This window comes from Ciconia boyciana, chromosome 7 (assembly GCF_034638445.1).
Source record: "Ciconia boyciana chromosome 7, ASM3463844v1, whole genome shotgun sequence".
Taxonomy (NCBI): Eukaryota; Metazoa; Chordata; class Aves; order Ciconiiformes; family Ciconiidae; genus Ciconia; species Ciconia boyciana.
In genome coordinates this window covers 63,393,412-63,465,500 of record NC_132940.1, presented here as the reverse complement: position 1 = coordinate 63,465,500, position 72,089 = coordinate 63,393,412, and the positions used below count along the sequence as shown (strand labels likewise).

At 39.2% G+C, this 72,089-nt stretch overlaps 1 protein-coding gene across 1 annotated transcript; it reads right to left on the bottom strand.

The window, feature by feature from the left end:
• Positions 1 to 20,489: 20,489 nt before the first annotated feature.
• Positions 20,490 to 52,897, bottom strand: BCHE (butyrylcholinesterase). The gene is made up of 4 exons (XM_072867949.1): positions 52,804 to 52,897; positions 48,129 to 49,650; positions 27,453 to 27,619; positions 20,490 to 20,625 (listed from the first exon to the last, which is right to left on the bottom strand). Exons 2-4 carry the CDS (start codon positions 49,643 to 49,645, stop codon positions 20,498 to 20,500), a joined length of 1,812 nt encoding a protein of 603 aa, XP_072724050.1. The 5' UTR covers positions 49,646 to 49,650; positions 52,804 to 52,897; the 3' UTR covers positions 20,490 to 20,497.
• Between the last annotated feature and the right edge of the window lie 19,192 nt (positions 52,898 to 72,089).

Genomic DNA, 72,089 nt, shown 5'->3' with positions numbered 1-72,089 from the left:
TGTAGATCTGAGGATGCAGTCCAAAACTTCTCCTAAATGCACTGGGATTGAGCCATGAGGATGAATTCTTGCAAAGCACTCGCATGTTTGAAAGGGAAGCTTAATTATCTGGCCTTTAAAGTATTTTTGTATTATTTCCTAGTGTTGTCAGGTCAACTTTGGAAGTAGGTGATATATCAAGATATGAACAAGGACCTATTTTCTTAGATCTCTACCAGCTAGAGGTGATTGCAGGGTATACATACGGTAGCTCTTCTGTGCTTGGTGTAACCTATACCTGGACCAAAGTATTTATTCTATGCAGTATCTTAGGAAGTATACGGCCCTTGAGACAACTGAACTGGCATTACTGCCAGAATAAGTTATGTTACAGCTAAATAATGTTACAACCAAAAGAAGATCATTGTGGTACAGGAAGCGGTGGGAAAAGGTTTAAAGGGAACTTTTCTTTCCCAAAGGCTCTATGGTTCTTCACCTTCCATCCTTAAGATCTAAAAATGTTATCTCTATTACCTCAACAATCTTTTTTTAAGACTGTACAGGTTATTTCTGTGTGCTTGTACATTTTGGTGGCTTTTTTCCTCTTTGCTCTCTTTTATATTTATGTGAAAAAAGAATAAAAGCTAGGCGATAAAATAAAAGATATTTCATTAATAAAAGCTTTTCAGATCTTTACTTTATTAACCACTAGTACCACTAGTCAGGGGAAAAAAATAATCCTTCACAGTCAGAATTCCCAAGTGGATTATCTTAGACAGCAAAAAAGGGTAAAAAAACAGCTGCATTAAAAAAATATGGAAAGTAACAACCTACTGCCTTCATTGCCTCATGATTATCTTACTTACATTTATCTGATGAAAACAAATACTTGCTATAAATGTAAAACAACGTGATCTGAAGCAAAAGGATTGGTAGTCTGGCACACAACTGAACCATTTACATCAAATATATTGCAGTTATTGCTAACATACCCTGTTTTCCCGTCAAATTTTGTATCTTTGTGACTAACCGTGCACTAAAGAACCGTACACAAATGCTTCATTTAGGAACTTTTGATTTGTCATGAATGCTCTACAGCCATTAAGTGAATTGCTGAATATTAAAAACTTTTGCTGTTTCATCTAAGTATGAAAAAGAATGACATGTTTTATAGGATCAAATAATCATGTCCTTCTTCCTACATTCCTCTTTTTGGAATCTAAAGGCCACCCTCACACTAAGAAATATTTGTCTAAGTTTCCTACTCTGCATTTGTCCGATAAATTTTTATCATCATCATTTACATATCTATGACATTTGGCACTAACACAGAGGAAGACAAGAAACCATCTTTCAACTTGCGATCCCTGCAATAAACTCCACTTGGGCAATTCCTGAGCTCACCTGAAACCCTGTTGAGGCTGTGTAGCACAACTTTCTCATACGCACTTCGCAACTTTCCTGCAAAATCAGTCTTCTCCCCTTCCTGTCTACAAGGGAGCTCTTGAAGGGTGTACGGGGAACTCCTAAAAATACTCATTAAGTACTCTTAAAAGGAAGAAAGAACCCAAAGGTTCGAAGGTTCTATGAGCCAGAGGTTATGTTTCCTATGAGACGGTTAAGGTGGCAGGATGACATCATGTCTATAGTTAATCAAATACAGGCATGAATGGCTGTGGTATTCTGGGGACACTGTTTCTGAAGAAAATGATCCTCAAGTTGGCTAGGACTCAGGCTCAGACTTCAACCGGTGCTACATCCTGGGACATAGGGTTTGATTTTAGATGGACTGGGAGTGTTATGATGACAGGTCTCCTCGTGGTAGTTGGTAATTTCTATTTCTGGTCCAGGCTGGAATTCTGAAGTGAAGAACCATGGGAAAAATATCGTGAGGAAAAGTTTTTGGTGATCCAAAAGTGAAGATTAAGTTGAGGCTCAAAAGGATGAAATGTTCGTACTAGAATTGATAAATTAGTCGAAATGCTTCAAACATCCCTGTTTTATAAACAATGATTAAATTATAGTAAGTAATTAAGACCAGTACTGTTTGATTTCTCTTGCTAGTTAGTTTTTCTTAATAGAGGACATTAGACATCTATGATGATGCTCTCTGACCCTTTGTACCAAACGTGAAGGAAAAAAAGATGTTGCAATGTTGTGCTTCAATAGTTACTGAAGTTTAGCACATACATTCTAGACACCTCATTTCTGCAAAAACAGGAGTTGATTTTCCACTAACTGAGATAATTTTCTAGGTCTCAGTGGAGACACTCCTTATTCATGTAGCTGTGAAAAAAGAAGGTCCATAGTGTTTGCAATAAACTTTGCTTCTTGCCTTAAGATAGAGCAACCAGAATTACATTTGCAGCAGGAATAACCATGGCCTCCATCCTATTGATTTTCTATGCTATTGCAGATCTGGAATATTGTCTGCTCCTGCCCAGCTGGAGGTGTCTTGTGAATTTCCGAGATTAAAATATTTATTGTTCTTTCAGTAATTTCTCAAAGTTTCTCTGAGTTTTTCAACTTGCCTAATCCTTAGACAATCTACACCTATGGGAAGTAAAATTTTGAGAGCTGCCAAAAGCCAAAGTATTTTTAAAGAGGGCACCACGTATTGATTATTGCCAGTTCTCAGCAGACTAAGACACTATGTTATTGTCAGCATTTTTATTGATGCCATTGCTTTTTATTTTTTTCCCTTTAATAGTCACAAGTGTCTCCAATATATTTTAGACCAAACTGTTCCACCAGCTAGAAGGCACTGAGAACTTTTCATAAGACCCATATCTAGCTTTAAGAGACAGAAAAATGAGTATACTTGCAGCGTTTCTGTTTCTATCACACATTGTCAGGCCACAAGCAAAAAAAAGAGAAATGCTGTTTCTGTTTGTTTTGACAAGCAAAGAGAATAATCTCATTCTTTTCTTGATCTAGCTATCCCTTTGCAGACTATGGGTATCTTATATATAATGTAAAAATGTTATAGAAATTGAAATGTGTGAAGGGTAGATAGAAACAAATCTATCGGGATGCATAGAAACAGGAATTCATCAAGGGAATCAGGCCTATAACGCACACGGATAATTTGTGAATGACAAAGATTCTGCCCATCTGGAAAATTTTATGAGAAGTTCAATTTGATGCATTCTCTGAGAGGCAAAGTCCTCCTTGCTTCTGTTATCCTCTGCCTGCAGCTTGGTAAATATTTACCCTCTTAAAATAACCTTGCACATAGCACAAAGTCGAAAAGAGAGGCTCTGGCTTTTGGTCCCAAACTGTTTATGGTCCTGTTGGAGACGACAGGAGTGATGCAGGGCTGGTGATAACCACAGGCCACAGAACAAATAACTAAATTAAAAATTCTGAGAACAATCTACCTGTTCTGTACATAGTGATGCATCTTTGTGGCTAGCAAAATTTTCTTTCTGTATTTGTCTTTGATAAACAGCTTCTTATCTCTCCTGCTTTAGCTTATTCAAAATAGAAAATCATATCAAGAGATTTTCTCCTTTTCTCATGACATAATTTCGTATACTCCCTGACATTAAGCAGACCTTTTTTTCCGATACCAATAGCACATTTCTGTTCCCAAACAGACCCAGATGACCAAGGCCACTGCCAGGGAGAGGCTTATCTGTAGTGTTTCTATCAGAAAATGGGCAGCGTAACACAGGTCAAGTAAGCTGAGGCTTGAGTGAGAGAAAGGGAAAATTAACAGAAAAGCCCAACTTACAGCATCTTAACTAAAGAACTTGTTCAACTTGCTGTTCGCTCTGATTTTAATATTCAAGAGGCTCGGGCTGGCGTGAACCTGCTGTATTCAAGCTGTGCATACGGTACTCCTCCCTGCAGGTGTGCTAAATAATATTTTTATTTCCTCCGCTCCTCTGCTCACCAGAGCAGAGTAGGGGTAGTTTCAGTGGGGATGGTGTGACAGTTCAAACAGGAACCTCAGGATCCCCAGCTTTCCTCCTTCATTTTGAGACATGCCATTCCTGTGTCTCGGTGTCCCTTGTAAAACCTGCTGGGATGGAGGGAGGGCACCAAAGGAGTCCCCGGGAGAGACAGAGCGGAGCAGGAATGCTGCAGCTGCTTTCCACCCGCACGTGGAGGGAGCAGAAACCACTCCAGAAATGAGGTGTGGAGATAACTGATCTCCACTTGAAAGGACTTTAAGAAAACTTGCAACTGCTCAGGTTACTGGGATCAGTGGGTGACAGAGAGGAGAGCTGCCCCTCAGCTCCACGTCCACACAAGGCAAGCGCTCTGCAAAACGTGATGGGCTGTTACCCAGGTACACACGGTCTCAACACCAGGGGTCTTTTCTCAGAAAATGTTTCTTCTTTCATGTTTCCTATTGCTTAAGTAAGAGGAAGCATGGAATGAGAGTCGGAGCTATACAAACTCCAAGGATGTTTCTGCATTTTACGAGCCTGTTGGCTTATCTTCACTTGCTCTGGAGAGCACCTTTCAAACAATCTCTGCAAAGTCAAAACCTAACATTGTCATCGTGCTCAGCCTTTAAAGTAATGCAGATTTTTTAGCAAACTTCTAAGCAAAATCTAAAGTCTTTCATAAATTCTACATACCCAGAGAGCAGTTACCGAGCAAATAATATGGATGACATTGTGAGTGTCCTAGCTAAACTCCTCCTAATATACAGCACAGGTCAGCAGAGCAATTCTGCAGTGAATTTAATTAGCAGAGTTCACCTTTCTGCATTTGTTGCACTCAAACTCTTCTTTGTACAAATAACATTATTTTCTTTTTTGCCTTTGATTGTGTTAGTCCCAGTGGCTATCTTTTCAGTGCCGTTTTGCCATTTCTTACAGGTTTCTCTGTACAGTAATTACGCCAGTCTGCTTTCCAAATATACTTTTTTGGTACTGAAATACAGAGGTTGGGACTGCATGAAGAAAGGTAGAATAATTTTCACAGAATTATTTCAGTTACTTCAGAGACTGCACATAATGTTTTTACAACGTTCCATAGATTTTCCTTCTCCCTATACTTGCACATATTTGGTAGTCACTCAGGCAATAAGACATCCTGACTATCATGGCATAGGAAAAGAAACTGCTGCGCCTATATCTATTATGAGCACATAGTGCAGTCTACATAGATATTTTACATGGGACAAGTGGTTATTGTCAAAGAGACTGGTAATATCTTCCTTGAATATTTCCAGGCTGGCTCTAGGACTGTATATGCAATGCTAGCAGTGATGGAGTAGGTACAATATTCCTACAGTAGCATAGTTCCCTGCAGACGTCAGTAGGTTTTATCAAGCTCAGAGGGAATGTCTGACTGTTTATTGCACTGGTGAAGTTCTCCTGCTTTGAGGAGCTCAGACCAGATTAGGCTTTTAAAAAGTACAGACTTTGGGACTGGTTGGAAATAGTTAAACATATAAACTCCGGCTCCCTTAAGATAAACAACAGAAATCCACCAAGGCTGGCTGCATCGAGGTACTGGAAGGATATTCAGAGATACCTACTTTAAAATATTTGTTCATCAGTATGGGAGGCCAGCTTTCTTGCATTAGCTTGAAACTCTCCCTCCAGCAAGGTTATGGAGTGGCATTATAATTTCATAATAAGATGTAGTGAGGCATAGGATGAGCACAGTCTTCCCGATGTTATGTATAAGACTATTCTGAACTGAAGGCACAAGGAGGTGCCTCACATTAAACGATGGGAAATTACACAGCCCAGTTAAAATATTGACTCAGAACTTTATGCAGCAAAGTGCTTCAGCTTAAGTCCATCCTTTTTCAGCAAAGCACTTATTTTTGCGGGTAGCTTTAAGCACCAACATAAGTCAGTTGATTTTAATAGGGCTTTGCTACATAGGTGCAGCTTGTTGAAACTAAAACCAGAAAAACAGTTTAGCAAGGGCCATCCAGTTTTCCTGGCAGAGGCCAGGAGACATTAGCTCTTACATTAGCTCCCCTCTCTTGAGACCCTGAAGCAGAGATGAGATTTTGCTCCCTGCCAGCACAGCACCTTTGCCTTTCTCCGAACCCTCAGCAAATTTGCTGGCCAAGGGACAGGTCTGTCACTGTGCCAGGCTGGGGAGGAGATGCTTCTACCAGAGCAGCTTCACTCTGGTGCGTGAGCCAGTGCAATGGCATTTCTGCTATTCCCTTCCGTTTCCCGCTTGCATCTACCCCGGCATAACTCTTCTCATCACTCCTCAGAGCACGGCAGAGACAGTAATCAGATATCTGACTCCATTTCCTTCCAGGCACCTGCTTGCTTGAAGGGCAGCAAGCAGCAAGGGCAGCAAGCACTGCGATAGGATTAGAAGGATAACAAGCTAAAACCTTACCCTGCCAGAGCTGCAAGGCTGGTTATGAAGGAACCAGGGAGACTTAAAGTCCAGAAACTCTGTACCATATACAGTCCAGGATTGCAGTAATCCTGCTGATGGCAGTTTACTTACACACACACAAAGATAAAAAAGAAGAAAGCAAGCCATATTCTTACGTCTACCGTTACACAACTGTGATTCACCATCTCGGTATTCATCACGGTGTTGAAGCCGTAGCAAAGCAGGTAACCTCCATGGGATCGCCAGCTAACACACTGGACTTCACAGTGTCACACGTCACCATTCATGAGAGCGAAGAGGTACGGAGGAGCAGATGTATCATCCCGCGATGAGGTTTGCTACCGTGCCACCGCTCCTAACGCAGGCCCTGCAGGAGCAAGCTGAAGCTGCTGAGATTTCTCTGGTTTATAAGGCCCTTGTGCAGCAGTTAATCTTGTCTTGTAGTATATTATTGATATTTCCCTAAAGGAGGGGGATTCACCCTTTCTAGTTATAAGAAGCTGCTAGAAAATAAATGAAACCAATTAGTAATAAGAGACAGATCTCAAGAGCGTTGAATCCAGATTATCCATCGCAGAGGTGAACTGGAGGCAGCTAATGGCAAAAGACTTTGGTCTCTCACTTCTCAATGGAAATACTATGGCTGAGTTGGTGGCTGTATTATAACACTATTTACAGACACTGTGTGAAATCACAGGCATAATAAATCCAGAGAAAGTGCTAGCGAAATTGAGAGGGAAATTCGCACTTCATTGAATTCAGTGTCAACTTCCATTAAATTCAAAGGGACGTGAGAGTCTTCATGGGGTTACTGAGCATCTGTAAACATTTCCAAGTACGCCCCAAGTTACAGGTTTATTTTTCAGTTCAAAGAAACTGGCCAGGCAAAGGTACGTTTATTTCTTATTATAGAAATAGGAGAACAAAGAAGAATGAGACAAGAGGCTTGATACGAGAGCAAAGACATTTAAAAAATTGATCAAAATCTTATGATATTTGGGGTGCTATACAGTTCGGGAACCCCATTGGATATGGGGAACCTAATCTAATATGATTTATGCCTTTTTTTTTTCCTTACGGTTCTTGGCAACACATATTCATTCTAGTGTGGCCTCAAAGGCACCTCAAAGGCACTCGGCATCCTCATGTTTCAAGTCTGATATGCTTCATGTTGAGGCACTGAACTAATGGACATATTTCACAGCATCACGGAATCACAGAAGGGTTGAAGTTGGAAGGAACCTCCGGAGGTCATCTGGTCCAACCCCCCTAGGGCCACCTAGAGCCAGTTGCTGAGGATTGTGTCCAGACAGCTTTTGAATATGTCCAAGGATGGACACTCCACAACCTCCTTGGGCAACCGGTTCCAGTGCTCGGTCACCCTCAGTAAAAAAGTGTTTCCTGATGTTCCTGTGTTGCTGGTTTTGCCCATTGCCTCTTGTCCTGTCACTGGGCACCACTGGAAAGAGCCTGGCTCTGTCCTCTGCACCCTCTCTTCAGGTATTTATATACATTTATAAGATCCCACTTCAGCCTTCTCTTCTCTAGTCTGAACAGTCCCAGCTCTGTTTGGAGAATGCTTCCTCCTTAGCTGCCTTCATCAAAAGGCAAAATATAAGCTAATCTCAAGGCAGGGGCAGCAAGATCACTGGATTTTACATTAATGAATAAGAAGGTTGAAATGAGAAAAAAACCCTACTGTGATGAGGTTAAAGAGCTCTTGTTCAAATAAAGCTTCTTGCTTAAATAGCACAGGAAGAAAAGAAGAGAAGAAGGATATCTAAACATTTCAGTGATAAACAATCTTTAAAGTCTGTGCCTCTCCCAGCAGTAATAGGAGAGGCAATCCTGTATGCCACAAAAGTGAAGCTGGCATCTCACTCTTTTCTAAATCTTCCTGTGGTGAAGGTTATATTCAACAAAGCATTGCAATTCTTGGGCATGTGTGACTCCTATTACTCGTACATTCATCTTAGTTATAAATACACTCTTAATTGTTTTGGAGTTTTTGTGTGTGTGTGTCAAAGCATAACCTGTACATTGACTTCTGTTGAAAGAGTTATTGACTGCTGTTGAAAGAGTGGGGGCTGGCTCAGCTGCTAAATTAGGGTTCGCTTTAAAGCCTACAAACTTCAACTGAGAGGCTTTCATTGACTTCAGTCACCTTTAGGTGAGGTTTCTAGTGCAAAATACTGAACCTATTTGCAGCAAAAAATCTTACAGAATGAAATCAAAAGATGACTGAATATAAAATCATAAAGTTTTCTTGAAATCTTGGCTTTTTATTGTTACTCAGAGCTAAAAGGGCAAACACAAGACGTGGGGTAAGCTCTACTAGCCTGAAGCTTTAATAGTTATAAACAACTTGGAGTGGTAGGAAAGGCAAAATGGTGTTTGTTAAGAAAAGGACTGCCGCTGAATTCTGTGTATGGCAACACCCTGGTTGGCAACCATTATGGAAAATCACCTTGTCTTTTTTGTTATGATAAAGCAAAACAATAGAGAGGAATCCTGCAGATTTCTTAAGGTTCCATAATGTTGAATAACAGTCCAGGCAACACAGAGAGGAAAAGCAAGAAATAGAAAGGAAAGGGGAAAAAATACATATGTAACTGAAAAATACCTGATGCAATTTGCTAGAGGGATACAAAAGGAAAATGGAGAGATTACTTAGTTATTAGTGAGAGATATTAATTAATGACAAAGGAAAATGACCTAAGTGTTTTGGTTATGTGACTTTGGATTGAAACAGGAGATTAAAAAATATCACAATCAGGTGAACTCTGGATTCTGCTGTAGAAAAAAAATGTATGTGTTCACATTGTGTAGCTTGCTGGATTTTAATAATGTCAATATTGGCTGGGATGAGTATTACACATACACACAAAAAGAGAGGCTATTTGCCTAGAGAAAATGGTACTTTGAAGACTTCCTTGATTAATGAGTTTCTTCTTTTACTATTGTACATTTCAGGTTAGTCACAAATCCAGGTCTGAAGTTCATTCAGTAGCAACCAGTTTAATCTGGTTGTTGGAGTTGTTGCTTCTCTGGTTGAAATACTTGAAGAGACCGAGTTCTACCAAAGGAAGCAGCAAAAAGTTTTCCTTCATAATGCAGGTGGTAGTGAAGAAAAACTACATTGTCAGCAGTTCTGACCACCTTTCTGGCTATGTTTGGCAAATCTGAGATCTACAATCAGTCAATGAACTGAGCTTCTCTATATAGTATTGAATTATAGTGTGTCTCAGAAGCCGCTAAGATACCTGGCTAGGGGACTATAAAGTGAAGTCAAGCAGATAAGTCCTGATTCCCAAACAATGAATGAGAAGTTCTATAATTCAAACAGAAATAGCCTTGGAGCAGTACACATATTTATTGCAAACCACAATTCATTTCTTTACATTTTATTTTACAAATTCTCCATTACTTGCTTCAGTTACAGTGAAATGTCTTACTGTATTTCAAGATATTTCAAGCTGATCTTGTACTTCACTTTTCTATGTCAAGAAATATTCAGACAATTGAACAATCAGATTACTGAAAAGCTGTTAAGTGCCTTGTGATGCAAGGAAGTGTGAGCTATTTAAGAACTAATGTGAAAAATGGCAACTTATACGCTATCAGGTAGGTCTAAAATGGAAAAAAGGAAGAATAAGTCAATATGATTAGACAGGACTGTATTCAATAAGCACACTTTCGTTTTGAAATTGTGAGAGAAGAATGTTATTTCTTAGGAGATTTTCCTTCGGATTGTAGAAGAAGATACTTCTACTCTGTAACATGTATTTTGCCCTTGCAATCCCCATAGTTTGTAAGAGTAATCTGATTGAAAAGAATTGGATGCACCGAAATGAGAAATTTTTTTATGCTGGAGAAGCTAACATGAATCCTCTATATTAAAAATTGCAAAGATTATTTATACAAGAAAAGAGGTGTTCAATCAATCATTTTTAAAGCAGAAACAAGGTCAAAAAGAAAAATGGTGCATTAATGACAGCTATTTGGCAACTCTGCAGAGGGTTCTCTGGAATGAGAAGCTGTTGAGTTCCTTTGAGTGGACACACCACAAAACCACTACTTTAAACGGCTGGTAACTTTGTGCAAAGGACTAAGTGAACATTTGCACCTAAGTGCCACATAAAAACGGAATAAAACTTAGAATCGTAGAGTCTGTGTTTTGCTGTGCTTATCGATTGAGATTTCTCAAGCCCTCAGTACTGAACTAAATCTGCTCGATCTGAGGTTAAAAAGGTAGGTAAATATTAACGGATGAATTCCCACAACACCAATAGGCAAACTGAGCCACAGGAGGTTTAAATGAGTGTGTCCTTCTTTTGCACAAGCTTTGAATAGACCCAGCTTGCACTTGGTTTCTTTCTTGTGTGAAGCAGGCAGGAAGAACCACTGCCATCCATACTGAGCTTGAATGCTTTTATCTGCAAGGTTTGCGAAATAGATAATTTAAGTGGGGGGAAAAAAAGCACCTTCACTGTAAAACCACAGCACTGCACTGAACAAGGTGTATGTGAGTGAGCAGCTTCTAACCTGACCCATGGCACATCCCAATGGGAACAGTGGGTCTGGGTTAGCAGGGGTAGGAGGAAGGACTCTGCCACGAGCCCGCTCCCCTTTGCTCCCAGATCCCGGGTTGGCCCAAATGCCTGACCTGCCCAGAGGGAAGCCAACCACCACTGACTCCCAAAGGGCGGCCAGCAGCACTGGTTTGTATCCTAAAATGATGCATGTTGAGTGTAACCCCCTTTTTCACGCTGCCCCACTTTCCCTCACAAGCAGGTACTGCAGTGCTGCCCGTAACACGGCTATATAGCTGCCTTTAGTGCAGTGTCAGAAAATGCCTGGTAGAATAAGTGACTGGTTTTAATTCTTATAGGTTATCCTGATCACAGTAAATGAATGAAATCTGGCTTTCAAACACCGAGGCTGTGTTCCAACTGCCAAACCTTCGCTTCGCAGAAATGCCCCCCTCCCGTAGCACCATCATTTCTGCACTGTACAAGTTAACAGCCTGAGTTTATCTTGCTAAAATTCTACCACTCTAAAACATATTTAGGTTGCACTGAAAGTCTACATCTGTCTTAGAAGGGACTAGGAAATTGGCAATGCAGAAAATTCAGTAAATCATGAGTCATGTGCTCATAAACTAAGAAAAGCCTTATATCAGAAAATACGTTTCTTTATATAATATATCCAAAACATAGCAGAAACTGTGTTTTTAATAGAGTCTCTGGGATGGAAATGCAACCAACTTTTATTAACATTTGAAAAAGATCTAAGAATTTATGGTAATTGAAGATGGAGTGCCAAAGAATTTACCAGATGAGTGTGTATTTCCATCAAAATTTAAGTCAATGACAAACTATTAAGACATTTTCATGGAGTCCAAAGAATTGCAAGGTAAGTGTAAAGATGCTTTTAATTATAGCATTTTCTATCAATATATATTTACAGAAGTAGATATACCCTACAGAAAGAAGGCAAGGATTTGTATGAGGAAAGGTGAAGAGGGTCAGAAAAAATGCACATTCTACAGAAAATAGGGAATATGGGTCCTGTAATTAATGGATCAAATTGCCAAGGAATTGCAAAGAAGATCAGAGGGTAAAAAGATAATTAGCAGATCAAAAGGTAATAAGCCAAGTGTTGAAATAAAGTGGTAGTGATACAGACAGCTAAAGTGGAATTATTGACCAATAATTGTATTGCTTTAGGCACTGTATGCTTTGCTAGAACCATTATTAACAAGGTTTTTAATGGACTAGTCTATTTTTATAAATGTGGAGTTATGAATGTCAAATGCCATTAATTCATTTTAGAGCCACAGTGCACTAACAGTAACCTAGTTTTTAGGAGTTTGTAACTGTAATACCGAAGGGAAATAGAAGGAATTCAGACTGCAGTGGCTGGTTATGTGGTCAAGGAAGCTTCCTTTGAATACAGAAATAACATAGAGTGTGATTTTCAGAGATCTGGCATAAGACTTGTTCTTACATCAACATAAATTGCATAGTTTATACTGGAGCGGGTGACATCCTGGGCTAAAGCGTCTGTGAATCCTCTCCATTGCTCTCAGTGAGTTTTATTCCCTCCGTTATTCAAAAGGGTTCAAAAGTCTGCCAGCAGAAGACCATCTATTTTCATGCTACAGCACACCTGCCTCACCAGTAACGAGGCTAGATTGAATGAGTGAAAAGCTAACAGGGATCCAAGGGTTTCCAATTGTCCCCTCAAGTACTGTCTTGCCAAAGGAGCGAGACCTCTGCCTAAGTGGAGATTTCAGTCCTGTTTGCCTCAGCCCACTGGGCTACAGGCATTGGGTCCCGCTCCAGCCGACAGCGTGGGATGCGGTTAGCCAGAGGTTAACTAGGTGGAAAAAGCAGGTAAGACCCTGTTTGTACTCTGTACTTACTGACTGCAGCACAAAGCCTTGTAAGAAGCCTCATATCATTGCTGCCTTACCGCTGTTTGAGGTAGCTAAAGGTGTTAACCTGCCATTTTAGTGTCCAGGGACAGGGAAAAAAATTCACTGAGATTTTCTTTCTTGCTTTCCTTGCTCCGAAGTGTTGTTAAATTGCATTGTTCAGGCCCAATCCAGCTGTTTCTAGGAGTAAGAGTAGAGACCTGTAGGCTGAGTTTTGACTAAGATCCCTCTCTGCAGTTCTGGACCCACAGGGGATAGTCACAGGCTTGGGAGCTCCTGTAGCAGTTGGTTGTCAGTACCCCTCTCTAGAAAGGAGTTCTTGAATATACTGATCTTAATATTTTTAATAATACATACACTATCGGATTGTGGATAAGGATGGGAACTGCTACAGTGGATCAGATTTATGGTACAATTAAACTAATCTGTTAAGAGCCTTGATGAGGGAGCAGAGGACCCTCAGGTGAGCTGAAGGCACGCTGCCAGTTTTGCCAGGGATTGGCAGAGGATAATTTTGGTTTCTGCTTCCATTTTTCAGAGTCCATTCATTAGCAAAATAATAGAAACATGAAAAATGTAAAGTAAACAAGTTGGTGGCATTTGTAGTTAGCATTTAATGGATTTTCCTCTGCAAAGAGGAGTACATTAAAGCTGTGGACAAACTGTATTTCTCTCCCATTTAGCTCATCATTAACAGAAATCTGTGAAAAAGTGGTGTGGATTTTTTTTCTTAAATAGTAAACACCTCCCAGATTACTAAGTGATAGAGAAGATTGAAAATGTCAGTCAAAGGAGCTCTTGTGCTTCTGCTGAAAGCAATGACAAAACTTTAACCGAAAGTCACCCAATGGTCTAAAACTCGGAATGGTGAGGTCATTCCCAAAGAGAGATGAAATATAAAAATCTTATTGAATGGAGGCAACTGTGTGTACATAAGAATATACTTGCAGTTTTGGTTTCTAATAATCATTCCTGGAACCAGAAAAATGCCTGAAGTGAGAGCTACAAGATCAAGCTCTCTTAGAGAGCAGAGATGGAGAAGACTAACTATCCAAATCACTGTAGCACTGCAAATGAAACATGAAATGGGATGAATGTCTAGATAAAAAAATATGCTGAAAGATAAGAAAGCAATATTTTTCTGCAATACTAACTCCTAATTAAAAAAAAAGTTAAATATATTTGCTTTAAGTCAGGAAAAATGAGGCATGGTTAATGTTATTTAATGACTGATGTAACTTCAGCTAGCAGTATCTGTAAAATTTGTAGCTCTGTAATTAGTGAGTGGGAAAAGTTTAATATTTCAGGAGTATCACTTTGGATGTGTAATTCCAGCTGGTTCTCACAGGCCTAAATAAGGTCCATGTGAATTGCTTTCTAAACAATTCTTGATAAATGCTCAGTCACATCTCTTGCTGCTTTTTCTGGGTTACTACCCTAATTGTCTCACATATGAGATAATAAAATAAGATCAATCTAAAAACTCAGCTGAAATGTGTCTATTTTGTAAGAAATGGTGCTGCATAGCCTGTAATAGGGAGAGGATGATGAGGTACCCTGAAGTGATTAGACATGCTGCAAGAGTGAATTTAATTTGGAAGATTGAGAGTTGTGGAGATAACTGCTTTCTGCCTACACACTTTTACCACTACTCAGTATAACTGAGGACTTATAAATACTTTATAAAGAAATTAACCACAGCACTCCCAAACTGCGAGAACCACCTACACCATTTGTACATTGTTCTATTAATAGTGGCTAAAACATGAGCTCCTGCAACCATGGCATATATTAAAATGGAGCAGAATTGAAAAGATCAGAAGCCGGTGCTCTTTTCCAGGCAAATACATGGATTTGGAGGGACTAGATACCTTTCAGTTTTAAAACAACAATAAATTCCTGGCTATCTTCAGATCCCTGACCAGAATTACAGTATTTTTAAAAAGACAGTGATATATATGACCAGATTCAGTAAATCCCAACAGACAGACCTCTGTACATGTCCTCACACTGCTGTGAGGCTATCAGGAAGGAAACTTTTTCATTGTTCACTTTTGTGTACCAGACCCCGAGCTGGAATTAAGCTTCATTTTTCCTCCTAATTCTCCCCAAACTGAAATCAGTATGCGACTCAACCCCCCCTCACCCCCCAGCCCAGCACTTCTGCTTGCAACGTGCCTAGAAGCCTTATTTAATCTCACCTGCAATCCAATTAAAAGCCTCTCAAATTCACACCTGCGCTAATTGTAGATTCACATCACTGCTTTGTAGTCATTAAGTCTATGAGTTAACATTTTTATGAGTGCGACTAATCTAGTTTATCAACAAAATGCTGGAAGGTTTACGTGCTAAAACAAGATAATCAGTATTCATGCTTCAAGATTTCAGCAGGGGTCAGGAAGGAATTATCTTGTCTTATGAAGCATTTCAAAATGGCTAATTATGTTTGTTCATAAAATTTGGTCCTAAAACAATTGAAATCAGAGTAAAAGCTTTTGAACTTTTAACTGTGAATGACTAATTTGGCTGAGGTGTTGATTTATATCAGAAAGCGCTATGATCACTTTATTCTTCAGTGAAGACCAAAAAGATACACTTTGAAAATACAAACCCAGTAACATAAAGGCCTCCATCTCCATGTTGCCTGCAAAGGTTGGAAACGTACTGTTGAGAGGCAATTGCTGATGAACCTATATTCCTGCGTATGTATGTGTGCATGGATGCATATTCTCTAAGAGACACATGAGTTTGAAGCAGTGGGCCTCTCAGCTCGCAGAACAGAGTCAAGGTTGTTAAATATTAACCGTGTGCACACAGTTGCCAAATACCTCTTGTAGATCCCAAAGATACGGTATTCAAATAGTCTAAAACTTTCTATTTTGCTAGAGATTTTTTTTTTTAAAGAAGTTTCTTCTCCCTCATACAGCAGCAATCACTTAGCAATGGAAAACCCACCTAGAACCTTAGACAGATGAGGACAAATAAAAACAGCAATGAGAAAGAGAGAAATGCTTGTAATTCAGCCAGGAACCTTTTTTTTTTTTTTCCTCCTTATGGATTCTTGCTCCCAACCCGCCCAGAGTAAATCAACAGGCATGTGCCATGTACTACAGATGGATCAGCCGTGGTAAACACATACAGCTGCACATATCTGTTACACAGGTGCTTTGTTTTAGACTGGCTGGCTAGCCAAGAGCAGGCAGAGTTTTTGGCATATGCCCGTAGTTCTGTGGATTGGAAGAGAAAAGACAGTGAGAAAGTAGTCAGCTGGCACCAGCACTTTCCATAGCAGCCCCCAGGCCTGAGCCAAACCTGCCGGTCTCATTCCTCGCCCCATATTCTGAATCACTGTCAAATTCCTAAACTTATTTTGCAATTCAGTGGGAGGTTTTTTTGGCTGCGGTTATTGGAACAGAGACACTGGGATACTTAGTACTTCTGTGTACGGTATTAAGCCCTTCAGTTGTTGATCATTCTGGGGCAAAAGTACTTGCGTGGGATTTTTCTGCTGTGTTGGTTTTTTGGGGTTTTTTTTTCCCCTTGGTGTTGGTTTTTTCCCCCCCTTGGTTCCCCCCTCTTTTTTGTGGTTGTTTGTGTGGTTGGTTTTCTTTTTTGTTTTTTTCCTCCCCCAAGTGGAGGGGAAGGAAGGGCAAGAGCCCTTTGTGGACAGGCTGGCATTTGGCAGTGGCAGCCCAGGCTGCTCTTTACTATCTGGACACTTTGCAGGCGTAACTGAAGTACGATGACATTTATTATGTCCCTCTAAATAGCTGCTGCTGGTGTTGCAGAACTGGTGCTGAGCCAGTAGAAATGCATGAACCATAATCAAGCCTGAGAAGACAAAGTTATGATGTTGACAGAGACAAATATATATCTCTCCACTGTTAATGTTACCTTCAGATTAATCTATGTGATATCTGCATATGACAATGGGCCAAATCACTTGCTGATGATCTGTTGTGACAGGAACATTAGAGAGGCCTACAGAGGTCATATTAAGCTTATACATCATGAATTATATATACATTTTTCTGACAGTTCCATCACTCTTTTGTAATCTAAGATGATTTTCTCTCCAACACTCTACTTAAAATAATAATTAAAAAAAGGATTTATATTCCTTATGTTGCAAAGATACCTTTCCAACTATGAGCTGATCGAGATTTGCCTCCACTCCTTGCTATTAAGAGACACATATGAGTTGTCTGTTCATGAAGATCTAAATTGGGCATGAATATCTGTGTGTTTATAGAGCAGTAATCTCTGCTCTATAAATAGTCTGAGCCTCTAGTGACCAAAGAGGGCCAAAAAAGCCAGGCTTCCACTTAAACAGAAATTTGGCTTTATCAGTATGATAAACCTAGAGTGATGGCCAGGGCTTAGGACAGCAAAGCTTGAGGACCTGTCCCAAAAATCCAAGCTATGAGTGTAAAATCTGCAATTGGGAGGAAGCCTGGAAACCTTGGGGGGTCCTTAGTTCTGCTAGAGACAACTTTAGGGGTCTAAGGGCCCCTGTTCAAAGCCAGAAAGCTTCAACCTTGGTTGGCCCAGCTCTGCAGACCAGGGTGCCCTAGACCGGGTACCCTGAACATCCCAACTCCTTCAGTTTTTGATACTGCAGCAGGAGCACAGATGGGATTTCACTCAAATAATACTTAACTTTACTGAAAGCTTATCTACCCAAATTCCTTTAGACAAAACCTTTAAATGCAAAAACTGGTGGTTTTAATTAAACAGAGTTTTGCTGAGAAATTCCTGACTTCAGTCCTCTTATGACTATCTCTAAAATATGTGTGAAATGTCTGTAATTTAATCAGCGTGCTGTTAGCTTATAAACCTAATGACAACTGGTTTAGTGCCAAGATTTTTGTTGGCGCTGCAGTTCATTTTATTGTAATCTTTCAGCGACTCTGGGACTAAATTCAGAATTTTTGCTTCAGATATCAAGAACGGTAAGAAAGAATCAACACATTTCCTCTGGTTTCACAGAGAAACCTTGGTTTCTTGCCTCTTTTGAGCCAAAAGAAAACATTAATTAACAACATTACATCTTCAGTGAGGTCTGGGTGAGATATCCCTCTAATATGTAATCATCATTTTAAGCAATGACACAGTATCCTCAAACAATTTCCAGCATAAGTTTGACCTTTAGTTTGAAACTACCCACAACGGGGACTGGTCTTTTTTCACTCTTCATTACCTTAGGCACTTACATCCAAGTACTTAAGACTTTCCTATTTTTGCATAAGTGTGGGATTTGAATATATGACTACGTGATATATTGATTTCATATGAATGATAAATGGAGATAGTATTTCCCAGCGTATGAAAAAATACAAAGCTAGCGATTTATTCACACCAAGAAAATGAGTAAAACCACACTTCAAAAAGTGGTTTAACCTTTATTTTATTCTGCTTTTCTTTCCTCTTCCCTCCGTCCATATTCCTTAAGAACGGCACAGGCGTGGTATTCGTACATCGGAAAGGATATTAGTCTTCAAATAGACCTTATCCAGCCTAGCTCACAGCACATACAGACAAAGGACACCTTCCCAGCAAAATATTTTACAAACTGCTTTGCAACCTGCCCTTCCCAAAGGTTATTTGTGCATTTTAATTAGCTCAGATTATTTTTTTCCCATTGATTAGGCTGATTAGACAGATAGATAGTGAACTATGGATAAGAGGAGGATATCAAAAGAGGCAATGTTGCTTTTAAATGTGCTTAAGCGTTGCTGGTGCTGTCAAGGTTCACTGTGGCAGATCAGCACCCAACACGTCGATGAAGCACACCACATAAATAAAATGGGGAGTGCCAAAACTGGCTCAATGATGGACAGAAAGTTCATCCTTCTGTGTTTTTTTCAGTATCTCATCAGTGACATGAGGAATATCCTATAAATACCCAATACACTATAGGCTGACACAGCTCTCCATGCGACTATTAATAGCAGTAACTATGCTAATATATGTAATTAGCTAATTACCTGTGGTATAAACATGATGTGCTGCATAAAGAGGGCTTTGTAAACCCAGATAATCTCAAGTTTTAATCAGCTTGCTCAAAAATGACCAGGTTTTTTAACTGCATAGGTTTGATTGTAGTCTTTGGAAATACTGTGCTAAAAGGTGGTTTTCCGTAATTTAGTCAGGAAATAATTGTATTCTCTTAGAAATAACTGAAAAGATGATAACCTGTCATCTGTTGCAGAATTTGGCCTTTCTGCAAAAATAAATCCTTTCAGCATAGGGATCCTGTGTGGTCAAACTGATTGCCACAAAGAGAACACTCTCTGTTCATTATCTGGATCTCTTCAGTCCACTCAATTTGAGAAGGAATTTTGCAAGAGCTCGTAATCACTAGAACAGAAAATAGATGCACTGAAATGTTATTACATTTACAGAAAGCTTCAGGATAATTTATTTATGAGATGAGCTGTTGCTTGTACATACTCCTTATGTTTATCAAATTTTTGGCATTTATTCATCCCAGTTGGGCCAGTGAAAAGCAGCTAATTAAGGTGTTTTTCAGGCATACAACTTCCAACCCCATCCAGAAGCAGGGAAGTAGGAAGAAGAATTATCCAAGGGTTTTTTCAGAAGCTTCTAATAGATTCAGCTGGAGTAGGTAGAAAGGGATCCAGGAGATGCCTACTTGCATGGCAACTGGAGCTCACTTGACCATGTCAAAGAGTTGGGTTCTTCACAATGTCCCTCTGCAGTGATATCCTTCCCAGCCCTCCCCAAGAGGAGCAAGGGCTTTGCGGCCACGTCCCACTCTCCTGCTGAGAGCTGGCTGGCTGAGCAGGGCTTTCGTGGCTGATTTCTGATGGACCTGCCGACATGCAGATCAATGCTCTTCTGCAGGTATAAAAACTTGTCTGTCGTGTTCCAGTAAACGTGGGGCTGTCTGTCCCTTGACTGGGAGGCAAGTCGGTGGACAAAATAGATCATAATTGGATCTTACTTCCATAGCAGAGACTTCTAGCAGCCGAAGACAGTGGGTGCCTGAGCAGGGAAAGCTGTGAGTTCATTACTTTGTGAATCTGTAGGTCTTTATCCGTTGAAAAATGAGGATAGCAGAAGCGTCAGCTTTTCTGGCTTGTTTCACCATTGCACTTGCACACAGAGTGCCAGTGATTTAGGCCTTCAATACATAGTTTGAATACTCTCCTACTATGGCTTTGTCCTACAGACTTGGCCATAAAGAAGCAATGATGTGGGCTTTAATGGAAGTCTTAAAACTTTTTGGTCTAGCAAGCAAATATCATTTTGTGTGTCCAGAAAAGTTATCTCTTTATGTCAATTAAATTATGGCTGAAGTAAGGTTTAAGTGCAGTGGCATTGCAGTTAAAGATCAAAACCAATTGTGTTTTGCATGGCAATACTGTAAACCACTGCTATTTCTATTAAAAAAAAAAAATCAATTTTTCTATAACAGATTACATTGTTTCTTTGAAGTGTGAATTTAAGCAGCTAGCATTTATAATATGTACATCATTAATCTTCAGACTTTAATCTCTATAGTCTTATTTAACACAGTGAAGCTTCAAAGAGTAAGGATGCCTTATATTGTTTATTGAGATATGAGGTAAAATATAAATGAAAGATCTGGGGAATCAAAATTATATCCATAACATTTTCTTAATCTGCATAACATATTTAATGCTAGATGTGTTAGAAAGATACCTGTATATTTGCCTGATGAACAGTAATACAGACATACTGGAAAGGGTAAACATATTAATTAAAGCCTGCACATCTCTCCTTTTTGCTAGTGTAATCATTAAATTGATTTTTCCAGTCTGACATGTAATTGTTCCAGCGATGGAATCCTGCTTTCCACTCTCGTTCTGCTTCATCAATATTTCCTGTAAAACATGAAATGGGTTACATTAATCTAAATTTAAATCTCTTTATATGCTAATTGAAAAATAATTTTGATTATCAACGTCATTTGCTCCAAATACATTATAGGATGGTCTTTTGCCTCTTTTCTTAAACCTGGAATGACTGGAAATTCAGTGATTAACCCTTTATCTTAACATCAGGAAGGAAGGACTCCCAAGATATCATTCTGGCACACTGCAGGGTACTAAATATACTTATGTATGGGCTTGTTGCTTTTGGATAATTCTTCTGTCCATCAAATTTGTCATTTTAAAGCCACCTTTTTTTTTAAATCCTCAAAATATTAATTTGGTTCAGTATACACTACAGTGAAACCTACATACCCCGAAGACTACGATATGCAAACTGAGATAAGTGCTTGTAAAGATACAGTGCAATCACAGCTTTGCTCAAGGCAACAACAGTATTGCCATTAGTTTCAATGGATTTCAATGGATGGCCAGGATTTTACCCTACTGTGAAATAAATCTGCAAGTTTAATGCATAAGGGGCACAAGTTTGGAGACGGATACTGTAAAAAGTGCACTATGTCAACATGAAACCATCTTCTCTTTTCTTTTTCATTCTAGCTTATAAAGCATTTGCCGACTAATCCTGTGTCCCAAGGCAATATTTATTTCCAAATTTGTTATAGGCATGAGAGCAGAGGGTGAGAATGAGAAAAGTAGTAAAAATATATCATTTTACAAGGTTCCCAGAGTATTTTACAGACAGGGATCGCTTCCTCCAGTCCCAAAAGGTAATTAACACTAGGGAGAAATGCAGTGACCTTGCAGGAACAACCCATACAACAACTAAAAGAAAGACAACTTATGTAGGCTTTATCGCATACTGTGGCTTATTATTTTGGATCAGCTGTAGACTTTTTCTTAAAGTTTAGAAACTATTTATGATCTATGAATGCCTTTATTCATTCTGGAGCTAATTATCTCAGTGTCCCATATTGATGTAGCTTGCTTCCAAAATAATTTGGTAATTGTGTTCATGAGATAACAGTTCCATGGTTTCTTTATGCTCTTTTGACTTTATGTTCTTCTGCTGCAGTAGAGCATAGGTTCTTTCCCTCCATAAATACACCCTTTCCCCCTTTTTTATGATCTGCCAGCACTGCAAGTTTAACTGGTTATGTGAAAATGAAATACTTTTGTGTTTTACACATCAGTAGAGAAAATATTCTGGAAAGAGAGTTAACAGATTCAGAGATTTAGTTTAGAGAAGCATCCAGTAATTTGGTTGCTTATCTGCAGTTTAGCTCAACATTTCCAAACCTTTTTGGTCTGGAAATCCAGATGGCAATTTAATGAGACTTTGAAATGAAATTTACATTACTTCTTGGTTTCAGTGAGACCAGAAATAAAACCAAGTTACTTTTTCTTGGGGAGGTTCTGTACTTCTGCTTGTACTCTAAAGGGAAACTGTGAAGAACAAATATAAGAAAAAATATTAAAAAATTAACCACATTTCTCTCCCTCAGTTCAAAGTTGTAAATAAGCTTGGTTACATCGGAGATCAAAGAAAAGTTCAGATCATTTTTAAAGTTTTTCTGCAGGCTGTAATTGTCATTAACTCAAAGAGGATTTGTAAATTCTGGTAATAATAAAACCACGTTTTGATTACTAAGCTATACAGATATGACTCTCAGAACTATGGGGAGAAGACATGCACAACGTTTTACTTTCCTGACAAAGAACTTGTCTTTGCCCGTTTCTTAATTTAGAGATGTAGCCAAGGTCTTGGGTAAAGCCAAGTTTTCCCACGTATGTCAAATGGATTGGTAATTTAGCATAGGAACCAGTACTAGTATTTGGAGAAAAATGCCTCAACTATATTTCTTGTCTTATTCTTGATTATAGGTATCCAGTTTTATTTATCCAGGCAAAGCCTACACTTATGAATTAAACTCTGTTCCTTCTTTAATTATTCAGGTTTAGATGTGTTTGAAGTCTGCCCAAAGACTTTAGAAACTGGAATACCTCTGCCATACGCACATCTTCAATTAAAAGTCACTGTTCTAGAGTATAAATTATGAGGCATTTCAGTGCTTCTTAAAGATCACGGTGAAGAAGTGAGTCAGCTAGAGAAAGCAGACAACGAGAAATTCAGAGTAGCCACCATTATGAATCTAAAAGACAAAAGGGGGAAGGAAAATACTGAAATAAGAACTTGGATTCCCATTTGTTTGCTTTTTTCAGTGATAAGATCCAAATTGAAGTCACAAGTCAATGCATCCCATTATCACCAACATCATCAATCTCTTTGAAGCAACCACCCATGACTTAGATGAGCTGACAGCTAGAAGGCAAAAAAAAAAAAAGATTAGAGAATTTGACTTGGCCGATAATTACAGCTCAGAGCACTGGGTTACTACAATGTGCTGCAGTGCTACAGAAGTCAGCTAATAATACAGTGAGGTTATTTTGCTATATGCAGTCATTTAGGCCATCCCAAACCTTATAGTAATACCAATTAGCCTAATGCAAAGCCCAGTGAAGTTCACAAGGAGAAAAGGGGAGGCTTCAGTAGGCAATGATTCATACCTCAGTGCTCAGAAAGGTCGTAGTTTAACAGACCAAAAAAATGAAAGGTTTTTTTTATTCTTCAGCAGTGTCAGTGCAGACAGTTGATATTTATTTTCTTTCCACACAGGCATACAGCCCTTACTTTAATGGCATTATAGCAAGTTAAATTTATCTCCATACCATCATTTGTTGAACTGCTAGATGTGCCAATAAAGTGCTAATCTTAAATGTATTTTTGTGGTATTTACATTAAGATTGGGACAAAGGCCATATAGCTGTTATGGTATAGTATAATTAATAAGGGATGACAAGTTGGAATTAATTTTTCCGTCCTCAACAGCTCATAAATGTGGGTACCTGCAAACTTCTTGATTCATTAGTATGATAAATGCTACAAGTTTATCTATGCTGTAGATTCTCATGGTGATAGTTTCTACACAAATGTTCAGAAAGGAGAACACATATAGTATTTATACTTCAGTATCTCTAGTCAATGTTCTTTAATCACACAGTCTGAATATCAGTGCTTTTTTAACCACAACAGCCTATTTGTTTTCACATGTATTTTTAAGGACTTCAGATTTATTAATTTATTTTTTTTCTTCCAAAAGTCAATAGAGCTCTCCAGGAGATGAAATATTGTAAGGGCTGTTATCTCTCCTACGACCTGGGATGCAAGGTACTGGAGTTAGAAAGAAATCAGATTGTTAAGGTACATAGCTTATTGCCCGTAGGTGCACTGAGTACAATCGTACTTTGTCGGTAGGTGCAGTAGTATTTGTGAGGTTACTTTTAACTAGTTCATTTTTCTGCATGTATAATGACTGCAGCATCTAGCTCTGTGGAAATTGAAAACTAATTGTGATGGTGAATTTTCTAATTAGTCACATTTTAAATATTCTTACTACCCTGACTATTTAGCTCTACTTAGCTCCAGATACTATATGGAGGATCATAGCAAATACAATTATTTTGGTTATTCACTGGTCAAGAGGTTGTCTTTTGTCTCTTTTGTCTCTCTCTCCACATTCAAAATCTTCTTAGGGTTGTTTTAAAATATAATCTATTTATATTGGCTACTTCAATGTTTGATTTCTCTAGAGATGAGATGATGCAGTAATATCAAATAAAATAAAAATATGTATTAGGCACAGTAAAATAGTAATGGAACACAAATGGAAAGCTTGGCTGCCTGCAGCTTTCTATAATCAAGAGGAAATAGACGTATATAAATAGTTAGGCTCTAGATGCATTAAGGTTGTGTTAAGGAGGTAGAGTCTAACATCGATGCTTTTGTAATTAACATATGACTGCTCTAAAAGCTACTTAAGAGTCACTTACTGTTTACTGTCCCTCTGGTGTGTTTCTTTTCGAAGCAGTCATGAGAAAAAGTTCCGGTGATTGTCCCAGTGCTCACACCCTTGAATGAAATATTAAATGCTGAATGCTCCTAGCTTGTCTTAGGGTGAGTGGGAATGGAGGGTATTCTCCGTGCCTTTGCAATAGGGTTGAAATCTGTGTAGAAATTGTCTAGTTGGAATTGAGAGCCCATGTAAGGCATGTCTAGGTCCAGTTTACCTGGCTAGTAATTATTATCAAGCCAGACACAAAACTACAAGTTTTGACTCATGTCTTCAATTATACTTTTACATATTGAAATTGAAGGGGAAGACATTGAGAAATATTCCCAAATCATACAAACCAGTCTACAGATATAAAGGCCAGTATTTGATATATGGCTGTTACTGTTGTGTTAGTGTGTGAGGCTTATTTTTTTTTCTTATTAGTTTTCTCAATCCATAACCATGACAATTTTTTTGGAACATATCCAATTTGGTTGCTTGAGGAAAATGGAAAATATCTAACCATAAAGACGGCAGGGACTAAATATTTTCCTCTCATATATTTAACTGCCTCAAGGAACCCATCTTACCCAGCCTGTCATGGGAACAGGCTTGCTGAGATGCTGAACACATTTGGAGCTGGCCACTGCATGCCGAGAAGACCTCAAGGGGACAGCAAGGCTTGTGCCAGGGGTGGATCAGTAACTAAACAAGTGGTTCATTACCAAGCACATCCATGTCAAATGCTGACCACTTGGCACAATGAGAAATCCCTTTGCAATTTCTGCAAAATAAGTTGGTTTGATTGTCCTCTTCAGCTTCTAACTGATGTAATTCCACTTTGTCTATCTGGACCATACTTGAACCATAAGTTGCAATAACAATAACATAAATTTTCCTTACTTCTTGTTCTCTGTCATCTTATATCATGTCATATTAAAGCAACCTTCTTTTTCTAAGAATATTTCAATGGAAGAAGGAATAGAAAAGATAGACCCTCAGAAAATGAGGAAATAGGTGTATTTATAGCATACACTGTCCTTTGGGCATAAAAGGAGATAGGAAATGCAAAATAATATTTCAGTGAAGAGAATTATTACAATATAAAACATTATATCATGTTTGTAAGCAGAATCTTAAAGGTTTCTTTCTAAGAATTGTGTAAGATTGTATAGGGAACATAAATATAAAAACAGTATTTCTGTTACAATATTTCAAGGACAGATAGATGTAGATACATGACAAAGCAGCACTGCTTCTTGACAATATTTTTGTCTCACTTCTGTATTAGGATCCAGGCACGATGATTCTTTCCTTTTGCTAAGAATATGCTGAGGAATTTCTTTTAATTAAATTATGTAAATTTATGTTGTAAATTACTGAATATGGCAAAGTGATGTATTTATGTCTCCTGGCAGATCCAGAGTGTTGCTTTGTCATACCTCACACCACAGGACCATGCAAAGCAACTCTGTTGTCCTGCCAAGATGTGCTCTCTTCTCTGCCACAGAGCATTTGGTTATGCACAGTCCATTTGTAAGATGCACATTATCCAACAGAGGTTCACAGCCAGGTTAAAGAAATATGTAAAATACTTCAGTTCTCCTGGCTCAGCATAAAGGACTTGTCAGAATTTGAGAAAACTCCCTCAAATCCATCCTTAATTTGCTATACTGTGATTTTAAAAATCACAGAGTATGCTTTATAAATTATTCATTTTACCTACTGATTTTGCTTCTCTTGATTTAATTGAAAAACATCTATTGAATTGAGAGGGGATAAAAATTGAGCCATAACACAGTTATAGGCTCAAATGAGGAAGGAATAAATTATTTCAGAAAGAATCAGCTGTGCACCATGAAAGCTTACATATTTTTAAGACTAACATTCAAACTGAAACTTACAGAAAGCTTGTAAATTACTAATTAACATTTAAAAAGTGTATCTTTTTGAAATGAGACTTCCCCCCCTCCCCCAGTCAAACTGCAGAATGCAGTTCCAGAGCTGCAAAATCACTTTATAAAATCAATTCCTTTCAAAGTCCCGAAGCACAAAGGCTTGGTCTGTTTGGTGGGCTTTGCAAAAACAGTGGTATCAGGCTTCTAAAGAAAATGTAAGTCCTTTGCGTTCACCTAAGCTTAAAGTTTCAAACGGCCTGTTATATTTTTCTGGGTAGTGAAATCTCATTGTATACACAGTCAGGCACAAAGCGGTTCTATTTTGCATAGGCAAATCCTGAAGTTTCTCGGTTGTCATCAATGACTGACACTCTAGAAATAAACCACTCTGATAAACCATCACGTGAGATACAGAACAGAATCCCCTTTTGGCAGCAGCACCACACTTCATATCCTCTGTGAATTAGCTTCATAACAATATAATCCCATAAATAATAGATAAGATAATCCCAATGTAACACCCCACAATGTACCTTAGATACATGAAGTTTATACAGAACATCTAAAGCCTCCAAGAAGTCCCAGCGCAAGCTCCCACTTCAGCAATGTCTTTCCTGCTCTCTCCAGTACCCCAGGAACCCGCAGCCAGGCAGCGCTGACCCTCGCAGTGGGTAGCTTGAGAACAGAGATTTGCAGCACTCTAAAATGTCTCGCTTGGGGCTGCGTCTGCGCTTTGGGGCAGAGAATCTGCGCACCCCACAAGTCCTGGGCCTTGGTCTGTCCCCAGGTTTTGTCCTAGTGCGTAACAGGGTGCTAGAGGGTGGTGAGCCCGTGGCCAGCGGCATAGGGCACGTCACAGGGTATGCCCTCCCCACAGCAGGGACAGTTTTGTCCAACATCTGAACTTCTCACGGAAATTCTGTTACAAATAGGAATGTAAAGATTTAAACTAAAATAATACATTGATATCAAGCAGATAATCCTTGTATAAAAGTTATATAAAAACACCTGCAAAAGCACTTTTTACCTGTCATTTCCAGGACTTTGGGAAAAAAAAAATTCCAGAATCGACACTGCTGAGCACGTAATTTTGTCAGTATCTCTGAAGCGTTGGTATTTAATGTCAAATATTTTTGTTCAGTACTGGTGAAGACTGGCCATCTTGTTCCATTAATCAGGGTCCCATTTGGTGTTCTAAATGAGAAAAGAAACATTTCATTTGGAATGAGAAATTACCTCAGCACATCAATAAGGCATTATTTGTTTTTTATTTAACAGTTATTTTCAGCTTAAGTATGTTAGTTTGGAATTACTGAACTATACTTTTGTAAGCAACAGGGGAAAAAAGGAAGGTAAATTTGATTTAACTTCATTTAGAAAAAAAGAAAATTATTTATATGCCCCTTTTGGGGTGTTCTGGGTTCACCTAGGGGGAAAAAAGTTAATAAATGACCATATACAAACTACACCTGTTGAATGTAGAGATTCTCATGGAAGCTGTAAATTATTATGGATGACTTAAGAACAAACTAACCAACCAGTTTGTAAGGTTGAGTGGTTTATGTTTTAGTTTGAAGCAATAGATTGGACTAAATAGCTCAGATAAAAATGCAAGTATAGGTTCAAATAATGTCTAAATGTTGGATGAGAGCTATACTGGGAAAGAAAACAATTATTCTTCATTAAGAAGGAATGGTTCCTCCTTGAAGTGTGCTGAGCCCTATCAGTGGAGTGCCAAACATGAGCAATCTCAGATCTTCTGGAAACCAGGAAGAGATACAGAGCGCTTGGCCCTTTATAAAACAGGCTCTGCACATTAAAGGATCACAGCTGTTAGTATTAAAATAATTGTGATAATATTTATAGTACAACAGAATTCATAAGGTTCTAGGGGCAAACAACCAGTTTTCCCCCTCCGAAAAGGACAATACGTAGTATCTATATGACTAGAGAAAAAATAATTGGTTTAAGTGTGTGGAAGAAGAATAAAATGGGGAGCATTGCATAGGGGACAAATGAGATTGAATAAGATTTTCAGAAAAAGATGATGATTTGTGACTGTTTAAAGTATAAATCTCTGTTAGCTCAGAAGAGGTTAAGAATACAAATTAAACATCTTATTGCAGTGCAAGCAGAAGGGCTCATTTTCTCTTCTAGAAGCTGATATCAAGGAATCCAGAGTTTAGGGCAGAAGAACAGTATTTGATGATTCTTGGTGGGGTAAATTAAGGAGCACTATTAGCTAAGTTAATTTGGTTATCTTGACTTTACTTTTCACCAGGACTTTTCCCAGAAGGCAGCAGTCAGAGGAGTCCAGGGTGTGTGGAGCCCACTTGAGTTCCGCTTGCCAAGCGTGGGAACAAGGTACTGGGTGTAGGTGGGAACAGTCAGAGCACAAGATTCAGCTGCTGAAATAATATCAATATGTCTTGGTTCATTCACAATGAATCAAGTTTTTGGCCCATATTTTAATATTCTGCTTTACTCTGGAGTTCTTAACACCCAGCATTGGCTGCTTATGGAAACGTGATGTTAGAGTAAGAGATTCAGCATGTCACTTCCTGAATTGCTCACTTCTTTAGTAATTTTTCTTTACTAATTCAGCTCTGATTAACCTAAGGCACCCTTTTTAACTGCACATTTACTTGTGGCTCAGGAGAATGATGACTTAAGCAGAGCTGACTTGCACTTCAGTTCAAGATCAGAACACTAATGGTGCTGTCAGTATTCATTTAACAGCTTTTATGCTATGAAATAAATCATGACATTCCACATTATAATTTACAGGTGTGTGGGGGATTACACAATGGCTACAGATGTATTTTACTGAAAATGATTGAAAGAACTGTCAGATGAACACAGCATTTTGAAATCCGTGAACCTGCTGATTATGACATTCTCTGCATTTCTAGGAATGTTACTGTTCAAAGAAATGTCCAGTAATTTCCTTCTTGGCTCCATTATTGGAAGTTTCCCAAGTTAAAAGTAGCTCCCAGTTACAGCAAAACAGAGGGATCCCAAGAGTATAATTTTTAACTGGTAAGAACAAGTTATGATTATAACCTTGTTGTTCTATCATTCTATCACAATTACTGTTCATTCTTTCTTGCTAATAACTTCATGATGAGAATTGCAGTGTCCAGGATAAGCTGTAAAATTCCCTGTTCTTTGCACCAAACTCAAAATTTAATAATATTCATATAGAAAATTGAAAGTATTGTGAGAATATCCTTACTGAATAGAAAGGAATCCAATACACTGCACAACCTTGTCTCTGTCCATCTATGTGTGGATGGACGGTTTTTGCTGATAGATTGTAGGAACTTGCTTCTACTGAAACAAAGCTCAATTTCCATGGAAACCTTCATCCAATCTTCTTTATCAATTCCTCAAACCTCTGGTCTTTCATCTTCTGGTACTACTCGATCATCTCTTCTTCAGTACGTTCCAGTTTTGCCCACCTCAGTGCTGTCAATGGGGCCTAAAGGTGTGTCCCAAAAGGGCTTGGGCCACACATCTTTGGGACGAACCTCTACCTTGTGCACCTACCTTGCCAAACACTAATCACCTTTCTTAGGCCTCTGTCTGTATCTCTAAGCTCTAGTCAGGGAAGACCTTCATTTTGTTTGGAAAAGGGTGAGCTTCTTCACTGAATATCTTAAAAAGAAGCTAGCTCCTTTACTACACACTTTTCAATGTTTGCAGGAGCAAGTCTTATGGCAATTAAGAAATACAATTATTTGAATTGCTCCTAGAGAAGAAATGCAAGAGAGAAGGGGAAAAAAACCCCAACCAAACCACCTGTGTTTAAATTTTGGTGTAAACAGAATTTGTTTCATTATTTCAGCTACTTTTTTTTCTTTGCATATGCCCTGAAGTTATAGGCTGGACTCTCTCTAATCTCCGATAGTGGTATAGCAGCTCATTATAGTTAATTATTTCGTTAAGATATGGTTTTAAGGCAGCCAAACTTATTTTCTCATTAACTTGAAAAACAGAGTATCTTTTTGAGCTCAATCTCCAGTAAAGCTGCTCTCATGTTCTGCCTTTATACATATATGTGCTCTCAGTGTTGTTCACAAGCCTTTTTTAATCTTGCGCTCAGTGAAAGTTGCTTGATATTACTCACTGTTACTAAGACCATGTTCTTCTCCCTTTGGGTATTGTATGTCCATAACTGTCAATAACATTTAATTCTCAAGACTCATTTGTAGTAAGTGTGCTAGATTTGACACAGGAGTGAAGAGGGTTTTAGAGGAGCTTATTCACTGATAATTTCTGTGTGTTTAATGTTAATCTTCAACAACTTTAGAAAGATAATTTGGTTCAGATGGAAAATGTAACTACCTGAACACAGTTCTGTTAATCATAATAAACATACATACATAACCATTCTCAGTAATATGATCAATATAGCCTGAAATGCAATACTAGGTCACTGTATATTAATTGTTACATAGCATTACTTTTACAGATGGTTATCAAACACATAAACACAGAAATTAAGTCATCATCTAACTTTTTTTTGTAAGCATTCATTATAAGGTACCTGTAAAATATTCTATTTATTTTTGTGAGTGAGCTCTGAATAGTTTTTCACTCTGTTAAATGGTGATACCACAGCAGAGAGGTTCTTCTGTAATGTTAAGTTATATTTTGATATAGTCCACAAAGAAGAATTTTCTCTGATAAGTCTCTTGAAAATGGTTTTAGGCATCATTTACCTTCCTAATGAGCGTTGTAAACACTAACTGTACCACATGCTAGCTTAGATTGTCCCAAGCTTTCACTGTATTCTTATTTAGCTGCTCTATTTGTAAATGGATCAGGTTAACACCTTGTGTGTTTCTCTAGAGGAAAAGAAAAACAAAACCCACATCATTTTAGCTGTCTAACACAGATGAATTATACCAACCCAAACTCACTAAGAGATTCACAGGCTGAAACACAATTTTACCTCCAGCCCCCAGTAGCTCCTTCCTCCAGGCAGCCTGCCTGCAAGACCCCAGACAGGCAAATATTTATTCTGCCTGGCTGAAGCTGTTCATAGAGATATTGCTCCCTGAGAGGAAGCATACACTAATTTCACCTGAGCAGTGTGTTATTGCTCTTAATTGTCTATTGAGTTGCAGCTGGCTTTCCTCTGACCTGCTCTGAGAAGAGCTCAGCAAGCTCCTTCGCCTACAGTTCACCCCGTCGAGGATTTCCCCTTCCTCCCCGTTGTGCGGAGCAGCGGGAAGGTGGCCCCTCCGTGCACAGCCTGCCTCCCCCTGCTCTCCTCCTACTGTCCCCACCAGTCGCAGACACTTGGTAGGGCAATTCCTTCCTCAGTGCCGCCTGCGGGTTATCACCAGACTGGCATTCTGCTGGCATGTGTCTCGTTAGCTGAACGGGTGGCCCACTGAGATTAATGAAAAGTTATGATAATGCCGCTCCACCCTCTGCTTCCCCCGTGCAGTACGAATTGAAATCAAATGGAGAGCTGTTCCTCCTAGGTGTGACTTTATTGGCTGCACCAGGGTTGTAACTGCTGATGCTCATTTTCAGTTTGGCCCCCTTTTCTTCTAAACAGCTGGTTTAAAGGGAGGAGAGAGTGAATGGGAATAATTTTTATTAGCTTTCCTGATTCCTTGTAGCTATCAGGCAGTACTGGCAATCAGCTGTTTTTCGTGGGATGGAGTTTAACAGTGTGTTACCATGGGCACAAGATAACAGGGAGGGGGAACGGCCTTAGAGCGAATGCAACAGCAACAATAACCCTGTCTCCTGCACGTTTTCTACAGTTGCATTACAAAGCCTTTAAGAATTATGGAAATAGCTTACTGGATACCTACGGAAATAGGTATCAAGTGAGAAGCATGCTGTAAATGTTTCAGCCCAGGGGTAGCTCTGGGAATGAGGGACGGTTCTGCACACATCTATACCGCAAACAAAAGGAGCTGCCAAAGCTGAAGCTCGTTGTACCCAAGGTGGCTTCGGAGCAGCCACGCAAAGGCTGCCAGCAGCACAGCGTGGTTTCCACCCCTGCAAACACTCGTGCAGCACCCCAGTACAGGTATAAAACCTGATAGGAGTGAATGTAATTAATAATGTCTTTGTGCTTGTAGAAACACATAATGAACTGCTTTTTCTGTAGCATTGTTAATTTTGGTTGTGTTGTCTCCTATATACACTTTCTGCCAGGTGAAAAGGAGCCAGCACAGGGCAGAGAAATCCAAGGTTCAGGCAAAATGAACAAAAGGGTGAGAGGACATCAACCAGGCTATGGTATCAGCAGCTGATCTCGGTGAGTAAGGGGTTGGAAGCAGAGTTATGTGGTTTACAACAGAAGCAAAGATGCCAAACTAACAACTGGTACCACGGGTTAAGCTGTCCCTGCACCACAAGTAAACATGTCTGCTTGCTTTAATGAAGCTACAGGTAGATTAAAAAAATGATAGGATGGGAAGGACTCCTGGATAACATCATCATGTGAAGGGTCCCCATCAAAGCTCTGGCCTCCAACGCTTCGTTCCTCTGACGGACAGGCTATGCCAGCTGTTGTGCTTCTTTCTGCAGTATGGCCAAAGCTTGAGTCCCTCTTGCTGATGCCTCAATCTATGAGCGCTCCTGTTGACTTCAGAGGAGTCACAACGGGGATATCGTATGCTTTGAGGAAACACCGCAAGATTTGTATCTTAAAAACTTGTCTCAATTTTACAATTGCTTTATTAGTGCTTGTGTCGTGTGGAACAGCTCCATTAATCATGCTGGCACTAAACAACATACCCAATCAAAATATCTGTATTTATCTAATCCAAATAGATGAACTTCCCCCTGCTCCCAGCCTGGAAGAAAATATTTTGTTGTCTTCCCTCTTTTCCACTTGGACAGAAGGGCACTTGTAATTAGCAGGAGAGCTGCCGAGGAGCACCAGGCATGCCTGTGCTGCCGCAGCCCTCCGGAGCTCCGCTCGCTGCAGAGGGGAGGGAAGTGTTTGCAGCATTAGTGAGGCAAATGTATCCAGAAGTCTCACAGAATTTCTGAAGGCCACAATGGGTGATATTTATACCTGTGTTCACTTTCTTATTGCAAGAGAACAACTGCCAGGTTAATATCAATTTTGGGCAGCGGCATGGTCCCCAGGGGGACGATGGTGTAGCAATAGTGCGTGTTTGTGTAAGGCTTTGCTTGGATGGTACGACTGGGAGCTTAACAGATACTTTCCAACCCCGTCCTATTAAAGAGAAGAGCAAATTTTACTGTTAACCACTGGTTGAATCTTCTCAAACCCTCAAACAATTTAGCTTAATGCCAGTTTCTTCATGCTAGGCTATTAGTTTCAGATGACTCACTGTTAAGTAGACACCAGAGAGGGCCATGAGGTTGAAGACTCAAAGTCCTTAACCTGAGGAGCAGTCCTAGCTATTGGAACAAAGAAAACGAACCTGTTCTGGAAACTTTCCTTAGAAAGGTTAGCAAGGGAAAGGATGAAGAAATATCTGTAACACCTGTAAAAAAAACCAACCCTGTTAACTGTAAAAACATCCCCAGAAGCATTAATTACTGTATAAGCTTTCTGTTCAGAGATTGAGGCCTATATAAATCTGAAAGGCTCTCACTGCATGAATACATGGATTGCCTCTGATGCAATATCACCATCAGCTGGGTCCACCTATGTATGATTCAGTATAATGAATTTATTCTTAGATTTTTGAAATTCAGACAGTTATCCAGAACATTTTCCCAAGTCAGCTAATTATCTACTACCTACTAAAATGATTTGATGGACTCCCTGGATGAAATCTTTACATTATGCCAAAATATTTCACATTAAATTGTACACTTTGAGGCTTTTGTTATTAGAAACTGCAAAAGCAAAGACAAGATGACAGGGGCACTTTGCTATCCATTACCCAAAGTTTATGAATTGGCCCATTTAGAATAACACGACAAGGGGAAATGTCACCCCTAAATAAGTGAACCGGAAACCTGACACGCTATGAGTTCACAAATATATTACTTTTGATGTCACTACTGCTACCAGTTGGTGCTCTTTATACATGATACCGCATAACAAGTTACCTTGCTAGTTTTTATTTGAGACAGCTCTTCAGAGTATTTCTTAATATCAGCTAATCACTAACCATCCTATCTATTGAACCGATGGACCCTCTGTACGAATGCACTGCCACACTTAATATTTTATTTTAAAATATTCTCTTAAGGTCTTTATCCTCTTAGACTAATGAGAAAGACAGCAGGTACCTAATCTATCAGCTGAAAAGGGTGACTGGTGCCATTTATAATAACCAAGCTCTAAAAACTACCATACTGAAAGGTGACAACTCAGACAGGGGTATTGTCAGCCTGTGAGATATTGGGTGATTGGAAAGCATCCACAATTATCTGTTTCATGCACTAAGCTTCCTTGCAGCCTCGTGGCATCAGCATTCTCAAGGTATCAGGCCTGTGCTCCTGTGGCACTATGAAGAGCTGGGGAATTTAGGAAAAAAAAAAAAAATTGGTCATGTTTAAAAACTTATTTTTATTTATTAGAATTTAATTCTTGCAAAATAGTAACCAGTTTCTGAAAATCTGTAGTAATTAAACCTTTCTCATTTGATGCAAAAATCATTGGTCCTGATTATTCAACGTTTGAGCCTTACTCAGATTCCCACTGTAATGAATGAAAGGACTCATATGATTGAGTACTACAAGTCTGAGAGAGGTTCTAGGTTTGAATCCTTCAAATTACTTTTCTTAAGCAGCTGTTTATGGGAAGTTCATTATATTCTGTTGTGCTCACGGATCACACATGAGTTCATAATCTAGTGACTATAAAGTGCCCCTGAGCCACAGCAAAAGGAAACTGCTTTGCAAGTTATATCGTAGGTAAATATTATTTCTTCTGCTGATCCTTGAAGAAACCTGTAGGATCCAGCTGGCATGCTTTTTAACTGACAGAAATTGGAGAAGGACCTTTGCAGCTAGGTTTTCTTACACCTTCACAGGCTAAATAAAGCTTCCAGATTCCAGCTTGGTGACAGCAGTTGTGTGTTTAAATGTCTTAAACTATAAATTATAGTGGTATGCACTATTACAACTGATATCACTTTCAGGAAATGAAGCAACAAGCTGTTGCTTCTTTTTTGGTCTTGCTATGTTCTGCTCAAAACAGCCTCATGAAGCACGCATCAAGTTGACATGATTCTTGCTTGTGCATATCTTGGTACTTATTTGTGAATTCCTGCTATATATAAGGGATTGCCAAGGTAGGTCTTAAGGTATTGGCCATAAATAATATAGTATTTGAGAAATTTAGAACCAGGATGTTCTGCCTTGGCTCTTTGGGCATGCTTGCAATGCATTTAGGAGCTCAGGGCCTCAAATCCTTGGCTCCTGGATTGGAGTCTGCTCTGGTATCAGGAGTAATAACGAGCCAGGTCAGCCGAGCCAGAGCTAATGAGCTCTTCATACCCTGGCTGCATATTTCTAACCTCCTGGGCCTACGCTGGCACTCTTGAACATAGGTCTCCTCCACTGTGAAAATGTTCCAGCAAAGCTTGGTACTATTTCAGGAACCCCTGCCCCAAACTCCACTACTGTTATAGCATGTGATGAGATGTGATTATCGTACAAGGTCTGGAATAGCAGTCCCACCGCTCTGTCTAAGAGTCAGTAGCACTAGAAACTTGAAAGCAAGTTAAAATGTCCTTTCCTGAGCAACTGGTAAAGTTAAGTATGACCCTACCTTTCTCTAAATTTAGCTCTGTCCCACTATCCTCTGGGTCCCTCTGAGTGAGGACTATCAGACCTGTGTCTCCTGTCCTCTCAGCAAGTCTATAGTACAGTCCTAAAGCCCTGACAGTCAGAGGTCCTTCAATATCTCAGATGGTACATCCCAAATACATGCGTGTTCTGCACGGTTTTGAAGAGGGTGTAAAGAAGAGACTGAGACTGTGTTGAATCTCACAGCTTTCTCTCAGAGCATTATTTCTGGCCAAAGAAAAACAAGCAAGCTCTGAAAATGGAAAGAGCCAGCGATGCTGGAGGCTGCTACAGTGAGAAGAGTGATTGGCAAGAGGAAAAAAAAAACAAAACAAAAAACCAAAACCAACAGCAAACCCCAAACCATCTAATAATCTTCAACCTAATGGTATGACATCAAGAAGACAAAAGATTTGAAGTTAACTTGAGTTTAGGGGAATGGATGAAATTTTGACATTAATGCGGAGATAATTTTAAACCACCAAAAAAATGTTTTATCCTGTCTTGTTTTAAGAAATACTTATCACTCACTGTGATGCTCACAGTCACACTAAGCTGAATGTGACAAGTGTCTAATAAAACATACCTACAACATATAGTTGTAGTCATTTACACATTTAGATTATGTATTGTGATAAAGCAGTAAAGAATTTTGGAAAATATTGTATTCCTTCTGCTTAACATGCCTTGCATCTGATGCATTATTTTGCATGGTGTTTGAAGACCACTCCAGCACTTTTTGAGGTGAATCAACTTACTAGTTAGGGGCTGATCCAAATCCAAACAAATGGAACAGATTGAATGACTTCAAAAGCTTTGGATCAGGTTCCAGCTGGAGAAGTACCTGTAGCTGTTTACAAAAGAAGTTTCTCTTCTCCTGGACAGAATTCACAATGATGATTTCACACCTTCTCCAGGATTGCAGGTTCTGGTGTGAATGTTTGCAGTTCGTATTTAGGTCCCTTTTGAATAGACGTGAGAGGGGCAACACTATGGCTTAGTCCTTCTTTATTATAAGGGAACATTTTTGCCCTTTTTTTTTTTTTAATGTTTCTCTAAAGTATTTTATAAGATCCTTATGCCCTTTCGTATGGTATCAATTTTAGCTTTCAAGGACCACTTTTCAAAGCTGTTATTTTTTTGTACACTCTTGGCTGCAGCAAGCGATCAAATGAAACTATAGTTTTTAGTCTTGTTTGTAGAGGTTGAAGAGGGCTATTTGGAAATGGAAGAAGGTGCTGAACCCTATTGAGATCTTGAAGGAGGAAGTAACTTCCATAGAAGGTAAGTAAAAGAATAAGTAGACAGGAAGGCACATGGCAGTTGCCCTTTTACTCATCCTCTGAAACTGTGTTATCTCCTCTACAACCTCACTTCTCCTTCTCATGACCTGGAAAAACATAAACTTACATAGTATCTTAACCAGCATTGCTCCCAGGGACAAACCTAAAGAGAGTGTGTAAAGGGAGAGAAAAATGTTTTTATTGCCATGGAACTATTAATACGGTGTTTTAAATTCCCAGTGGCTTTGGTAAAATTTTTCAGCCTAGTTGGTTGTGAGAAAGAGTAAATACTGTACTCATATGTATATGATTGCTGTTTCTATCTCTTGCTTTCTCTCACATTAAGAGAGTCCATCCCAGACACTCAGAAATTGTTAGATAAATGGATTCAATGCTTTCCTTATCTCTAGAGACCAAATTTTCGACACAGACTGTGTAGTAGATACTATACTAAGATATAATATTTGAGATTTGTTTTCAATTGTAATTGTCCTAATCATGGTTTCTTTTCAAGATGGATGCTCTGCATAGCCCTGCATCAACTAAAATCATCTAGATTCATTGTGTCCTGACAGACTTCATCATAGCAGTATTTTTCTTGATATTTTCCACTACTGCCACTATTTTATTTCTGTGAATGGTAGGAAGAGCATGAGTCACAAACTTCAACTACCATGTAATCTAAGCCAAATTGAGCAGTCCTATAAATGAAACCATTAGGTAGCTTTCAGTAGCGTGTATATGTGTTATTGCTTCATCTGAAACAGAACCACTGATACTTCATGATGGGAAATGTAAATAAGAAGCTATAGTGTTCATAAACCTCCCCAAAATATATTTAAAAATAATTTAAACATTAAGTTATTTTCTTATCATCTCTGTTATAAATTCATTGCAGGTTTGACATTTACAGGTGGAAGTTACATGTAACTTTCTTTGATAAACACATTCAAATTATGTCCCAGCATTACAACATGCTCTGAGTCGGATTTGAACTACACCAAGAGGGAGATCTCCAACTACCAACGTTTGGACTAAGAGTCGTGAAAGGCATGCTTTCAAGAAGAAATAGTATGTAAAGAGGGGAGGATATCTGAGCTTATTCAAAGTCCTTCTCTTTCAAAATTGAGGGGGCTTTTGTAGAAATTATAGTATGCAGACTACTTCATACCTAGGAAAAAACAACTGTTAAACCTCTAAGCATTTCCAGTTGTATAGAAAATTCACTTGGAGGCTACTCCTTGAGAACACCATGGTGAATAACATTCATGAGAGGCAGATATTTAAAACTTCATTAGGTAAAATAAAAATCACAGTATTTGAACAGCAGCTCCAGTACAAAAAGGATCTCTCTGGTGTAAATTTGAGGCAATGCTCTTTAGAGTTTGTATTGTATGAAATTAGGAAGTTGTCTTATGTTCCCTCAAGGAAGGGGTAGAGAACACAGGTGGCAGCCAGAGATGTCTGGGAAAGCAGACGATGGCAGCTTTTAATTTCACATCTGCACCAGCATATAATTGTGTAACATCACTAACTGTAAGCATGAAATGCCTGATTTCTACTTCTAGATTTGTGGGAACAGAACCTCACAAGACCTGTGACTAAATTGCTAACTACATTTACCCACAACTGACTTCTCTTGCAGCTGATTGAAAAAAAATTAAACACCATATTGAGCTACCTTCAAAAATATGGTGTTAGGTAACCTCTGCTGCTCCTCATTTCCTCTTTTCTACCCTTTGCCACTTCCCTGAAACAAGCCAATCTCTTGCGTTGGGGAGTAAATTAAAATGTGTACCAAAAGGTTTCCATTCTTCATGTGAAATTTCAGATTAGTGTTCCAGAACCACCTGGAAAAATGGGGTTTGCAGACCTTTTAAACTTCAATTTCTGTCTTTTGATGATGAAACAAGGACTAAGCTGCAGAAAAGTAGCATGGAAGAAGAGTGCCCCTAAAAAGAGGATTAACTGTGGGTGAACACTAATTAGAATTTCACAGTGTCTTTTGCAACCATGTGTTTACACGCCTGCAAGAGTTATGATATAGGGAAAGTAATCCCTAATCCTAGATTATCTCTGAAATGTATTACTCTTATATGTGAACCTGCCTTACACACAACTCATTATGAGTTCATGCATGCATTTCCTTCATTTCATTGTTCATGGATTCTTTCCCCCAAAAAATGGTTAGCAAATCTCTCAGACATTTTCTTTTATCTTTTCCTCTCTTTCTGTTCTTTCTCTCTTCTTTAAGTCTTTTCTTGTTCACCTAGCCTCTTGCATCAGTTAGCATTTCCCTCTCTTGCTTTCCATCTTCCTTACTCATGTACTTTCCATCAAACACTCAGTTATTTCCATCCAGGCTTCTTATTCCCACTCCCAAATTTGAGGTAGCAATCATACCATGATATTATTTCAACTCTTGGAACAGTTGTATCTCTTAATTCCTCTCCTTTCCCCAAAACATATCCGTGTAGGCTCTTTGCCAGGTTCTTGGCACAGCAGGGAACCATGTCCAGTACAGGCTCTTCTACCCATCTCTGTCACGAGAATAGGTAGAGCCACATCCAAGATATTTCCCTCTCTTCTTTTACAGGGTCAGCCAAAGGCAGCATAGCTCTACAAAAACCCACCTCAGAGAGATCCACTGTATCATTTCTTTTCTTGGGCCCGTGTGTGCATGTTTGTGTGTCTCTTTCTCTGACTGCAGACACAGGGAGTTCACCTTGCTCAGTCCCAGGACTGTGCATTATTACTGGTGGTTTTGATCCCACAGCCTTTGACAATTGTATTGGAGCTTACCCTTTTCTATAAAGCATTGCCAGTGTTCTATTCAAGGCAAACCTTTGCATTATAGTTTTAGGTTATAGTTTTATGTCTCATTCAATTACTCCTACAATATTTGGACGTTTCCTTAACAGATGTTCTCATCTCATGTTTGAAAATAATAGTTTGACTCATCTGTTGTAGAGAATAAAATCTGTATGGACAGAATTGCATTTGCTGCACATATGGAAAGTTACAAGACTTCTTGTAATTTTGCAATATTTGTAATAATATTAAGCCAATCTAAATAATTTGTATCCCAGACCTATTTTCAAAAGATGACTGAATCAAATACTCCTGGTTTCAATTTTGAAATTCAATGACAGCTTGTCAGCTTGCAAGCCAGAAAGAGAGAGATGACTGCCAAATGTGAGTCTCTAGTTACTGATTTTTTCCATGATGCACTATTTCCAAATAGATTGCTAAAAAGATGTTTCCATTACTGCTTCTGAATATAACAATATGTATGGACCCTGGAAAGATGGTGAGTCACTTTTAAGAACCCAAAAACCGAAAGTGAATGTGGAGAAATAGGAGTAAGTTTCCTAAAATTTGACCTTTTTTTTGTTCATGACTATGATTTCCACAATTTTTTCCATGGCTCAGAGATCATTCCAGTGAAAGAGAATGTGAGAATGCATATACCCTTCTGGGTCAAAATTAAAGCTTTGCTTTTCCCTAACATGGGAAGGGAAGACTTTCCGTGTTATCTTTTTGTATTTTTAGAAACCTCTCTCATGCCTCATTTATATTCTTTCGGTTTTTACCTCACACTCAGAAATCTCCTGTTCTGGATTCTTGACCTGATCCAGTCAAATCACTAGTTAAGATGACGAATGACTTATTCTAGATAAACATGAGGTGCTAGGAGGAGAAGCCTCAGGGAAAGCGTCCCCTCGGTCCCACTGAGCTACAGCTCCAGTGCGTTTGAAGACCCTGCGAGGACCAGCACTAGGTCTCAGCTAAGTAGATCGAACCCAGGCACGTGCCTCTGTCCCTGTGAACATGGGCTAATCTCAGGAAGAAATACAACCCACAGAAAACTTTTTACCATGATATGGCTTAGTGGTATGTAAAACTTCCTAGTTTCTGAAGTATTAGAAAATTAAAAGTGGTTGGAGTTTTTTATTTACTTTTTTCCCCCCAGTATATTCATTCCTTTCCATACATAAGAGTATATAGGTCCCCAGTTCAGTCTGCTGTCTGGACTCTATATGAGGCTGTTGGTTTTGTTCTCACTGCTCTGAAACTGCTCTCTATAAACATGTTGTGATAAGTTGGTAACAAAAGCAGTGAAATTTATTATATGTCTACCAGTGGAACATCAGGGAAAGGCAATAATAACCAGGCAAAGTGCTTCAGAGCTTTAGTGGGACAATCAAAGCCTCACAAATTCCCCTAAAACACAGGAGGAAATATTTCAAAGGCTTCACTTTATAGAAAAAGCTGCAAAGATTTGTTTCAGCAGTTGTAAAACTGGCAGTGAGACAAGTTTTGCCAGTTTCCTTTTATCAGAAACATTTTTCACAAAGCCTTAAAAATATTATCTTTGTATGTTCCACTACATTCTTATTTGAGTTTTCATCTCATCTGATTTGTCTGTCTTCTTGTCACTTTACGTCACTCATGTCTAAAGAATACAGTTACCAAACCTAATGAATAAAGTAACGCAAAAGGCATAACCTAGCAACCACTGATTTGGGATGCCATATATTTTTTCATGATAAATAAAACTTCCTCTTACCAGAGTTAGCAGAACATTCTGCTGCTTATGATTGATAGTGCCTGTTAGTGTCACCTGCTTACTTTCAAAAGCTTTCTGAAGAATAACAAAAGTGCAGCAGAGAAATGAATTTTAAGTGTTTAAAAGGAGAAATGTAAATTCTTTCACTATAGATGTCGCTTAAAGTGTGCCTAAAAGCATTCATGAGAAGGCCTGAAAACTATCTTAATATTGTTAAAATGAACTTTACTTATAGACAAACATAATCATACTGAGCCTGATCCAGCCCCTTCCATACGATGTCACACGATGGTTTCCTGCTGAATACAATTTGGCCACATCTCTTTGCCTGTCTAAATTTGATGATGTCTGGAATCTTATCAAATGATTTTAAGGCTAACAATTGATATTCAACTGCCGATGTTCTTAAATACAAGAATCAGCTGAGGAGACCCTACGTCAGGGTAAATGGCAGAATTTTAAATCAAAGTGTAAATCAAGAACATCAATTTTGGAATCTGTTCTTTCCTATAACTCAAATATTTTATTATACTTGATTTATTCAGACAGCACCAGTAATAACCCTCTTTCTTCCCTCGCTGGTAGAACAGAGACTTTTTGAAGGTGTGATGAAAATATTGTTCTTTCAAGGCTCAAATACATGCAAAAAAAGTATTTTATGAAATTATGCTAATAGAACTAGGAATGGCTGGGATACTTGGTCAACCTTACTTGATACCAAAAGCTCAGTCATTTAAAATTGTAGTGATAATTGAACAGCAGAAGCGTTCAAGTGATGGAAAAGGAATTGCCACACCTGGAAGCTTTTCTCTTCCAATCCCAGGAATTTATTGGCAGTTTAGTAATAGTTACCTTTCTCTGCACCTTAACAGACATCAGTATCCACCTCAAGACTGACTTCACACTGTTCAGTCAGGACGTTCCTACCTATGCACTTTCTCCCTTGGTACACTGAATCCAATTTTAAAGTGAAAAGGTCATTGGAAGATAGAAGTGTTCAGCAGCCTTCAGACACCAGCATGCCGGCGAGACTGGGAATGCCCAGGACTGGAGGGCGGAGGCACTTCAGCCACGGGAAGGGCAGGACCCGGCTGCACATGTCGCAGAATAAAAATCAGTCTCACAGACTGATTATTGGACTGATGCTCTTCTAAACACTGTGAATCAGAGCATGGTATTTTTGTCTACGTGTAGCACATCCTTGCAAGAGTCTAACAGATAATCTGCACCACTGAGTACTTAGGTCTGCTCTTGAAATAAGGCATAAGCATATTTCTGAGGGGAAGAGATGCTGCGAGTGTATAACTGGGGCTTAAGTTACCCACGCTGCCAGCCTGCTTAGCCACAGCTCCATGGTGGGTGCTTACCTGTGTCCTGTGGTCCATCTGTGAGCATCAGGGTTAGCATTAGCTAGGAATGATCCTAAACCTTAAATGACCCTAAAATGACCCTAAAACCTTAGATGACCCTAAAATGACCCTAAAACCTTCAATGACCCTAAAACCCTAAATGACCTTAAATGACCCTAAAACCTAAACCTTAAATGACCCTAAAACCTTAAATGACCCTAAACCTAGGAATGATCCTAAACCCAAAGGGCTGATCCTAAACCTCACTACCAGGAATCTTATGGGCCTCCCAGTCTGTCCTTTCTTCAAGCTACTCCATGTTAACTGCTTGAACAGTCAGACCCGCGAGGTAATTTGCTTTCTTTTTTCATTCTTCTCAGACTATGTGGTATGAAGTAACCTTATTTATATGGGTAAATACTGCAGACAGTGATGAACAGCCTGTCCCTACGTGCAGTAACAGAGGTAGTTTCGCTATCCATAGTTCCCAGGGGTTCCCAAGCTGCCGAATCCTGTTCTGCAGGGAATCTCATGACGGGAAAGCTTATTGTCAAAGTAGACTATTTCAGCAGGGTCTTCACCGATGTTATGGACCATGTAAATATGTGGCAGACTCCTAAAAATGACACCATTCCCTTGGGTACTGAAGAGAGATATTGGTGTATAAGGCCAGCACCTAACTTCAAGCCTCACAGGAGAAATGTCTCTTCCCATCTCCTATGGAATCATCTACATTACCCATTCCCCATTCATATTAAAAACCAGAATATCGTTATCCCTGTTAATTTTCCAGCAACAATGGTCAGTTATCACTGATATTTATTTTTAGCAAGGATGTGAAATAAGAAGTGCCTAGAGACTTGGAAAATTGCGTCAGCTACTGATGGGGGTGGTGGTGGAGTTGGAAATCCTTGCACTGGCTGACAGTCTCCTTTTGTTTACTGAGAAATGTAGAAATCAAGAATTTCACATGCACTCTTGGGATCCTTTGAAGGAGTTGCTTCTCTTTTTCTAACATCTTTTCTTTTGTTCTTACATGACATTAGGTATTTCCAAGAAACAGAAAATGCTCCTACAGGGCATACCTTTGACTTTTCATATCACCATTTTTATTCCTAGTGCTTATGTGAGAATGAAAAACAGAGATCATTAGGGTCAAAGTCTGGGCTTGAAGACCCCATGTGAGAAACAGCTCTGCATGCAGTGAGCTGAGCTGCCTCTCGGTCCCTCCCAACCAGAAAGTACCGGGAGAAAACCGATTTCTTTTAGCTGTTGTTGACTCTACCGTATCTTCTTTCCTCTGCAGGCTGCTTTTCCCTCCCTTGTGCTTTTGTACTTCTGCACATTAGAATATTAGGTCAAACGCCCTCACTAAAAATGGTGCTGTACAGTATTTCTGATTATCATCTTTTGCTTGATTTTCTCCTCAACTGCTGGAGCCATCAAGGGTAATTTCCCCCTCAAATGTTTGCCCTTAGATCATGCCAGGGTTTACTATAAACATTATGTCAAATGGGGCTTCCCCAGTTCTTTATAAATGTTTCCTGTGTGCTCAAAGGTGCCAGGAAAAGAAGGATTGGCTATTACTTTTGGAATTATTAGCCATTTTTATTATTTCCCCACTCATTGTACACTATGAATAATATGTTACAGAGCCTAAGGGGTCTGTGTTCTGGATGATGAGGCGAGTGTCACATAATGGGTTAATACCGATCTGATCTTTTACTGGTACATAAATTGCATGATTGTACTCTCTACCCTAATAGTGATGTTTTTGATACTTGTGGTGGAAGCAGAGGGAGGGATTATTTGCTGTTTGCTGTGGAAACCACTTGAAATTCAATCTCTAGGCTAATCTAATTATAGTGTGAATGATAATCAGACTAGATGATGGGACTGTCTTCTATAAACTTAAACCTGAATGTACCTTACGCTGTCTAATTTTAGCTAGCTACAGTGACAGGGACAGTGTACTCTATTTTGCACAGCAGGTAATTGAGATTTTATATATGTGTCTATATTTATATATAGATAAATATATAATATATTTTATATAAGTTTAGGTTTGAAATAATAGATTTATATAAAAATATATAGATTTATATTTTATATTTAACTATAATTTTATACCATGTATAATACATTTCATATATTTTATATACTTATACTGACATAAAATATATATAATACATATTTTAAATGTATATATGTTATCTCGTGGAAACCAACAGTTCACAAAAATATAAACATTATTCTACTAAATCTAATATAGACCTAATTTCTCTTTTCCTACTAAGAAATAGTTCTGTTGCATGGAAAGATCCATTATCTCTGGTGTAAGATCCTGATTGCAAACGCCTGTAGGGCAGGTTGTAAAGCTGCAGTATGTAATAAGGAGCCTTCACTCAGTTTGCTCTGCACTACGGGCCTAATGACACCAATTTCAAAGCAATGTTGTCATAGCATGTCTTCATGATGCAGGCGTTGTTACCAAGCTTTACCTGACCTCATTGTGCAGACTTCAGCCTGGGAATCTATCAGATGCATTTCTGGCATTCATAAATCAACCGCACAGCTCAATTCCAGAACATACACTCCTGCTGAATGTTTTTGCTCTGTGCTACAGTCTTTCACACCAAATTCATATGGAGTGGTGTCATCAGGCTCCGAGTAAAGAGGGAAGCAGGAAGAGCTCATAGATTCAATTTTAGATTAAATTTTACAAGAATAAAACCTGTAATGAAACATTATACATTGATGAGTACAGCTGTCCATATAGTCATTTTCTGAGTTTTAATAAGCTCTTCACTCATGGTTAAAAAAAATTATTATGAAAAAAATAATCCAACATGTAAAGGGGACAGAACTCGTTAATGTAATTAGTATTTCTACATATCAAGGCAAACAATCAATCACATCTATTGATAAGAAAATCTTTAAAAAAGAGATGCCTATAAAAAAAAGCTGTTAGTTCACCCTGGAGTGTAATGTGAAGGGACTACGCAGGGCTCGGGCAGCAGCCGGGCTGCCCGTACGTTGGTGCCAGCCACCCGGTGCAGAAGCGGGGACCGCGGGGTCGGGGCAGATCCCAGAGCCACTGTACAGAGGCAGGCACACAGCAGCTCCTAGCATAACACCACGGTCAAGGTAAATGGTGCTTTCTGTGGATGAGTAAACAGGGCAGTATCAGGTGGAACTAGAGGGAATGGATGACACCTCTAATTAGGACTCTTTGGGGACAATAGTGTTTAATTCCAACAAGGTGTTGATGAATCACAGTTTTAGAGAAGATGCATAGTTATTATTTAAGGACTTGAAAAAATGCATTATAGTGAAAGACTCAAGAGTATAACCTGTTTATTTAACAAAAAAAAAGGATTAAGGGTTATTTGAATAAAGCCTAGAATTATCTCTATATGGAACACAAATCATAATATAAAGCTTAGAAGTTGTCGAAGAAAATATAGCACCTGGAAAAAGTAGAAGTAGAATAGGCAACTTCAGACCAGACACAAAACTTCCTTTTATAACTGTAACCATTTTAAGTGGAATTAAGCTTTAGAACAACCTACCAACATTTGTTCTGGATTTTTCATCACTGGAAATGTTTAAGTCCTACCTGTGTTTTGTGTTATGTACAAGGCTATATGAACTAAATGAGCACAGTAGTCTCCTCTGATTTTTAATCTATTAAGAAAAATAATTAGATCCTGTTCCAAAGTTGATTTCAGCCTTTACAAATCTACATATCCTTCACAAATCAAAGGAAAAATTCACCATGGAAGTAAAATTAATGGAGAATTTTAAAATTTAAGTTAATTAAACATTTTTAAAGTGTGAATTAAGTGTTTGGTTGTATGTTTTCACAGGTACAGATTTTTATATATACAATTTTCTCAGGAGAGAGCATAAATGGAGCTTCTGAGAAGACAAGATACTTCCCCATCCCATCAGGCTTGCAGCCTTGAGACTAATCGTACATGACTGTAGTAGTGGCTGTTTTTCTTACCGCACTGAAATGTTTTCATTTCAAACTGAATATTGCATCGAGAGCCCCACAACCCTGCCGAGCAGAGCAAGGGCTGTCTCACTTCCCTTGGACGCCAGCTAAATAGACTGAATGAGGGGCTGTGTTTAATCCATTTCAAACATCCAAATGAAATATGCTTATTTGCTTCTTATACAGGCTAGGACATATTTCACTTAAAGATGAGTCTAATGGAAATAGCAAGTGATTTGTCATCGGCTTCAGTGAAACCCAGGATTATACTTACAGTACACATGGGAAGATAGGCTTTCTGAAAAGAACATCCTGTAATCCCAATCACTTCATCACGTGAACATGATATACCTCCATATTATACACCTGCATGTTCTGAGCAAATTACATCTTAAAGGATACTGGGCTTTTTGCTCTTACCCAGAATTTGAAATATTTTGTTTCTAAAACTTGAAACCATTACCTTCCTTTGTAACAACGGCTGCCATGGCAAAAAAATGTTTTGTGTTTGCTTTTATAGGTGGATACACATTGTTCTTTTAAGATAATCCAATACAATGAGCTGCACATCAAGTTTGTTTTACTAAGACGGTGGTTTTATCAGAACTAAAACAGGAATTCCAGATAGCCGAACAATTAATCCTTCCTTATCATTCTCATCAGGCTTCAAATCATAACCAAAACAGTCAAGCTTTTTCTGCCTGTGAAACAAGTGTCTGACCAACCAAACAAACTTCCACAGTAAACTTACCCAGTTTTTGCGAAAGTTGCCCAGTATCTCAACATGGACCGGCTTAAGATTTCTTCAGCTTTGGTGTAATTCACTCTTCTTTCTAGGGGCAATCCGAACACAAACTCGATCTCATAACCATGCATTACTCCCATCCACTCTGGCCAAGGGAGCTTTGAGGATCGATGTTCAAAGAAATAAAAGAATGCGTTGTGTCCTAGTTGTGCAAATTTTTTGGTGAATTCCATTGCAGGACAGATTATATTGTAGTCACCGATAACATCATCCATGGCATCACGGTAATGTTCTGGCTTTTGCTCATTTTCCCAATCTGTGTACTGAAAAATGATCGATTCTATTGCAAGTTGGCTTGCTTCTGGGAAGGACAAAGTTAAAGCTGCTTCAAATTGTAGTTTATTGATCAAGCTATCACTATCCTTGCTGAAGCCAGGGACTTCATATGCTAGAAATGCTGATCCTTCATCTTTATTAACACCAACTAAGATCTGTGTTTGTTTGAAAAGGCCATTCTCAATCAACGTTTCTGGCATGTCCGAGAGAAAATCTCCATCCACAGTTGGACAAAAGTATATTTTGAAGAGAGGGTCGTGTGTTACAACAAGCCTTTCATTGTCCAGTATATCCTTTGGGTCCTTGTCTTGGAGGCAGAGAATTAGCTCTGTCTCATTGCTGGTGGGACACTGGAGTTGTTTAGCTAAAGCCACTGTTCTGTTTCTGGCTTCACATGCTGTTATTGCAGCCCAAGGGGCATTTGCAGATCCACTTTGCATGATGGCTCTTGTGAATAAAGGATGGCTTTTAGGAGAAAGGATATGGTAGCTGACGGAAGCCGAGCCAGCGCTCTCTCCAAATATAGTCACACTTTTTGGATTGCCTCCAAATGCTGCTATGTTCTCCTGGACCCACTGAAGTGCCAATCTTTGATCAAATAAACCTGCATTTCCAGGAGCTTCCTGGTTTCCTGGCAAAGCCAAAAATCCTAATGCACCAGTCCTGTAGTTCATGGAAACTACAATGACTCTTTCTACCCTGGCCAGAAACTTGCCATCATAGACCGGTAGGGAAGTCGACCCAGTCTCGAAGCCACCACCATATATCCACACCATGACGGTTGCATTCTTGGGTTTGGGAGAAGGAATCCATACATTAAGGTATAAGCAGTCTTCACTTAGGTTAGTTTTTGGATTCCACATCTCTGATCCAGGAAATCCTGGGTAAGTTGTATCTATAAGCTGGTAGCAAGAGTTTGCATGTTTTGTGGCATCCCAAACATCTGACCACTTCTCACGAGGTTCTGGTTTTTGAAATCTCAGTCTACCAATGGGTGGCTGTCCATAAGGTATTCCAAGGAAGGCTGTCACAGTTCCCCCCAGTACCTGCAGATTCGTCCCTCTGACTCTGCCTTTCTTGGTTGTAATGATGTTATCTTCAGGCATTACCTTCCTGATGAACATATACAGGAGAAGAAGCCAAATAAGAAATCTGGTATAGGGACTTGCACCATTTGTGCAAATCATGATGCCTGAAAAACAGGAAAAAAGAAATTCAGAACTAGTATTGCAATGTATTAGTACCAGAGCCAAAACAGTTTATTCAAAAAGCGTGTAGGTTACCCCAAGGGCATTGAAAATAAGATGGTGCTGTTGCACAAAGCTCAGAGGTCTTTAACCATAAGTTCTTGTTAGTTGTGTTGCAAAGACTGTGTTTAGTATTTAATATTTGGTACAGTGCTTCAGAAAAACTCTGTCGCTTAAAAAAACATAGAACTGAAAAAGTCAGACCAGGGAAAGTAAAGTCATATAAGCAGACTCTGACTACTTCAGTTAGCAGATGACTTAACCACTTTCATTTCCACTGGCACGATGAACAGGACATTTTATGATCTGTGACGGAAAAATGCCATGCCCGACTGGCCATTATTCTGTTAGAGGTTACTTTGGCAATTTGTATTCTCAAATCAATAAAGAGTGATAACAAACATCACTAGGCACAGATTTTTCCACACATAAACATGCATTCCGTGTACATTGACAAGGAGCTTGAAGCCAAGAATTTCCAGTTCCACATAAGTTTTGAACGATATGCTTGTGTCACAGTAGATGCCTGGGCCATTGCGATGGCATTGCTATAAACTCAAAGCCCTGGGTGATTTCACTGTCCTACTCGTGTGTCTTAAGATCTGAAGGTGTTTTAACAAGTGAAGTACATGAAGTGCCTCTGAACTGACTGTCAGTTCATCACCTCCTGTGGGCGACTGCATACAGAGGTACGCCAAGACCTAAATGAAACATTTCTCTCAAGATCTTTTTTCTCTAAAGCAACTTAACCAAGTTTACAACCATCATAGTCATGACAAGTAGTCATACTTCTACTACTTAGAATGAACATTAAAATGCTGAAAACACAAGGATTTTTAAATATATGTAGGTGGTGCCTAAAAATTTAAGTATGGCCTGGTCTTCACTTCCTGAGAAGTTTTCAAAATGATAATTAATACTATCTTAAATATTAAGAATATAGATGCTGATTATGTGCCACATTTAAGCATACTAATAGTCCTATTTACCCCAACCTTTTCAAACACTATAAAAACCCCAGTATCTTCCCCTTGAAAGTGAAAAGTCAGAAAAAGACCATTTGCATAAGCTCATTTCTATGGCTTACATATTTGAAAATGCTCAACAAAGCTTCCTTCTATTTTTTGCTGGTTGCCCTGTCGTACATAGTGTACTCTGTCCTGTCACTTTAAACAGGCCATTCTTTGTTAATGAGAAGCACTTGTGTCCTTAAAAGGAATGAGGCTAATTTCTGTGGAAAGTACAGCTGTGGCCTAATCTGAGCTCCTCCTGCTTGTTTGCGTATCCTTGGAAATCAGCTAAGAAAATGCAGGGGAGGGGAAAGGAAGATTTTGCGCAAAGAGGTTCCTAGCTTTGCGAAACCATCAAAGGAGCAGGGAAGAATCTTCAGAGACAGTATCTTTAGCATTCATCTAAACAGATAGAAAATAGATAAATTTTAGAAAACATAAACATTTACGCTCTTGTCTTTTTATCACAAAAAAAAGGTAAGGTGGTGAATGGGGGCAATAGACTTCAGAGTTGGTCTAACACTCCTAACAAGCCTTCAGCTTGACTTATAGAAACCTGCAAATGGTCCCATATATGCTAAACTTTCGAGATGTGAGTAGTCAATCTGGACAACACACGTGGTCCAGCAAGTCCCGAGGAGTTTGGGCAAGCAGAGGCTCGCTCCAGCAGCCCGCAGTACCCACACAGGTTACATCATTTAGTGGCATTTAGCTCACCTCTCTATGTGCCAGTCATTTCTTTTTTTCCATTCATTCCTGTAATAAAATCTTTTAAGAGCTGGGTGAGAAAAGGTGCGTAAAGATTAGCTTAGGGCTAAACTCTTTCACCCTATCTCACAGTCAACCAAGGCAACTGGGGTGGCTGTGAGAAATGTTAATATTAGGGATCTAGTCTGGTATGTGTGTACCCAATGCACAGCACTGTGAGATGGGAAAAATAATTTCTGTAAGTCTGTTGTTTCACTGACACTCTCTTTTTTCACATACTCACTTCTAACATACCACCCAGGACTGAACCACAACAACAAGCTGGAAATAATAAGAGATTTCAAACATTGTCATTATGAAGAAGAGAAAATGACACTAAGAAAAGCAAGAGATGTTAAAGTTCCTAAAGCTTTTAATATCTAAATAGTAATTAAAATTAATTCCCCTCTGCAGTTTCCTGTTAATTAAAAAGGAATGGGACAGGAGGAAAATATTGTAGCTTTGCAAAGCACAGAGGCATAACTTTTGACCCCAAGAAGTTTTAGACAAGAATTTTAGGAAGAAAAAACTAAGAAAAAATTCAATTCTGTGCCTTTTTGATTAGCTCTGCAAAAGAGCAGGTGGCATTTTAAAGAAAAAGTTTGAAATAAACCAAGCTTGAAAAACACAAAAGTTTTATACTACTGAATGAGAGGACTTGTCTAGTCTCAAGTTACTCTGTTAATATTAACAAAAATAGCAAGTGACAGAGGATTATTATTACACCTGGAATGTATGGCAAATATTACATTTAATAAGGTTTTTAATGCTGCATTAAAACAAACTCAACAACTTAAAGCACACGGAGCAAAACAAACATTACTTGATTATTACTATAAGAGTAAAAGGGTCAGAAGATTGCTTTAGCTCATCAACCTTAACCGAGCAGAGATTTATCATATAATGTATTTAATACTTTAAAAAGCTGCTTGTGTAGTAGTTTCCTCCAGCAGAAGTTAAGCAGACTATACTTTTGTATTCTTATTCAGCAAGGGAACACGATTGATTTCAGTAACTGTTTCCTCTCCTTGCAAATCTTCACCCAGCCAAAAAATCTATACAACAAGACTATATAATCACTATTTAAATAGAAAAGATGGTTGAATTAATAAGTGATTTCTAGCTCAGCTTAATTTACTTAGCCCAGGATCCCTTGAATAATACCAAGGTCCGATACACATGCCTTCTCACTCGTTCCATTTGCAGAGCAGAGTGAGTTTTCCCAAGAGAGCAACAAATGGGCAGAGCGTAACATTTTAAAAGATCCCAATCCCCGTGCAAATCAAGCAGAACTGTAAATTATCCTGGCAGACAGAGATGTGTAAATAGAGAATCACTTACCCCACTTCTATTACAAGAACTACAAAGTTTTTAAGAGCCAGGATCTTTGAATACTTCAGGGAAAATGCAGTATGCAGCTGCTGCTTTAAGCCCGTGAATTGGACAGTACTGACATTATAATCAACTGTTTCTGACACAAAGCTCGCGAGAGTTGGCAGCAGCAACTTGATCTGCAGGCAGCCATTCCTTACTATCTGACATCTGCTCAAAGGCTAATGGTATAGTTGGAGAAATGCTACAGAGAAAACCCGTTTTGGAGGAAATCAGGCATGAGCTTCTACAGGAAAGAGGAGATGCAGTGATTTGTTCTTAGCACAGGGCAACGGTTTTATAATCTAGAAAGATAATCAGAATTATAATAAAATCCTGCCTCTCTTTCCTTCATCGTGCTTAGAGCACCGATCTCACCTGTACTTTTTTGCTGTTGTACAGCTCAACATTAGCACAATTTTAAAGTACCTCAAACTTTTCTTTTCACTGTAAGATAAGTAGCTATTTTTGGTTTTAAGCAACTGTGGCAGATAAAAAAGGAGTGTCCTCTGCACAGACATGTCAACAACTGGCAAGCATCAGTTGTATTACTTGACTCATGGCCATCTGTAGGCTACTGTAGAAATCTGCGTAGTCCTCTTCTGATGTTAGCGTTAAAAATGGTACCCATATGGTGTCACACACTGTTTTCTCTCTCTTAGGCTTCAAATAGGAAATCACCCATGCTGCTTAGCATACCCAATATCCTTCTTTTCCTTGAACCTCTTAAGTATTGTTTCCACCAGAATTCAGTGCTGCAGGTGCAAAGCCAGCCTAAACCACAGGTCAGAATTGTCAGGGTTGGGGGCATGTCCCATGCCGCAGGGGTCTACAGTGCGTGTCGGCAGTAAACCTGCACCCGTAGTCCCCCAGCTGGCAGTGGGACCCTCTTGGCTGTGTGCTATAGAGATGTTTACTGTGAGACTATTTAAATTGCAAATGTTTTGAGGTACAAATGAAGACAGAATAGAGAAGAGGAGTGGAGAAGATAAATAAATGACATACACTCCCATTACAAAATGTCTTGTCAAACCCACATGCCTGAGCCACCACATCAAACCACCTTGGTGGTGGGGCTGCTGGCCCCCAGCAGCATCTGCTCACTAGCACTGCTCTGAAAAAAACAGTTTCCACATTTTAAGGTTTCCTTCTACCAAGAGCCTTTGCTTCCCCCGTTACAGCTGAAGACAATTACTTTCCCTTGTTTAATAATCAAACTACAGCTCTGTTTCAATTACACAAAAGCAATATTTGGCAATGCATAGAACAGGAATAAAGCCGAAATAAAAAGTTAAGTATGAAGTTTATAGACCTTAACATGGAGACTACAAATGATTTTTAAAAGCTAGCATGTGAAATAGTGTTTTAATAGAGAAAAGCTCGGGAAAGCACGGTCATTTAGTTTCTCCCAGTAATTTTACAGTCTACCTTTAGGAACAGACATTCAAAAGGTACATTGCAGGGACCTGTCTGCTGGAGAGAATATGTCCCAGTCTAAACATAAACCAGGTTATAAATCCCTAAGCTTTTCGCATGGAAGTGTCCAGTATAGTTGCTAGTTGGGAATTCAGAATTCTTAGCTGAGATTGCTATCTCAGTAATGTAAATAGAAGTATTTAATAACAAAATAGGATTAATTCAGAATCAACTCTAGTGGCAACTCTTGCTGATCAAAACTTTTCAAGTGCAGTTTTCTGCAGGAAACGCTAAGTTGTGCTCTTTAAATTAAGGCAGTTTTCAATGTTCTCTGAAGTGCGCAGTCACTGACTTTCTGTAATGCCTCTTCAGCCCCTTTGGAAACACGGCCAGGTGACACACATTTGCTTCATTTCCGTGACATCAGAGGAATGGATCATAAGCCACAAATCTTGTCAGAGGCCACTTTTAAATAAAGTGTTTCTGATGCTTATGACAAACCATCGTATTCTCAACCCTCATCACTGCCTTCGGCAGCAGCGAAACAGCAGGAGACTCAAAACACTAAAAATGCTCCTTCTGGCTTCATCTATTTTCCAGCATTGGCTGTGGTGTCCTACATCTGCTGTCACCATCGCTCCCTTCCCCTCTCCTCGCCCCTCTCTGCTCCCCTTTACAGTGCCCAAGGCACCTGAAGCAGCCTCCTGCTCTCAGGCAGACATGGTTACTAAATGCAAAATGTGGAGCATTTCTATGGACTCTGACAAGGTGACCCTGGGATACGTGAATCAACTGTCTCAGGCTGTTTCTCAGGTGGTAGGAAACACTGAGTTCAGCCTTGGGGTTACCTGGATGTCTTCAGGGAAGGGGAGCATTAGGACAGACTGTTTAGACTGTTATACTTCTTGACTATTATACTTTAGTCTAATGTTAGACTATTATGCTGTACTTTTTAAGAAAACTAAGCCCTCTTCTACATTTTTTCCTTTAATTAAAAAATTAACATATAAATTAAAGTTTCACAACTGTGTGCTGTGAGAGGAAACACTTATTTTAGTTATTACTTAGCTTACTAAAAATACCTGCGTGAAAATTAGAGATTAAATACACTTAATGCCTTTAGTAATTCTGTGTAGAGTGGTCATTTTCTCAGTTTTCCTTTGGGAGCTTGAAAGGAAAGGAGGTACAAACCAGCAGATAGAATGCCATATATATATATATATGTGTGTGTGTGTGTATATATAAGAGTATATATGTACATATACTGGTACTTCTAAATATCTTTATCCATCTATCTACCTATCTACAATACTGGGGGTTTCTGAGGTCGTGCAAATTTTATTTAAGGCAAGGTTCTTAAAAATCACCACCAAAGATAAAAGTGTCTTTTCATCATTTAACATGTACATATGAAATAGATCTCACACTGACATAGGAATTTTGATAGCAGAGATGCCCAAGTCTCTTAAGAAATGAAAGCAAAGGCCAGCTCTAGGAAAGATTGACATTTAATAATCTAAGAAGCTTAGATAATTTAAACAATATGTATTATAGACATATCAAGCATTTTTTATATTATTTAGTTCATTATTAAACTGCCCTTCAGGGTATTACCTAAGCATATGTAGATGTTTACACTTAGGAATATCCTAAATTATGCACATTCTGGGTTATCTTCAGGACTTACCTAATAGAGCTGAGAAATCTATGAGCGACAAAACTGTTTGGAAAAAGCTGTATCTCAGATATTCCTAGTGGAAAACACGTGCCTCTCTCCCAAGGTGTCCTCTGAGCTTTCAGGGTCTATTTGCACGTGAAGAGTCCCATTCACCAGACTTGATCCTGCCCTTCCGAGACATCTGCAGCCTCAGAAAGAGCACCTGGGCTCCTGTAAGGATAACTGAGCTGAAAAGCTTTGCAAATGTCACTTCAAAGTAAAGGATATCACATGTGAAGTGTGTGCATGTGTGAGGGAATATTTACATGCTAATAGTACGCAAAAGTAGGAAACATTCTTATCTTTTTAATTGCTGAGAGGAAAATCAAAAGGTGAATTACAGCTAAACTATATGAAATGTCATTTGTATGAAAATGTGGGGAGATTTTGTTTAAACTCCAGCCTTGGTAAGCTCCCTTGGGGCTGCTCGGCCGTCTCTGATCCCCGGCTGAGTTTTCATGCTGAGCATCTGTGTGACCTTGGCTCGAACCGCTGAGAAAACTGCTACGTCGTGAAAAAAAGCTGTGAGGAAAACAAGTAAACTCAAGCTGTACAAGATACGAAAGGTGAAATTGCAGACAGGGGTAAGATTGCCGAGATGGGGACAGTTAGCGGCTCAAGGACTCAGAGGGAAAATCACCAAAGCTGCAAGCTGTGAAATCTTCAGGTAAAAAACACAGAAGACAGGAGCTCAGCAGCAGCAAGGATCTACTGATGCTCAGCTTTGGGGCTTGCATTCACCTTATTCTACTGTGCATATTAGGAAATAAATAATTGCCTTTACTTTTAAGTTGAGTATACCCTGCTTGCAGAGCATCTTTCCATGCCCAAATACAGTGACCCCAAAAGGTTACACCTTTCTCCTCTTTCTGTATTTCTTTTGCAAATCTCATACTTGGTACTGCACACAATACCTGTGTATACCCATGAATGTATAACAGGGACACCCTAAATAACCTGGAGAGAGCTTAAGTGTTGCTACAGATGATTGTAGCTGGTGGTCAGACCCATCTGAAATTCTGTTGTTATTCTGGTTATTCAAAGAAGCCTCACTCCAGAGGAGCTTCCAGGACTAGCAGAAGTTCCCAACAATAGATCTGAAGGGTAATTTGAAAATATTAGGAAAGGTGTCTTAGGTACATACCATGAAAATGGATACCAATTTATTAAGTATACAGAAGACACTAACACTCATATAAGCCATTAAACATGATTATATTTTCCTCTTATTGGTTCAATTATGATCCGCTGTACCTTTCTCCTTATTACTCTAAGTATAGGCTGGTATAATTTCCTCTTTATTAGCACAGTTATGGTCTGTACTTTTATAAAATTCTCGGAGAATTCAGAACCAATGAGAAAATATAGCCAGTTAAAAGATAAAGGTATTTATTATTATTATTATTATTATTATTATTATTATTATTATTATTACTTCTTTTGAATGTTCACTTACTCTTAATTCCTTATGGTACTCTTAATTCCTTATGGTACTCTTACATAATTCAGTATTTTGTCTCATATAGGGTTCAGATTCAATAAAGAAAATAAAAAATGATTAATGTATACACAATGTGTCTTGCATGACATTATTATAGCCTGGTGTTTAGCTTGTAAGAAAACAGGCAAAACTGCAGTGTCAGCAAAGAGCTGAAATCTTGTGTGAGGATGATAAAGCTAATTAAATTACAAGCTAGGTTTCACAGATTTCTGCAGAAGATTAATTAATCGACAATATAACTGTTTTCCATTTCTGTTCCCTTTTTCTTTTCTAGGGATAGTAAAGCTCTAATTGTTTAAAATTATGTAAAGATATCTGAACAACCAAACTTGGTTGCTGGTAATCACCTACCAACAGCAGTATGAAGTTCACAACGATAATATGTCCTCTCATACCCAAACTCTGTGAATAACTAAGAACTTTGATGGATAAATGAGCTCATTTGAATCTGTTAAGTGGAATTTGTATCTGGAAGGTGGGAACTCCTCCCAGCTCCCAATTCTCCCAATTCTCCCTCTTTATTTTAGGCCTTATCACTAATATGATCCTCCATCTTTCAGTTTCTGCATCCACAAGAGAGATACACATCTCTAATGAAAAATGCCATAGAGATGTTCAAAGGTTTAGCTTCAGCCACTGCAGTTTTCAGATTTCAATTTCATCCAGCATGTTGAAAATAGGAATGAAAGAATTGAACCTTGCATCAGGACCTGCTGGGACCTGCAGGTGGGAAGTTATAGAGGAAACAAGTTCAGTGTGCCCCAGTCCACTCTCCAATGAATGGGTCACAGCACCTGAATATGTCACAGCTATGGATTTTAGTGGAAATAATTAGGCGTTTGTCATGAGATAAAACTTCAGATCCACTGGTGCCCTGTCTTTGCTCTGCGTGGGTCTGAAGCCTGTGGGAGGGGAGGTTTGAGAGGTTACTGCAGCCCACGTGCAAGGAAGGCAGCTGGGCTGCATCTTTCCAATAGCTTTGCTCAGGGAGGAGGAAGGCAATGTCAATGTTGGTCAACATCAGGTCACATATTTTATTTTTCCTATGACTGCATCAGGGCAAAACTAAAAAACATTCCAGAACCATTTTTCCTTTATTTTCTATAATTCACAGCTGATTTGATCTCTTTGCCTATGTGTTTCATGGAAGAAATATAACTTTCGAAAAAACAGATGACCCTGGAAGAGGTTGTGCTTATTTTGTTACCACTGCGGCACAACACACGTAGGCACACACTGACCTCTGCCATAGGGTCATGCCCAGAGACCATTACGCTTATGAAAGCTCAGGCACTGCTGAGCACTGTTGTAGTCCCATCAGAGAAGCAAACTTCTCAGGCTGAGTGACTTCATAACAGAAGGTCCCTTTGTTCTGCGGATGTGCAAGTGTTGTGCAATCACGAAAATCTCGTTATAAGCATCTGTGCAAATTTTTCAGGAAGATGCCATGATTGGTGACTATCGGGTAATTCATCACAGTGCCATCTGCTTGGGAAACAGAGTTGTCAGAACTTCCTCAGGTCTTGCTGTATATCTATATATTAAGTACATAACATTAACTAAAAGGTAATATGATATTCAAAATATGATGCTCAATATAAAGTTCAAGGATACAAATCAAAATACTAAGGGCATTTTGATTCCAACAGTGTCCTTAAAACATTAATCGTGTATAACTATGAGGAAACATTATATTATAAAAGAGTTAGAAGAATTCATCAGTAACCTTCATTAGTTTATTCATGCTCATTATTATCCATATATATCTATATATCATTCTGCTCATTATTATTCTGCCCTGTGCAGATTTCTGATGGATTAACCCACCCAATAAACATCTTTTCTTCCTCTCACCTTTGTTTGCACCAAGGAGATCATACAAGCTTGAAACAACATTGACTTTTCCCAGTTCCTATCATGTAGCAGCATTTTAACACCGAAAACAATCCGTAAGTGTATTTTCCCTTAGTAGGGGTTGCAGCAGGTCGAAACAGGAAAGGAGAACTTCAGTACACTGATAGAGAACATGGCACCATGGGCAGACCTTGCGGACCTCAGCTGGGGAGAAGAGGCATTTTCAGCAGTTGCAGGAACGTTACGATTCTCTTCTCGTTCTCTCCCATTTGCCTGAAGGCAGGTTCAGTACAAAATGCACAAAGACAGTCCGCAACCTGAACGACTTTCTGTTTAAGTTATCCGACCAAGGATACTGGAAAATTGAAAGATGTGCCCAAGATCGTAAGAAAGACTGAATTGCATTCAGACACCCAGAACTTTAAAACACCATCCGTCTTGGTTTGTTTTAAATCCCCCAGTTTTATAGTTGCAGTGTGGTAGGTTTTCTCTCAATATATTACTAAAAACTTGTGCTGGTTTTGGCTAGGATAGAGTTAATTTTTTCCATAGTAGCTAGCATGGAGCTATGTTTTGGATTTGTGCCGAGAACAGTGTTGATAACACAGGGAGGTTTCAGTTGTTGCTGAGCAGTGCTGACACACAGCCAAGGCCTTTGCTGCTCCTCACCCCACCCCACCAGCGAGCAGGCTGGGGGGCACAAGAAGCTGGGAGGGGGCACAGCCGGGACAGCTGACCCCAACCGCCCAAAGGGACATTCCACACCATACGCCGTCATGCTCAGCACAGAAAGCTGGGGAAGAAGAAGGAAGGGGGGACGTTGGGAGTGATGGCGTTTGTCTTCCCAAGTCACCGTTACGCGGGATGGAGCCCTGCTTTCCTGGAGATGGCTGAACTCCTGCCTGCCCACGGGAAGGGGTGCATGAATTCCTTCTTTGCTTTGCTTGTGTGCGCGGCTTTTGCTTTCCCTATTAAACTGTCTTTATCTCAGCCCACGAGTTTTCTCACTTTTACTCTTCTAATTCCCTCCCCCATCCCACCCGGGGGGAGTGAGTGAGCGGCTGGGGGGGGGCTTAGCTGCCAACTGGGGTTAAACCACGACAAAACTGAAGACGTTTTTGATGGTAATCTTAAATAAAAGCAGCATTTCCATCCATTTTCCACAGTAAACAGAAGTCCACCCTTGGGATTCAGAGGTTGCATTTTCTAAAAGACACCACAGGCAAGAATCAAAAGAAGATACTGCAGAATACTCCTGGGGGACACACCTTGGGGAAGGAAAGCCACTTCAGAGCAGTCTGCCCAGGAGCTGCCAGTGCCTCTCGATGGAGCCACCACCACAGCTGTGAATGTTTTGTGGACAATAATTAATCATAAGAAAGGTCGTAGTAAGGATTTGGTCTGGAAATTGATTCAGAAGGCACAGATGGAATATCATGGCACAAAACCATGTGCCTTCGTTTTTGTCAAAGCAGCCACTCACTCCCATTGAAGAAAACCCACAGGTAGGCAGGCAGGCGCTGCTAAGTGAGTTTTACATGGTTTGCCTTTCATTGCCTATCCTGCAGAAACACAGCTTTAATAAAATGTCAGTCTATTTCCCAGTGCCCCTGGAGGAATAAAGTGCAATGGCTAAGACTTGCTCAGTGAAAACATTCAAGTGATTTTAATTTTCGTGTTTCATGCAAAAAAAATCCCATCACCGGCTGATGAAAACATCGAAGATTTTGAATGTCGCAGAAAGAAATGCAAGTGCCTTTCTGATTAAGCACACTTGTACTTATATCAAATATGAACTGTCCTCCCCAGTGAAAGGGCATTTACCAGTGTTTAGGATTTAACCATGTGAAAAGTGAACAGCAACTTGCTAACACTCCTATGCTGCCTTTTCTCTCCTCCTCCTTTTATTCCACCCCCCCCGATTTTTAGTCAGCTATTCTCAGTGTTGCCAAAAAATGTGCAGTGATCTTCTTACATGCAGAGTATAAAAAATAGTTTTTCTAATAAATGTTAACAGCAGCCATAAAACAGCAAAATAAAATAACACTACGAAAAACAATCGGTAAAAATCATACAAGAATTAAGTATTGGTGCATGAAAAAGGAAAAGGGGCTGAATCAGAGTGCTTTATAGAAAAACCTGGCAGCTATTTCAGGAGAAGATGGGCAAGGAGTAAAATTTATCAAACGTTGCTGAGATAATTATACCAGAACAGACAGGAAACAAGATGTTTGACCAAAGGGAATGTAAGTGAATGGATCCAGCTCTTTTCTGTGCTTCCCAAATCATCGTTCTTTTGGGCTTAAGTAATCCCAGTATGTCACCATGCAAATGATTTTAAGCTAATGCTGAGAGAGATGTTTCAGCAATGGGTGCCTGGGCAGTAGGAATTTAGTTCGTGCTAAGCACCTGATTCATGGGCAACGGGGATTCAGTCTATAGGATCAGTCTAGAGCTTCTCCAAACTGGGGGGGAAAAAAAAAAAGAAAATAAAAAGAGTAAAAGAAACAAAGAAAGAAGAACCCCTGCAGTGTTTACACCATCAGATCCTCAGAACTGGCTCTTTTGTTGCTCTCACCAAGCTGCCCTACCTGCTATTGCAGCCACGGTGTGTCCGTGGGTGCCTCCCTATCCCGAGATGCACACCCAGACATGTCCAACTCATCTCTGCAAACAAACCCAAAGACCATCTGGTTGGCAAGCAGAAAATGGGACTGTGCACAGCCAGTACCTAACAGCCTTCAGAACTGAGCCAGGGTAAATATAAATAAGCATTTATTGTGGATGATCAAATAAAGAGAGAATAGGATCAATATGTATAAGCAGCTCCAAGCTCTGGTTCCATGGGCTTTGGTGTCTGTTCTGTGGAGTAAGAGCTTTTTACCTCTGAGCAATGTGGGGTTACACATGGGAAGACAGCCCCTGCCTTAAGCAGTTGGAGGGGTTTTCAAGCTCTTCCTTCAGTATCTCTGGCATTCTGGATATGGGATTGCTACGGGATGAGCTATCAAAGGGCTGTTCAACAGGCTTGTTACTGCCTGTCTAGTAAGCTACACTTGAGCCAAAATATGAGCCAGGAGCCCAAGGGTTTATGGGTATTAAGCAGAGATTTTCCACCTTAGCTATTTCCATTACATACACAGATTCAACAGTAGAGGCTACAGATGTGCTTCCTGTGCCTCAATGGATATTTATTCAATGAAGTGGCTGAAAGACAGACATATTGCCTCCTCCTCCTCACCCAAAGATCCTGGGGGAGGAACACAGTCTGCTAAAGCCAACAACCTCACTTGAATAATCGGTGTGAGATTCTCCAAGCATAGTAAACCCCAAATATCTGCTGGAGATGGTAGTGACACCGCAGTGCATGCCCAATCCAGTGATGATAACCAGCTTTTGACCTAGCAAACATCCAAAGAGCAACTTTCATTTACTCATTTGTGCCACTTTAGAAAGCGTTCCCTCTGCCCCATTACTGGGTTGAAGATCTTTACCAAGATCTCCTTTAATTTATTGTAGGGAAATTTTATCACACATTTATGCAGAACAAACCTTTCTCTCAGAAAGCTGTACTGGGTCTTCAGTCCATGACTGGAGTTTCAGTCACGATCAGGAGTTTTCACGTAATGAGGTGCGCAAGGAGATCAGCTATGAGCAGTCTTAGTGAAAAAAAGCTTTCAATTTAAGATAAGTGGAATGTGGTGGAAGCAGAAAGATGAGACACAGACACTGAAAACCACAAAGCAACATTTGTCAGCACATACAGCATAAACCCACATGAATGTAAGGCAATAGAAGGTGACAAACTTGTGTGGAAATGTTTAAGGGAAGCTCCTTCCCATGCACTGAAGAACAGAGTTGCTTGTTTGAGATAGGGTCAGCCAGAAATGAAGTCAGGAGTTTTTGGCACGAGCTGACATCTCAACAGCAGTGAAAATAAGAGGTAGGTTGAGGGCAGGCAGTGAGGACAAGTTGTTCAGACTTGGAGTGCAAGCATCTGCCTGCTAGCTCCTGTTGTCCCCATGGTGCCTCCAAGTTGCATGAAATAAGCCTGATCTTGGCTCACATTAACTCAGTTACTATAAATCTTTGGCATAGCATACGAGAGAATGTCAGTAAAAATGGAGCTGTTAATGCATGGATTTTTAGCACTATATACAATATGACTGGCATTACTGTAGTGCTGTTAGTAGGAAGGACTCTGGCACCGTCACGATGCAATATGCCAGTGCCAACCACAGTTATTAGCATGTCTACCTTTGACAGGATGCCTTCAGAGTTTCTCCATGGGACAGCTGCTATATTACATCATGTCACTGCACAGGATAGAGCTATTAATGACTTTTAATGCGATACTCCGTATCCTGACAATGCGTGCTATTAGGCGGTCCTTAATCACCGGATCACGGATATTCATATACCAACCCTAACAGCTCTAAAGACGTACGGTGCCAAAGTGTGCTACCCACGTCTGCAACAGTATATAGTAAAATCATTAGGCAAAGACTTAAAATGTTATTTAGTTCAAAGGAAAATTATGACATTTCAAACCTGAACCTCCACAGATCCAGTATATGCTAAAAGTAAACTGAATTTTACTTTGCCAGGTGTCCACCTATTCTTGGGTTAATGACTGAGTGTAACAACCAGCTTTTCAAAAATATAACAAAAACTATTGCTACTCATATTCCTGGCACAGTGCTTGCAATCACTTTAGTTTAGGAAGCAAACCATTTTACAATAATCACAGACATGTAAATGAGCCAAAAATGGTGTTTATTTTGTTGCTTTCCAAATTTAAGCTGACCTAAATAATTTAATACAAAATTTGTAGCAATGAGAACACAATTTGGTGGACACATATGGGAACACATTGAATTTGTACTACAGAATTGTTACTCCTCTGAGTAAAAGATGATTCACCCTCTAAATGTACTGTAAATGCTGATACAGCATTCACTTTGGTGGCACGAATGGCACCGTGAAAACAATACAGATCCTCTCTATGTACCCTCCATTTGACATGGAAAAAGGAGAGCTTTCTCTTACCCAAGCGTGGAAACAGGGTACATGCTTCTTCTCTGAGTGGGTGTTTGATACTCAATTGTCAAGACTGGCAGATGTCCCCAAACAATATATTAAGTTGTTGCTGACAAATTCTTTTTGCTAACATGAAAATATGGAATAGTTTTAGCAAACAGTAGGGGAAGAAGACTGAAGGACTGATCCCACCAGCGGCGGTGTGTGTCCATGCTGCCCCAGACACTACACAGCAGCATGGCAGTAGGGGCTGATTGGGACACGTCAGCTCAACCCAGCTGATATGAGGCTCTCCATCCATTAATCAACACTGTCACCTACTTCGTGAGCAAAGCAAAAAGCAATGCCTGAACTGATGGGTTATAACTACTGGGTGATGAAAAGAAATATTAAGCAGGTAGACCTGCCGTCACTGTGCTCACCAATAGTTTTTAGCAAGATGAAAAATATTCTGGAGTTTCTCCACTGTGAAGCAGGATGTGTGGGAAGCTGGCACAAAGGCATTTCTTCTCAGATGTGTTTGTTTTCTGTTCATAGTTATGGCTAACTGCAACAGAACTGAACATGCTTCCAGCACCTGCTCCAGTGGGATGCAGGGATGCAGGAACCGCATCACCTCCCTGTGCTTCAGTGGACTATAGGGAAAGGTTGTGAACAACAAGATTTGGTCTTTTACCATTTTGTCCTCTAACTCAGCACTCAAGGAAAAGAAAACAATTATTTATCTTTCTTTTTTTTTTTTCTATTCTACCCTTTTCCAAAGGTCTTTGTACAGTTTCTCAAAAATATCTTCACTGGTCTTTGGAGTATTTTGTCCTATTTATGTAACGATGTATTTCCTCTATATAAACTAAAGCAGAATAATAAACATTTTCATAAATTTCAGCACACTTTACATTTCATATATATTCAATCACAATAAAATAAATGAAACTTAAGTGTGAGCTTAAGTGTAAGTAAGTTTCAATATATCAATCATACTTCCACGGGGACTAAAGTGCTTTTTTGGACCAAGATTGTAAGTCATACTTCAGCCACGAACTAAAATACAAATATGAAGCAATGAGAAACCTTAGCATTTACTTGTGGTGACAGTCCTATAAAAATCTTCACTGCGTAAAAATAATGCTACTTTTTGGCTCAAAGCACTTCAGACTTTCAGTGCCTTGGTAAGCATCTCTTAAGAGAACTTTTCCCTCACGTCCAAACCCACACAGGCTGAAATCAAAGGTTCTTTCTATCAAGTTAAGCAGGGCTGAGGAGTCTGTGTTTTGGACACAGCCTGAAAATGAAAAAGACTTGCACAGTCTTAGGACCAGCCCCAGCATTGGACTAGCACCGCCTTTCTAGTTACAGCTAGTGGCTTTTGTCCCATTCTATACGATCAGAAAAAGAACTGAATATGTAGTTCGCAAGAATTTTGTTCAGCAGCCACACCAGTGCCAGCTGCATTGCTCTAATAACATAGCCCATAGTAATAACAAATGCTTCAGAATCAAGCAAAATAGAAAATGTAATTAATTTTATTTGAAAATTCAGTCTGAGCACATTTGGCACCCGTTTCATTTTACTGCCACATCAGGAGATACACTCTGACCAACGTCACATACCCTGAAGACACAGAAGAAAGAGAATAAATATTATTACTGGTGTTTGAATATTCAGTCTATGTAAATGTATTACATACTTTGCTTAGCTTCATCATAATAGAAAAAGCAAGCAAGAAAAAGTTGTCATTTTTTCAGCACACACTTTCCTTTTGTCTTTTTTTTCAAATTTTGCATAGTGCATATTGCAAGCTTTTCTTTTTAGTTATACGCCTCTAGCTATTATCTTGGAACAAAAATTCAGACATATCCAGCACAAAACCACATGAAATGGCTTGTCACAGCAGCGCCTCAAGGTTTCAGAATCATAGATGCTGGAAAGAAAGAGACCTATTAATTTATCTTTTTGCATATGCCCTTGCAGTCTAGTTTTTTCTATTTATTCTGAAAACCTCAGGTAAAATGGTATCTTACAAACGAATTAATGAATAACAGCTTCAGTTCCGTACAGGCAATGAGTTGGTTTCTGTGGAAGGGAAAGTCCTGTGTTTTCTTGTGCAGCTCCCTGATCTGATGCATTAGAATAACCATAAACCACCAGGTTGTGCTGTTGCCCTTAAGCATCACCATAGAGCTATGCTACTGTGCTCATCTGATGGCTGTTATTCATCTGGGAAGACCCTAAAATCCTAGAAAACCAGAAAGAAAACAAGTCCCTCAGACTCATTTTCCTCTTGATTATAGAGCTCAGTATTTTTCATAGGACCTTGGCTCGCTTTGTAAACCACTGGCAGCGTTTGCCGGTGATGAAATTGAGGTACAAAAATAAATAATCCATCTGCACAGGCTTAGGATGCAAACACCACAAAGCTGATCCGAGAATTTATGTTACACGCAGTGCAATTTCCAGCAAACCGTCCATTAATGTTCATCACTGCAGATTACTTTCATTACTGCGTTCCCCCTACACACATAGCCTCTTTCAGTTTTTCAAAAGTATCTACTATTTCAAAAATCAGGCGTGTACTGTGGAGAGAGCTTGGAGGATGCCTTGAATAAGTAGAGATTGGTGAAGATGCTGGACACCATGTCCATTCGGAGTTGGAACCTCAATGCTGCTTGCACTGGACTAACCCTTTGAATTTTATGAGTGCCTCTGGCATACTGGACTAACCCATAATTTTTTCAGAATATTTTTCAGATTACCCTTTTTGACAGTTTATACCTGAGCTTTTTCTTTTCTTACTTATTTCTAAATAGATTTAATTCTTTCTGGTTCCGTATTACACAGTTTCTAAGTAAATCACCACTAAACTGAGCAGATTTTTTTTTTCTACAGGACTGATCACCTCAGACAGTGGTGTGACTCAAAATTACCTTTCCACCATGTATGACTAAAGAAATACGTTACCTGCAGAGAAGTAATAACATCTTCCATTAAATAACAGAAATTTTACGTAAGACGAATGTGTGAGAACAGCCATGCCGAGTTTTACCAAAGGTAAATCAACAAATGCCAGGGGAATTTTACAAAAGTGAAGTAGAAGAGCGGGCTAAACATGTAACGTTACATGTAAAACATTCCAGACAGCAAAAAAATGAGTCTCAATATCAGGTGATGTTTTGGTATCTTATTGCCACCTAAAAGTTTTTCTTCCTTGAATTTGTCCAAGCACTTTTTGTGACTTTGTAAACATTTGGCATCCAGAACATCCGGTGACAAGATCCATTGCATAAGCAGATGAGCCATGACAAACCATTTCTTTCAGTTTGTTTTTGAACCCACCACCTGCTAGCTGTACATGAGATAGTATAAAGAAAACTGGGCTAAGATTCAAGGCTGGATCCTGATACTTTCCCTCATAAAACTAGATAATTAGATAAGATCAGTTTTAGGGGTTTGTGCCACAAGAGACAAGACCATCCCACAACACAAAACCAAAACCAGGACCCCAAATCTTTAAACCTAGACAAAATAACTCAGTCACATATGGAGATGATTTAGTTTAATTTTAACTTCCACGTCACTAAGCATTTGACTGTGTATTCTCTTCTAAATATTCCCAAACCTTTTAAGATAATTCCCCAGCTACCCTTCAACTTTTTGCTTGGTGCTGGAGTAATTTTCCATGCTGTGTGCTTTCCTCCTCCATTGATGCAACACATACTGTCTGCTATCTTCCCTCAAAGTACTCCAAGAAAAACAGCTTTTAGCTCTGCTTAAAAAGAAGGTGGGAAAAGGCTCCTCTTCTTTCGTGCACTTCAGTGGGAATACACCAGATCAGGAATTGCTCTTGCGTAAGAAACACAACTCAGGTTATTCAGCTCCCAGTGGGGAGCTGGTACCGTCCTGGCTTGTGGATCACACTTTAGTTGCAGATGACATGCTGCACAGTTACTTTCTTTCCCAAAATAGTCTCCCAAAGAACACACCCAGATTTTTAGCTACTGAAAATCACAGCAGCACTCCTACAGCCTGCTTCTGTACATCTGTTTAGCTGAGATGTGAATCTGTCCCTTCAGAAAGAAGGTAATTATATGTTGGACATTTTCAGATTTCCTACTGTCTAAATTATTGAGAAGCAACTACTACTATGTCAAGTCCAGTGTTTCAGACGGGGTGATAAATGTGAATATAAAACTCCAGAACATTCAGGAAATCATGAGATAGGGAAAAATTCCCCCTGTTTGGAAAGGTTAAAAATCTTACCCCACAGATCTGTTCAATGCCAGCAAAAAAGTTAACAGAGAATAAAAGCAAACTTAAGGAGATCATTCCGTTGTAGTTTTGGAAAGCTTATGACACAATCCCTCACCGAAGCCTATTATGGAAATTTGAAAACTACAGGGTAAAAGGTAAATTTCTGTCATGGATTAAAAACTATTCATGAGATAGAGAAAACAAAGGAGAAGAAAAAAGATCTAATTCTTGACATACAGAGAGGTTAATATGGAGTGCCCCAAGACTTGCTGCTGGGACTGATTTTTGTCACCTTAAATCCCTAGCGTAATGCGAAAAGTACTAGCTTACTCAGCAAATATTCTGCACTTCTCTATTGCAATAAATACTTGTGCTTGCTTGCTTTAGATCAGGCTCCTGAGTCCGTATGCCTTAACTTGTAATAGCACCCACAAGACTACCAGGGCACGCAAAGAGGAAGCTTAATCTCGATGTGGTTACACTTCAGTAGAAATGTCCCAAGGGGAGAATCTGTGTTACTTGTGATTGCTCATAAATCAGAACAAAGACAATTTTTCTTTTAAACCATTCAGTGAGTCTGAAGCTCTGCAAGGCAGATAAAACATATTTTTCCCTTGTATATTGAAAAAATGTGGGAACCATGCTGCTGCTGTGGAAAACATTGCTACTATGTCTGAATGAATACCATTCAGCATCGGCAATATTCTTTAAATCCCAAGTAAACTCTGTCTTAAAGGTTTAAGTCATACCATGGATGTATGCAGATGTTCAGCAAGGAATTAAATGGTATACAACTCATTTTCCAGTTAAATGTAGCCACCTGAAAAAAATGGTAGATGAAGTTCCATGCAGATGAAGATTCATACATCTACCAATACAGACACTAATGGATTCAGAGATGGTTGTTTAACTCAAAAAAAAAAAAAAAAAATCTAAACAACAACTCAGTAAAAATATCTGCTTATTCTTCAAAAGCAGGCAAAAACAGTTAATGTGTTGCAGGTGACTGTTAGCAAAAAGATTAAGTCCAGTTAAAAAGTTTGCTATTATTTCACATCCTCTTGATTTTGAATTCAGTTTCAATCACATCACAGAAAACATGGAAAACATTCAGAAGAAGCACAACAGAAATGTCTTCTAGGCAACAAGAGCTTTGAAAAGTGTAAAAGCAGTTTTACGCACGATTCTGCTCCTTTTTTGACCAGCAAAACCAGCAAAAGTCTTTCAACTGTGTGGCAGCTCAAAAGCTGAAAAGCTGCCATGGTCACACTGATTAGAGAAATCTGACTCAATTATCCTGTGCACATATATCAAGGTAAAAATACTAAATACAATGAATATTCATGATTCAGAACATAAATTGATTAACAGTCGGTTCAGCCAAAAAGTTGTCTTTGTGGTGCATTTCATATTTAGGCATCATGGCAGGAGGAACTGGCAGAAAACAAAGGTGAACATTTAATTTCCATTGTCAGTTGATGAAGCAATGATCTCAGAAAATCAGTTGCCTTATGCAAACGTGTATTGATATGTGTGACTATGTAATATTTTCGTTTGCATTATGAATAATGCTGCCTAGTGTAGGGCACCTAAAATATCTAATTTTTCTAAAAATGTGATTGGAAGCCTTCCCAGCTTACACAGTACATTTGCCCTTTTGAAAGTAATGTAGAACTGAAGTTAATAACTGTATTTTATTTCAGGTTGTGTGTAGCACATGCAAAGCATTCGCCTTCTATTCACAATGCAAGATTAGTAGTTGTGAAGTCTTGATGGTACCTGTAGAGGAACTGATGGAAATCAGCAGTTGATATCAACCTAGAAAGGAATTCAGAAAGTATCCCTGATCTTTATTGGTATTCGTAAGGATATCTACAAAATTAAAAAATTTATGTTCACAATATTTTTAAAATATGTATTTTTCAGTATCTCCTTTCCTTTCTCTTGTTCTCAAATACACGGATTAAGGTAAGGCTGAGGATACTGGTTTATTTGGTTAGAAATGTAGCATCTCAGTTTCCTTAGATTCCTCAGTGTTACTTAGCTGATAAGAACACAGTTTAATTAAGCTAGAAGACCTACTAACCATAATAATCCCAAAAGCATCTGTTTGCTGGAGCAGGCTGATAGCTTCTGCTCACTTTTTTTCCTTCTGAACATGTTGTTTAACAAATCAAAGTTTTTCACAGCAAAATTCCTTAAGACTTCCTGCTCATCATGTACAGACCTCTACCGTTATAAGAAATCATTATATATTATTTCACTCATTGCTTGATTAAGCTTAATCTTGTAGTTTCTTGCCTACTTTACTCCTAATGGAAGAGTGTTTAATAATCTCAATCACTTGTGATTAGAAATCTTACTCCCATTTCCAGAATAAATGTCTACAAAACTATTTTTATTATGAGTGTTACAATTTCCTATTACATTTTCCCCTCTTGGATATTTCTTTGTGGTTAGATTTATAAGAAGCAAATATCTGCATCAGCTGCATCATTTTTCTAAGCTAAGCCAACCTGTTTCAGTTTATCAGGCTTTTTGGGGATAGGAAAGAATTTATTTTCCCCTCATCATCCAAGTAAACCTTGTCTACCCTGTCCCTATTTGAAAGCATCACTCTTGACACAGAGGGATCAGAAATATATGTGTCATTATTGGAAAGCACATCAATATCTTACACTTCATGTCTTATTTCTATACAGCTATTCCAATGACACTATCCTAGATTAACCAGAGCTGTCAAATTCCACTGTTTGTCCCTGAGTGCATGACTTGGTTTGATTTGACATTACAAAACCAAATAAGCTTGCATGATATTTTGAGATGAAAACAAAGGCAGGAATACCGGAAAGTCCTCCGAAATGTAAATTCTGTTTTCTGACTACTCTGCCACATTTCCTTGGCTACTCTGAACCAGTACAGGGCTCACTATCTCGGGTCTAGAAGTCATCAACAACAGCAGTAAGCTGTATGCTGGTAACTGTGTTATCATAGTCTTATTTGAAAAAGACACTGAATCCACAATGTTTTCAGCATTGCAGAATGATGTACTTCTTTGAATCCATACTTTTTCTTCCCCAGCCTATCACCATTCTAAAACTCCATCTTGTTTCTTTGAAGCCAGGCTGGTAGAGCGCAGTCCATCAAAAGCAATAGAGCTTTTCAAATACTTTTGGAAAAGTAATTATTCTACACAGAAATGAAGGGCCACTGGACTGTCCAGAGCTCCTCGCTTCTTCTTCTGCGCTCCTGGCTTGGTTTACAGGAACTCTGGTGCCTGTTCTTCCCTCTGGGCTCATCGACCCAGCCCTGTTTTGGGTGAGAGAAATGAGGGAAGACCATTTCTTGATGCAGAGAAACTCTGGGAACGTGGATAAAGAAGCAAAGGAAATCAAAGCAGGGCAGGTGGAGCAAAGCAGGGCTGGGATGACCTGGAGTGAGCCAGGAGTATCAAGACCTAATTTGTCCATTATTTGTAAG

What these genes read in the sequence shown, in the direction of transcription:
- BCHE (XM_072867949.1), bottom strand. Translation starts at nt 49,645, where the DNA reads ATGATTTGCACAAATGGTGCAAGTCCCTATACCAGATTTCTTATTTGG. An exon ending in GCAACTTTCGCAAAAACTGG is followed by an intron (nt 27,620 to 48,128) that starts GTAAGTTTACTG and finishes TTTCTCATTTAG; the next exon opens with AACACCAAATGGGACCCTGA. An exon ending in CAAAGTCCTGGAAATGACAG is followed by an intron (nt 20,626 to 27,452) that starts GTAAAAAGTGCT and finishes CATGTTTTACAG; the next exon opens with GAAATATTGATGAAGCAGAA.